This window comes from Lontra canadensis, unplaced genomic scaffold (genome assembly GCF_010015895.1).
Source record: "Lontra canadensis isolate GAN:19392208 unplaced genomic scaffold, GSC_riverotter_1.0 scaffold184, whole genome shotgun sequence".
Lineage (NCBI taxonomy): Eukaryota > Metazoa > Chordata > Mammalia > Carnivora > Mustelidae > Lontra > Lontra canadensis.
The window spans coordinates 1,137,051-1,204,515 of record NW_022631178.1 but is presented as its reverse complement, the minus strand read 5'-3'; the positions used below and the strand labels follow the sequence as shown (position 1 = coordinate 1,204,515).

The 67,465-nt window shown below is 64.2% G+C and overlaps 4 protein-coding genes across 6 annotated transcripts in view; 1 reads left to right on the top strand and 3 right to left on the bottom strand.

Moving 5' to 3' along the window:
- The window catches only part of BTBD2 (BTB domain containing 2), a 24,918-nt gene extending 16,772 nt beyond the window's left edge, over window positions 1-8,146 (top strand). The window contains exons 5-11 of the mRNA XM_032847097.1: window positions 2,967-3,123; window positions 4,639-4,744; window positions 4,835-5,032; window positions 6,682-6,874; window positions 6,965-7,052; window positions 7,182-7,328; window positions 7,516-8,146. Coding sequence (XP_032702988.1) covers window positions 2,967-3,123; window positions 4,639-4,744; window positions 4,835-5,032; window positions 6,682-6,874; window positions 6,965-7,052; window positions 7,182-7,328; window positions 7,516-7,677 — 1,051 coding nt within the window. The 3' untranslated portion in view covers window positions 7,678-8,146. The remainder of the gene's footprint in view (window positions 1-2,966; window positions 3,124-4,638; window positions 4,745-4,834; window positions 5,033-6,681; window positions 6,875-6,964; window positions 7,053-7,181; window positions 7,329-7,515) is intronic.
- Window positions 8,147-14,612: 6,466 nt separating this feature from the next.
- Window positions 14,613-38,660, bottom strand: CSNK1G2 (casein kinase 1 gamma 2). The gene is made up of 12 exons (XM_032846919.1): window positions 38,497-38,660; window positions 22,413-22,848; window positions 16,611-16,651; window positions 16,337-16,406; window positions 16,102-16,250; window positions 15,788-16,022; window positions 15,621-15,706; window positions 15,458-15,542; window positions 15,224-15,372; window positions 15,000-15,083; window positions 14,814-14,920; window positions 14,613-14,719 (listed from the first exon to the last, which is right to left on the bottom strand). Exons 2-12 carry the CDS (start codon window positions 22,594-22,596, stop codon window positions 14,665-14,667), a joined length of 1,245 nt encoding a protein of 414 aa, XP_032702810.1. The 5' UTR covers window positions 22,597-22,848; window positions 38,497-38,660; the 3' UTR covers window positions 14,613-14,664.
- Window positions 38,661-45,636: 6,976 nt separating this feature from the next.
- On the bottom strand, window positions 45,637-66,085 carry SCAMP4 (secretory carrier membrane protein 4). 3 transcript variants are annotated; one of them, XM_032846923.1, is made up of 7 exons: window positions 66,007-66,085; window positions 59,808-59,855; window positions 56,997-57,125; window positions 56,572-56,728; window positions 55,327-55,428; window positions 47,941-48,058; window positions 45,637-45,874 (listed from the first exon to the last, which is right to left on the bottom strand). In XM_032846923.1, exons 2-7 carry the CDS (start codon window positions 59,812-59,814, stop codon window positions 45,695-45,697), a joined length of 693 nt encoding a protein of 230 aa, XP_032702814.1. In that variant the 5' UTR covers window positions 59,815-59,855; window positions 66,007-66,085; the 3' UTR covers window positions 45,637-45,694. The 3 variants fall into 3 exon arrangements, with proteins under 3 accessions (XP_032702814.1, XP_032702813.1, XP_032702812.1); XM_032846922.1 differs by lacking the exon at window positions 66,007-66,085 and adding an exon at window positions 65,588-65,738 and having other exon boundaries at window positions 45,695-45,874; XM_032846921.1 differs by lacking the exon at window positions 66,007-66,085 and adding an exon at window positions 61,218-61,429 and having other exon boundaries at window positions 45,695-45,874.
- On the bottom strand, window positions 61,465-66,082 carry ADAT3 (adenosine deaminase tRNA specific 3). Its single transcript, XM_032846920.1, has 2 exons — window positions 66,007-66,082; window positions 61,465-62,574 (listed from the first exon to the last, which is right to left on the bottom strand). Exon 2 carries the CDS (start codon window positions 62,555-62,557, stop codon window positions 61,487-61,489), a length of 1,071 nt encoding a protein of 356 aa, XP_032702811.1. The 5' UTR covers window positions 62,558-62,574; window positions 66,007-66,082; the 3' UTR covers window positions 61,465-61,486.
- Window positions 66,086-67,465: the final 1,380 nt, after the last annotated feature.

Here is a 67,465-nt window from a genome sequence, read left to right as displayed (position 1 = left end):
GCAGGGGTGAAGCGGGGCTGTGGGCTGCCCGGGCTCTTCTCCCTCTGCTGAGCACAGGTCTCTCACTTCCAGAAATGCAGGTGTAGATCACGGTGTGGAACTTTCCAGACTTCCCAACAGTTAGAGCGCCTTTTTTTTTTTTTAAAGATTTTATTTATTTATTCGACAGAGATCACAAGTAGGCAGAGGGGGGGAAGCAGGCTCCCTGCCGAGCAGAGAGCCTGACGCGGGGCTCGATCCTAGGACCCTGAGATCATGACCTGAGCCTAAGGCAGAGGCTAACCTGCTGAGCCCCCCAGGCGCCCCTAGGGCGCCTTTTTTTTTTTTTTTTTTTTTAAAGATTATTTATTTATTTATTTGTCAGAGAGAGAGAGAGAGAGAGAGAGAGCGAGCACAGGCAGACAGAATGGCAGGCAGAGGCAGAGGGAGAAGCAGGCTCCCCGCCAAGCAAGGAGCCTGATGTGGGACTCGATCCCAGGACGCTGGGATCATGACCTGAGCCGAAGGCAGCTGCTTAACCAACTGAGCCACCCAGGCGTCCCCCTAGGGCGCCTTTTTAAATGCAGTTCGTTTTCTCTGTACCAATGTTAAGATGGCACAGAGTCACACAGGGAGATACAGGGGTGGGGAAGGAGGGAAGGAAAAGAAAAAAATGAAAGTTCCAGCAAGTGTGAAGGACAGAGCAAGTGGCCCCCATCTGCTGTGTCCAAGGCCACGCGAGTGCTGGCCGAGCTCCAGCCCGCAGCCCCTCTGCCCCTCGGGGCCACCCCTACTCTCTCCCGCTGCCCGCCGCTCACGGACGCCGGGTCCCTGGATGCCCCTTAATCCTTGACTCTGACACGGTTTGTCCTTCGCCAGTCCCAGCGTCTTCCCCGATGGCAAGTCGCGCTCTGGGGAACAATCTCATGGATTTGTCATCGTGTAACTTCTCAGATTACTTAGCCCAGGGGCCAGTGGGCTCTGTCTCTCCGTCTCCACCACTCCCCCCACCGCTGGGAGTGTAAAAGCAGCCATGGGGGGGGGGCTGTGTGCCAATAAAACCTTATTTACAAAAGCAGGTGACAAAACCATGATGAGCTATCACTCCGTACCTGGGTAACTATTACGAAAAACACAGAAAAACACAAGAGAGCTGACAAGAATTAGTGGGGGGTGGGGGGTGGGGGGTGGGACCTCCGTGCAGGCCCAGTGGGAACGCGAGACCTGGCTGTGTCCGTGCAAGACGCGCCGGAGGCCCCTCAGGAGGTTTCCACATGGAGCCACCATGTGACCCAGCAGTTGAGCTGCAGGATGTCTGTGCGGGAACCGAGAGCAGGGACTCTGACGTGACCTGTGTACCCGTGTTCACAATGCGAGTGTCCGCCGTGGGTGCAGGGGAAACACCACGTGTCTGTCCACACGCTAGAATGTTAACGCGGAGGGACCCCGAGGACACGGGGCTCAGGGAGAGCGGCCAGACCCAGAAGGACCCGTCCTGCAGGTCCCCACCCAGGAGGGCCCCAGAGGAGTCCCGTCCGCACAGGAGAGGGTGGGAGCCGGGGCTGGGGCAGGGCGTGGGGAGTCCATGCTTCATGGGGACAGAGTCTCCGTGTTGGGGGATCGAAGGTTCTGGAGACGGAGAGTGGGTGGTTGCAGGACGGGGGAGTGTGCCTCCCGCCACTGAAGTGTACACCTAAAAATCTTACAGTGGTGTAATTTATGCTGTGCATCTGTTTAAAGTTTTATCTAAGTAATTTCTTTTTTTAAAAGATTTTATTTGTTAGAGAGCAAGAAAGAGCATGAGTGGGGAGGAGAGGGAGAAGCAGGCTTCCCACCGAGCAGGGAGCCCGATGCGGGGCTGGATCCCAGGACCCTGGGATCGTGACATGGGCTGAAGGCGGCGGCTTAACTGACTGAGCCCCCCAGGTATCCCTAGTTAAGTAATTTCTGCTTTTTTATTTGACACAGAGAGACACAGCGAGAAAGGGAACACAAACAGGGGGAGGGGGAGAGGGAGAGGCAGGCCTCGCGGAGCAGGGAGCCCCACGCGGGGCTCGATCCCAGGACCCCGGGACCGTGACCTGAGCGGAGGGCAGCTGCTTAGCGTCTGAGCCCCCCGACACCCCCCAGTTAAGTCACTTCCAGCTCTGACGTGGGGCTCGAGCTCACGACCCTGAGATCAGGAGTTGCTTGCGCTCTTCTGACTGAGCCCACCTGGCCCCCTCTTGCTGGGTGAAGTTTATCGTAATTAGAAAAAAACCCAAAGACCTGTCGGAGAGAAAACGGGAACAGGTGGTGGGTTCCAGTGTGCGGGACCCCGGCCTAGAAGGCGGCAGGGGCGGTGCTGCTGGGGCTGGTGGTCCCACTACTGCTGCAGAGCTGCCCCCCCCCCCAGAGGTTCGCCAGGACCTCGCTGCTGGCCGGGTGGGTTCAGGTGCCCTCACCCCCCTCTGCTGGCCTGGGGGCCTCCACGCGCCTGCACCCCTCGGTCCGGGGCTGACCCTGTGGGACCACAGCTGCTCGTGCGTGGGGCTCTTCAGCTTCTGGCACATTCTCGGGGGATGGGGGTGGGGGGCTGCGCTCGGGCACAGCCCCCCAGGCCTGGCTCTTGGGGCTGCGTCCCTGTGCATCGGGCAGGCTGCGGCCGGTTCCCACCTCTCCATGCCGCAGGCCGCACCGCAGGCCGCACGTTCACGTTCAGAGTGCGGAGGTGGGCGCGAGGCCCGGTGCCCAAAGCTCTGTCCGCCCCAGGGCAGACCCGGCTGCGGGGACCTCGGGCAGAGTTGGGGGGCTTCCGCGCTGGTGCCCCCCGGGGACGGAGGGGCTGGACTGTGGGTGCGGTAGCCCCTGGCTGGTCCAGGCGGGTAAGGGTCTTGGGCAGGTCCTATGTGCAGGTCACAGGGCGACGACACCTGCTCGTTCCGGAAGGCTCCTGGGGCTGGAGCGCTGCTGCCTGCCGGGCTGACGGTCCTAGTGTCCTGTCTTAGGTTTCTGTACTCGGATGAGGTTCAGATCGGACCCGAGACGGTCATGACCACGCTGTACACGGCCAAGAAGTACGCGGTGCCCGCGCTCGAGGCCCACTGCGTGGAGTTCCTCAAGAAAAACCTGCGGGCGGACAACGCGTTCATGCTGCTGACGCAGGTGCGCGCGGGGCGGGGGCTCGGGTGTGCGGGGCGCGGGGCGGGGCGGGGCGGGGGCGGGGGCGGGCCAGGGAAGGGCGAGGTGCGCGAGGGCGGGATGGGGGAGGGCCGGTGAGGATGATGGGACGAGGCGAAGAGGAAGGCTCACGGGGCCGCCGAGAAGCGGGTGCTCGGGAGAGGCCGCGGGAGCGCAGGGGAGAGGGAGGCCGGGAGAGGGCGCGGGTGCACGGGGGCTGCGGCGGGAGGCCGGATCAGAAGGCCGGTGTGCGGGTGCCTTCCGGCGAAGGCCTGGGCGCGGGGACCAGACGAGGACGCGGGTGTGGGGCTAGGGCGCGGCGCGGAGAGGGCGGCGGGAAGGTAAGGACGCGGGGGCGCAGGGGTTAGGCGAGGACACCGTGCGGGCGGGTTAGGGCGCGGATGCGGCGGGAGGCGGGTGAGAACGCTGGTGCGCGGGGGCGGGGCCGGGACCCTGAGACTGGGCGCAGGTGTGCTGTTGGGGAGGGCAGGTGAGGGCGCTGGGACGGTGCGAGGACTTGGGTGGGCGGGGACGCTGGGACCAGGCGACACTAAGGCGCATGGGGGTGGGGGGGGCGAAGGCGCGGTCCGGGGGAGTCGCTGAGGAGGGAGGGGGGCGGGGGCGGGGGTGGGACACGGGTGGGCGTGGGTGCGCGGCGAGGAGGGTGTGTGGGACGCGGGAGGGCTGGGTGAGAAGGCAGGCGTGTGAGGGTTAGGGGAGGACGTGGCTGAGGGTGGACCTCTGAGTGTTGGACGTCCCTTAAATTTTGTGGCTGAAGGCGAGCTTTCCTAGGTTCATCCTGGCCTGGACCTTTCAGGCAAGGTGCCTGGCACGTGTCTGGCCAGAGATTTCCCAGCTGCGTTTTGATGCCCTTTTTCAGGGGTCAGGTGTGGGGAGAGGGGCTGTTACCATCATAAGAGTTTCTTGGAGCAGGTCCCTTTCAGGGTCTGTGGTCCCAGGCGTGGGGGTGTGGCTGGCGTGGCCACAGGGACTGGAGGCAGGGAAGGATGTGGACCCAGGTGGGTAGGGGACAGGGCCGCCCCCTCCCTGGCTGGCCTGGTCTCAGCCTCCCGTGGGCTGTGGCAGGGCCAGAGCCAGGCCTTTCGGGTGGCACCGAGAGCCGTAGCCCTGCGGGTTGTGCCGACCAGGCCCCAGGCAGGGAAAGCACGTACCGGGTGCAGGGCTTGTGCTGGGCAGGAGGAGCCGGAACATTTTTTGGCTCCGGTTCCCGCGCCCTGCGAGCAGGTTCCTGATGGAGCAGTCTTGGCTGGCCCGAAGGGCAAGGCTTCCCTGTCCGCTGGCCGCGTGGGGCCCTCTGCCCGGACCTCCCCGCCTTCCCGCCCGCGGGCCCCATGTCTGCCTTGGAGGCTCGGGCCTCGTAGAGCCCGAGTCTGTGCGGCCCCTGTGGCCGCGAGACGTGGAAGTCAGGCCTGCGTCTGGGCCCGAGGGGCATCCAGGGTTTCCGCGACGGCCGTGCGCTGAGGCCCGGCCTCTCACCAGGCGCGACTCTTCGACGAGCCGCAGCTGGCCAGCCTGTGCCTGGAGAACATCGACAAGCACACGGCGGACGCCATCACCGCCGAGGGCTTCACAGACATCGACCTGGGTAAGGCCCTGGTCGCCGGGGCTCGTGGCCGCAGTGGCCGGGGAGGGCGGCACGGCGACCCCCTGCCGAGCCGGTGCCCTCCCCTCACAGACACGCTGGTGGCCGTGCTGGAGCGGGACACCCTGGGCGTCCGGGAGGTGCGCCTGTTCAGCGCCGTGGTCCGCTGGTCCGAGGCCGAGTGCCAGCGGCGGCAGCTGCCCGTGACGCCCGAGAACAAGCGCGAGGTGCTGGGCAAGGCTCTGGCCCTCATCCGCTTCCCGCTCATGACCATCGAGGAGTTTGCCGCAGGTAATGGGGAGGGGGTGGGGGCCGCTCGACAGGAGCACGACCCCCCGGGTCCCCAGGTGTGAACCTGAGCCAGCTGCGGGAGCTGGGGTGGGGGGTGCTTCCCCACCGAGGACGCCCTGGCCGGGTTCACGTGGACAGCGTGGCCCGCGTGCCGGTGTGTAAAGACCAACGCCCCCTGGGCGGCACCCGCCGGGCATCTGGGCTCCCTCCCCCCGTGTCCCGCGTGTCCGTGTGCGCGTCTGTGTGCGGGCTGGGCCGCCGCGGCCCCCGGCTCGGGTTCACGTCCTGGACAAGCCTGCACCGGGCGGGAGGAGGCTGGGCTTGCGCCGACGTGGAGGCAGCCCCACCGTGTGGACATGTGGACGGGTGGACACCGAGCTGCCGGCCTCCCCTCCGGGGCTGGTGGGTCCCGGGTGAGGCTCCCGGTCCCAGCCACGTAGCTAGTGCCGATCGCGGCCCCAGGTCTCTGTGTGCCCCGCTCCCTGCTTGGCTTGCCAGATCGAGCAGCTGCGGTAAAGAACTGTTAGCACACGTGTCGCGCACGCGCAAGCCAGGACCGCCGTCTCCTGCGGAGTAGTTGTCTTGAACGTGGGGTTCAGGGCTAGCTGTGACGTCCGAGCCCAGATCGCCCATCATCAGAGGCATAGTGAGTGCCTCTCGTGTGCCAGGCACCGGCAGTACATGGTGACCACGGGGACCTGGGCGCTCTGGATGGCACCAGGCTGTTGTCAGGCGGGGGCGGTCAGGGGGCCAGGACTTGTCCCATCCCCACACCCGCGGGAGCCTTGTGGGGGTCCCTCCCGCTGCGGCTTGGCTCACACCCCTAAAACTGCTCTCCTGGAGGTCCCCCTGCCCACCGGGCCGCTGGAACCCCTGGGCGGCAACCCCAGCTAGTGCCGCCCACTCCCCTGGGTGTGGGGTCTCGCTGCTTCCTGTACCCCCCGCTCTTGTGAGGCTCCCCCAGGCCGCCCTGCTCTGCCTGATGCCTGCGGTCCCTGGGAATGATCTGTGTCTGCACCCTGGGGTCGGGTCCGGCCTTCTGGCCCTCTGTGGCTCAGCGCGTTTTAGAGAAGGACCGCCCCTGCTTCTGTGTCCCACCGGAAAACACGAGACTAGAGACAAGTCGGGAAACACCGCGCCCGGCGACTTGGCAGCCGAGCCCACCGCGGCTGCGGCCTGATGTCCTTTTCCTCCTGCATTTCCTACGCAGAGATTAAAAAGAACCGTGTCAACTCTGTTCACGTTGTATCTTCCTTACTCCCCCAGAGCGGTCCCCGCGGTCCGAGGGCCGCGCACAGGCCTGTCACCAGCCCGCGGAGACCAGCTCCCCGGCGCGCGGATGGAGCCAGGCGGCTCGCCGCCCCCACCCCGTCTCTAGGTTGCCGGGCCGGGCCCCCTGCCGGCTGGGGCAGACAGCGGCCCCTCATGAGCCTGGGCGGGGCGGCCGCGGCTCGGAGAACCAGGGCTGCCCCCCAGGGCCGCTGCTTGCCGGGCGACGGGGGGGGGGGGGTGCGGGAGGGGCCTGTGGCCCCGGGAGCCAGCGGATCGGACGCCCCCGCAGATGCCAGGGCTGCCCGGACCCCCCCCCCGGGTGTCCTCACCTCTGAGGGCCCCCGCCGCGGCCCGACCTCCGCCCCCTGTGCCCGCAGGGCCCGCGCAGTCCGGCATCCTCGTGGACCGCGAGGTGGTCAGCCTCTTCCTGCACTTCACCGTCAACCCCAAGCCGCGCGTGGACTTCATCGACCGGCCGCGCTGCTGCCTCCGCGGGAAGGAGTGCAGCATCAACCGCTTCCAGCAGGTGGAGAGCCGCTGGGGCTACAGCGGGACAAGCGACCGCATCAGGTGGGCCGGCGGGGGCGGGGCCGGCGGGCCGGGGGCGGGGCCGGCGGGGGACGCGGCCGCAGCTTGGCACCTGCTCTGTTCACCGCCCAGGTTCTCGGTCAACAAGCGCATCTTCGTGGTTGGCTTTGGGCTCTACGGCTCCATCCACGGGCCCACGGATTACCAAGTGAACATCCAGGTGCCCGCCCCTTGGCCCGCCCCCCCCATCAGCCTGCTCGTGGGGGCACGGGCCGACTCTGGGCCTCCGTGGGGTCTTGGGGGGGGGACGGGGGGGCCTGGGGGGCGGCCCCCCCCCCCCCCCCCCCAGATCATCCACACGGACAGCAACACCGTCCTGGGCCAGAACGACACGGGCTTCAGCTGTGACGGCTCCGCCAGCACCTTCCGAGTCATGTTCAAGGAGCCGGTGGAGGTGCTGCCCAACGTCAACTACACGGCCTGCGCCACGCTCAAGGTGCTCCTCCCAGACCCCAGACCCCGTCAGGGCCCCGACCCCCCCCTTGTGGGGCTCTAGGGTCATCGTGGTCATTGCCCCGGGCGGGGGTCTGCCACCCCGAGGTCTCCAGTAGGACCCACTCCCTTGGGAGGGGCCCTGCTGGGGCCCCGGGGTGCCTGACTGCCGGAACCCCATCCACCCCCAGGGCCCGGACTCCCACTATGGCACCAAGGGCCTGCGCAAGGTGACCCACGAGTCCCCCACGACGGGGGCCAAGACGTGCTTCACCTTCTGCTACGCGGCCGGGAACAACAACGGCACGTCCGTGGAGGACGGCCAGATCCCCGAGGTCATCTTCTACACCTAGGCCCCCAGGCCCCCGAAGCCACCTGAGGCCAGCAGGCCGCCCCCCGTCCCAGGCCGTGCCCCCCGCGGCCCCCACGCTGTGGGCACGCTCCCTGCCACGTTTCTGGGCGTCAGAAGAGGGTCACCCTGAGGGGAGCCTGGCTGCCTGCTCAGAGGAGCCGGGCAGGAGCCGGGAGGCCCTCCTGCGGGTGTCAGGAGGCAGGGCCGGCCTGCACCCGCCCTGAGCGGAGGGGCCGCCAGGTCCTGGGGCGTGGGAGTCCTGCACGCTGTCCCTGCAGCTCGGGGCGGCCTGACCAATGTCCTTACCACGGGCTTCGGCCAGGACCCCGTCTCATGTTTGTTCTGTCCCCCCGCACACGGCGATGAATTCTGGGTTCCCATTCCTCGCGTGGGAGGCATTCGGCGGGGGCGCCCCTAGTGCATCGGCTTTGGGGTCTCGTGTTCTGGTCTGGTCACGGGATGCTCAGGCCACCCCGGGCCCCAGCGCACTGGCCTTGGTCCCCCCTTGAGGTCCTACAGGCCGGCGCTCTGCCAGGCCCCCCGCAGCCGTCCTGCCCCTGCAGCCACGGGCACAGACCACAGGCGCCATCTGCTCGGGTGATGCCGTGGGTCCGCTGTGGCGGCCAGGTCCCCGGCTGGCCCATCCCCCACCCTGTACATACCGCAGCCCCGCCCCCCCTGCAGCCACCTCCGAGCAAGCACCCTGCCCAGAGGTGCGGGAGGGCGGAGCCCTGCCCCCAAACCCTGCTGCACCCCCACCACATGTTCCCGCCCTGTGATTCCTTCTGGAAACTGTCCTCCCCAAAGCCATGGAAGGTGTGCCCTCCTCACACCGTACCCCCACATGATTTTTTTAAATAAAGGAAAGAAACGTAATGGCCCTGACCCGCGGGCTTCTTCCTGCTGGAGGCGGCCCAGGAGCCCAGCTGCTTTGAGAGCTGGCCCTTCTCTGCGGCCGCGTCCCCACCGAAAGACTGGGCGCCCCGGGGAAGGTTCTGCCCATGTCTGGAATCACAGTCTCCTGACACACATGTCCCTGCCTTGGGCACCCTCCCCATGCCCTCTGTCTTCTGCACGAACTTCTGGTGTGTCCCTCTGGGGACCCTAGGGAGGCTCTGCCGAGTGCACCGTGACCACGCCTTGTCGTCTCTGCCCTCTGGCCCTGGAGCGTGGCTGGCACACAGTAGGTCCCTAGGCTGTGCCATGTAGCGCAGGTAACCTGACCTGGGTCCCGCGCTTGGCTCTGCCCCATGGGTCAGATGATCCCTAAGAACAGGCAGAAAGAGAAGGGCCCAAGAGCTAAGAATTTTCCAGAATGAATAAATACATCAATCCCTGCATTTAAAAATCTGAGAAACTCAGTAAGATTTAAAAACCACACATACTCAAACTGCTAGAAACCAAAGGAAAAAAAAGCAGGAGAGGGGCACCTCGGCTCAGCCATTTAAGCATCTGATTCTTGGTTTTGGCTCAGGTCATGACCTTGGGGTTGTGCGATCGAGTCCTGCCTCGGGCTCTGTGCTCAGTGCGGCTTCTGCCTGACATTGTCTCCCTGCCTCTGGCCCGCCCCTAACTCGTCAGCACACGCTCTCACTCTCTAACATAAATAAATCTTTTAAAAAAATCCATATAGAAGAAAGAGCTACCGAACTAGAAAATGCACCCTTCAAAACTGACAGACAAATGAACTCAAACAGCAAGACGGGACCAAAACTATGTCAATTATGTTAAACACACACAGATCTCTGCGCTCCAGTTAAAAGAGGAAGACTGTCAGACTGGGTAGGAAACGGAAACTAAACTAGTTCCTGATTCCAAGAGTCTCACTTAAATTACAAAGAAACAGAAAAACTGAAGATAAAAGCTAGTAAGTTTCACTACGCAGACCCCGACCTTACCAGAAAGACGGCAAAGACCTAAGGGCAGCAAGTGGCCCTGGAAGCAAAGCCCATGTCGCAGCGACGGGCGGGGGGGGGGGGGGCACGGCAGGAAAGAGGAGCGGCTATGGGTGCGCACGGGAGCGCGTGCGGAATACATGTGGAGATGCAGTCAGCAGAACACAACGGGGAGACCCTAACCCGAGCTGGAAAGGAACACCGACACGCCCCATCTGCGAGCAGGACTGCACCCGGCCAGCACCAAGGGACGCAGCCCTCCCATGGCAGGGCAGTCAGACTGGAAACCAATCCAGGGGGACCAAAGCATGCTTCCATAAACACAGGCTAAAAAGCCACATGGAAACGAGGAAATATTTTGAACTGAATGATACTCTGATCATACTATAACAAAATCGTAAGATCCCGTCAAAGTGGAATTGGGGAAATTTATATTTTATGCACAGGTAGAAAAACCAAAGGTCTAAGTTTTCACCTTAAACTAGAAAGTGAACAGCAAATTTGATCCCCAAAGTGGGAAACAACATACTGAGACCAAAATTGATGCAGAAAACCTATGAAATACTAACAAAACCATTAGCTGGTTTCTTGCTGGAATCCTAGCAAAAACCAAAAACTTTCTTTTTTTTAAACATAAAAATCCAAGAGCGATGTCCAGACTGAAAAGGAGACAGCACTACACACCCTACAGATCGTGAGGACACAGCACGAGGGGTTTTCTGGTTACGGCACAGACCACCTGCACGGCCACGTTCAGCGCAGCCTCACTGGCGACACGGAAATGAAGCGTCATGAGTGAAAGAAGGAAGAAAACGTGGTGTGCACTGTGCAGTATCAGCCTCTTTTCCTTTCAAAGGGAAAGTTCTGCCATTTGCAGCAACGCATGACATCACGCACAGAGGCTGTACGTGGTCTTACACGTGGCATCTGAACTACAGCCGCTCCCTTGGGATCAGAGAGTACCCTGGTGGCCAGGGCTGGGCGAACTGGGCGGATGCTGGTTGGCGCGCATCTTAGAAGATATGCGTGTTCTCGGGGTGCACTGTGCAGCCCAGTGATGACAGCGCAGGCCGGTAGAGCTACTACAAAGGGCCCCGTGTCCTCACCATGCGCACGCCATCAACTCTGGGAGCTGAGGGGTGTGTTAGTCACCCTGGCCTGGGGCGGGGGGCGCATCAACGTCCTCTTGTCCGCACGCCATCGGGCCACAGTGGACAACCTAAAGTTAAAGTTGAAAGAAAACCTATCAAAGGGACATGGATGCCGAGGAACCTAGAGGGGCTGGGTGGCAGGAAGAGACACTGCCCGGCGGGCGGAGGCCAACAAGTGGCCCCCCAGAAGCATGTGCCGAGCTGGGCATGCCGTGGGCAGGGCACACTCTGCCCGAGAGAAGCCGGCTGGGGCTGGCGCCCGTGTGTACCGGCAGAACCCACCGGAACCTGGAGGAGCTTGGAAAATGGCAGGTTTTCTCCCAGGGGATTGTGCATAGTGCTGGGCGGGTGGTGCAGGGTGGCTGGGCGTGGAAATCTGTGGTCTCTCGGTGCTTGGGAATCAGAGTCCTGCGAGAACTCGGGGCTGGCAATAAAAGCAAGCTCAAGACATGAACAAAGTTCAAGACCTGTGAACTGGAGGCGAGCCAAAGCCCAAGTGGGAACAGCCTGATGAGCCTGACCAAGGCCTCAGCCCGGCCGGCAGTCTGGGAAGGAGCACCCTCTGGCCCTGCGGTCTTGAAGCACAGTGTTTGCGACGCAAAACCATTCTGAAACGTGAAGGAGGAAATGAAATCTATAACCAAGAGGGAAAAAAACACCACAGCCTATAGAAGCAGACCTACTAGGGGGCCCCAGATGTTGAAACTAGAGGTCAGGGGCGCCTGGGTGGCTCAGTCGGTTGGGCGTCTGCCTTCGGCTGGGGTCATTCATGATCCCAGGGTCCTGGGATGGAGCCCCATGTTGGGCGCTCTGCTCAGCGGGGAGCCCGCTCCTCCCTCTGCCTGCCCCTCCGCCTAAGAGCACACAAAGCACAACTAAAAGTCAGGACTAGTAAATCCAAAGACATGTCAAAATTACCCAAACTGGAAGCACAAAAGAAAAACAGAGAAGGAGGAGGAGAAAACCATAAAACAAAACCCCGCAGAGTATCAGAGCCCTCTGGGGTCAGGTAAGATGGTCCGACGCAAAGAGAACTGGAAACCTGGGGGTGGGGCATCGGGAAAACACGCTTGCTGAGCTAACAGCAGGAAACCGGCCAGAGCTGGTGCAAGACACCGACCCCCAGATCTAAGGAGCCAGCAAGTCCTGCAGGACGAAGACAGAGGCAACTGTCCGCCACTGCCACACGGCTCACATGCGGCGTCGCGGGCGGCCAGACAAAAAGGTCCAGGAGCTGGAAGGGAGCAATGATGACTCACATCAGAATCAGCCAAATGACATCTGTAAAATGCTGGAGAGCAAAAAACCCAAAACGCCCCCACAAAAAACTGAACCCACCTGCCCACCTGAAATCCCATTCCCAACAGCCATCGCTAACACAGGCAACACGTTCTCAGGCGACAAATGTTGAGACTTTGTTGCAAAAACCCACATTCGCAACACCTTTAAAAGCACCTCCCCAGGCCGGAAGGAGAGGCCGAGCCCGGGCCTCCCCGGCGAGCGGTGGAGGCAGCACGCACACACGCGTGCACACGGAACACACACACAGAAACATGTACTCACAATTACGTAACGGAAATATACCAGGGACCAGGACACAATGACTCTGCTCAGAAATACACAGCAGATACGGCACCGAAGCGGGGTGGGCGGGAACGGGCCCCACTGTGCGGCCAGCAGCGCCCGCAGCTCCATCCCTGCACAGACCCGCCCGCTCCGTACCCGGGGCCACAGGCTCTGACCCCACAGCCCGGGGCGCCAGTGGCATCCGCTCTGGGGCTGGGCGTCTGGCTGCGCTACCTGCCTTCTCTCTCCAGTGTCCGCGGCCCCCACGGTCACTGCCCTCCATCCTCCCCACGGGCCTGCACAGGGCGCGGCGCCGCACATGGGCTCTGCGAGCCCCGCACGAAGCTCGGCCTGGCGGCGCAGGGACCCTGCGCTCACGCGATTGAGTCGCCTCCGGCCGGCAGGTGAAACAGTCGCCTCGCCAGAAGATGCCTTGTCGGTGGCTGTTCTCTGCATCCCCCAGGTGCCCGTTCAGGGTGGGGGGTTGGCGTTGTCCCTCCACCTGGAATGTTCTCTCCAGCAGAGGCTTTCCACGCTCGCTCCGACTTGCTTCTTCAAAGGCTCTGCCGGCGTGGCACTCCCTGGCGGCCTGTCTTCCTCCTGGCGCGCCTCGTGCTCCCTCCGTCCCCTGCTTCCGGGCCCTTTCACGGTCGCTGGGCCCTACGCACTCTTCCTCGTCCTGAAGTCCTCTTCCCCCTCCATTTCCTTCTGAATTCAAGCTGTTTCCGCTTCTGGTTCTGTCCATTTCTGTCTTTAGTTTTTGAATTTCTGATCCAAGATGACGTTTCGCAGAAGTCTTCGAATGCGGTCGGGAGTGTCTCGCCATCCTCACCGGCGTCGAAGTCACCTGTCCAGGCAGGCTGGGAGTCCCCTGGCCGAGCTCCCTGGTCTGCAGTGGACAGGGTCACATTCTGGTTTTGCTAAGAATTCACGCCCTTTGCTTTCGGCTACATCCCTCCAAGACCCCTCACAAGGGCATTAGCCCAGCAGGGGGAGACCCGCCCCCAACACCATGACCTCACCGATCCGCACCACATCCAAAGATCCGTCCCTAACACCGTCCCATGCCACGGCGGGTGTCAACATGATGAGCGCTGGGAGAACACGGGCAGCCCAGAAGCCACCGAGACCTTTTTTCCTCCGTGCTGCATTCAAAGCACCATGTGAGGCTGTCCCGGGGCCCCCCACTTTGTCAGGCGCACAGGGACCCAGTGCAGCTGCCCCACCCCCGCCACTTCTCCTGCAAGCAGCCACTTTGCGGGGGGTTTCTAACGTGTTTGTGTGAAGCCAGGCCCAAGGAGACCAGCCCGTGCCCGTTCTCCACACTCATCCTGACAAGGGCAACAGCGGCGTCCCCAGCCCCCAAACGAAGCCTCGCCCAGCTCCAGCACTGACCGCAGCTCTGACGTCCTCGTCTTGCGAGCAGGGGGTCACGCCCTGGGCCTGCCCCGCCTAGGGACGGGCGCACCTGTGCTGCCCCAGCCAAGCCTCTTGGAAACACCGGACACCACACTCAGGACTGCTTTCATTTTCCTTTATTTTTTTTAAAAAAGCCCCTAAACTCTATGGCTTCCAGGAAGCGTCAGAGAAACCGAAGTGCCGTTTCTGTACACGGTGTAAAGCAAGGCCTAGACGCACACCGGCTGCCAGGCCGGCCCGCCGCTCCAGCCCGAGAGCCAGCGCAGGCCCTCCGTGCGGGGTTGGGGGGATGGCTCCCACCAGGGCTGCCGGGCCTGGACACGCCCGCGGGGCTGGGACAGGGCTTTAAGGCGCTTGTCTCCCGCTGCTCCGCCGAGGCGTGGAACACAGCCGTGAAAAGCCCGTGCACGCCCGCGCACAGACCTCGGCCCAAGCGCCGAGCAGGTGCCGCCCCTGGGGCGCTGGGCCCTGGACTCGGCTCCACGAGCAGCGGCAGAAGACCCTGCGGGGCTGTGCCCGCCGGTCCAGGCTCTGCTGCAGCATTTGGTCGGGGCCTCCCCCACCCCGCCTTCCCCTGTGGCGCAGAGAAGCCCAGGGCGGGCTCGCCCCCCACAGCGACGCCCACGGTGCCCCCTCGAGAAAACGGCCTTTGGATCGAGGGAGACAAGCTGGACTTTATGAGACTAACAGGGCGGCGGCGTGGGCGGCGGACTACTCACTCCGGCGGGCGGCGGCCCCCGCCGCTTCTCCTTGTTCCACTGTCACTGCTCTCAGAGGGAAGGACTAGACACAGGCGGAGAAACTTCGGCCAAAGTCTCGTGTGAAGGAAGTGAGCCCGCGAGGGGCAGGCGGGCAGCTGCGGCCAGCCCTGCAGTCTGCGTCCTGGCCGCGGCCGCGGCGGGCCGGGCTGCCCCAGGGGGCTGTGGCAGGAGGGGTCGGGGCGCCTCGGCCCCGGGGTCACTTGTGACGCTGCACTGCTTTTCTCTTCCTCCTCTTGAAGAAGCAGCAGCACCTGCACGGGGAGGGCGAGGGGACACGGACATGTGGCACGGGGTGGGAAGGGAGCCCGAGGTGCCCCCATGCCCGGCTGTTGCCCAGGGCCTTACTTGGTGTCGTCGGCCACCTCCACCTCCGCGGGCGCTGTGATGGGGGCGTTGGAGTGCCCGGCCGTGGGGTCGTCCGCGTTCAGCTCCCCGTTGGTGGAGTTCAACGCCTGGGTGGGGGCGCAGCAGGTGGGTCAGGTGGGCCCTGCCCCACCCCCCCATGTCGGGGTCGTTGGCCCAGCCCCTCACCTGGTTTTTGCTGTGTGGCGGGGCTTTGTCCCGAGGCTGAGGCTGCGAGGGCAGGTCGGAGTGGACCGTGCCGATGGGCGTGGGCTGCAAGGGGTGCGGGGCGCACTGCTGAGGCCGCCCACCAGGCCCCTTGCCCCCGCCCCACTGCCCGGGGCCCCGCCCACCATGCGCCGGGGGCCCCGCCCGCCGCAGGAACCAGGACTCTAGGGCCGGGGCCCACGTACCAGGGGCTTCCCCGCCCAGTCGTACTCATAGTCGAACACGAACCCGCTGCGGTCAAAGAGGTCGGTGAAGAGCTTTCGCAGATAGTCGTAGTCCGGCTTCTCGAAGAAGTCCAGGCGCCGCACGTAGCGCAGGTACGTGGCCATCTCCTCTGTGGGGAGCCGGCGGGGGCGCGGGGTTAGTGGGGCGGGGGGCAGTCAGCGGGCCCGGGGCCGCGGGGCGGGGGCGGCCCTCACCTGGGAAGCTCTCGCAGAGCACCTCGATGGGCGTGGCCCGCTTGGTGTCCCCAATCTTCTGGTAGCGCTCCTTGAGCGTGTCGGCCTGCGGGGACAGCGGTCAGCCGAGCCCGCGCCGCCAGCCCCCAGCGCCCCCGGCCCCCGGCCCCGCCGCCGCGCCCACCTTTAGCCCCTGCCAGGGCAGGCTGCCGCGCAGGAAGTACATAAACATGTGGCCCAGCGCCTCCAGGTCGTCGCGGCGGCTCTGCTCTGCGGGGGGGGCGGGGGGGCGGGGGAGAGCAGGTCAGCGCAGCCCGCGCGCCCCCCCTGCCCGGCCCGCACGCCGCTCACCCTTGCCCAGGTGCGTGTTGATGCTCATGTAGCGCGCCGTGCCCGTGAGGCTCTTGTGCTCCCGGTACGGGATGTGCTTCTTGGTCTCGGGGTCGATGTACTCCTTGGCCAGGCCGAAGTCGATGATGTGGATGGCGTGCTGCCGCTTGCTGCCCGGCCGGCCCACCAGGAAGTTCTCGGGCTTCACGTCGCGGTAGATGAGGCTCTTCGTGTGCACGTACTCCATGCGCGTGATCTGGGGTGGGGGTGGGGGTCAGGGCCACCCGCAGCCCCGCCCCCCGGCCCCGCCCTGCCCCAGCGCCCCTAGCCCGCACCAGCTGGATGGCGATCATGAGCACCGTCTTGAGCGTGAACGTGCGGTCGCACAGGTCAAACAGGTCCTCCAGGCTCGGCCCGAGCAGCTCCAGCACCATGGCATTGTACTTCCCACACGGACCGAAGTAGTAGACCTGAGGGACGCCCTCTGGAGCGGGCAACACAGACTCGTGTGGGGCCTGCGGGGCGCCCTGGGCACCGCCCCGCACTGCGCGCGCCCCGCGCCAGCCGTACCTGCGGCGTTGAGCTGCTTGTAGAAGCGGTACTCCAGGTGCAGCTGGGGCGCCCGCGACTTGATGGGCTCCTGGGAGGGGCAGGCGGACATGTGGTCAGGTGACCCCCGCCCCCCATGGTGTGCACACCGCCCCCCAAGAGACCCACTGGGCCGGTCTGAGCTCAGGTGACACCCCCGTCTGTGTGTGCCCCCCCCAGGAGACTCTCCGCCGGTCTGAGCCCGGATGTGGCCCGCCAGGACCCGCCGGGAGGCACACGGAGGTCCCGGACTCACCAGTTTAATAGCCACGTACTCATTTGTGTAGAGATTCTTCCCTGCGGGAGAGACGAGCGTCAGAGCCGCAGCGCCCCAGCAGGGGGCCCAGCGGACCCAGGGGCCTCCGGGGGCCACCTCTGATTCCCCGGCAGACCCCCTTGAGCTTGGCCACGTCCTGGGAAGGAAAAGAACGCCTACGAGGCCCCCTGCCCCGCCGAGGGTGGCCGCATCTGCCCCCGACCCCACCCCTGGCCCCCCCCCCCCCCCCCCCCCCCCCACCCCCCCGCGCCCCCCCCCCACCCCCCCCAGGTGGCCCTCTCCTCCCGCCACCAACCAGGCCCGCCCACTCAAGGGGGCCGCTCCCAACTCCTCTCTAGGGACTCCTTCCTGCCAGCACACCAGCTCGCTGCAATTTCTCCCATCTAAAAAGACAAAGAGAGAAAACGTAGACCCATGGTGACCCCAAGACCCCTCTTCAGCTCCCACGGCAGCAAAGCAGGAGAGGGCAGTGTTCCCCTCAGCCTGTGCCATCTGACCTGCAGCAGCCCCTCGGGGGTCCCCAGAACACCCCCTCCCCTTTCCCCTCTAACAGCTGCTCGGCCTCTACCCAGGACCAGCCCCAGAGCAGTCCACGCCCCCGCCCCCCTGGCTCATCTCCTTCTGTCCGTCCCACCAGCAGACCCCAGCCCTGTGGAGCACAGCCCCCTGGCAAGGAGCCACATGGAGAGGCCTGTCCAGGTCCTGTCTTGCAGGGGACCCACCGAAGGCGCTCCACCCCCTGGCCATCGGCTTGGGGAACTCCCTTGTGGTGCGGAAAGGAAAGAGGCCCCAGGGCCCTGCCCCTTGCTGGAACCTGTGGTCCAGTGAGACCCCGCGCAGCGGCACCTGGTCGGCAGAGCTCCTCTGGCTGCCTTCCCAGCACGCCTGGGGCTAGGACCTGTGTGCCTCACAGGTTAGAAAGAGCCTGGGGCAAGTGGTCTTCCCGAGCCCATCACTGACCAGCAGGACCTCCAGAAGCCCACACAGGAAGAGCCCACACACCCAACCCCAGAGAACTGCGAACACGTGAGTTCCAGAACCAGCCTCGGCCCAGGTTTCACCTGCTAGAAACCCCAGATGGGGCTCCTGGAGCGCCGGCCCAGCCCCGCAGCTCAGGGCTTCTGTAAAGGGTCCCGCACCCTGCGGCTCTGAGGTCGGGTGGGCTGCAGCACTGCGGAGGGCTGCCCAAGTGCTCGGCCCCACTCCCTAGCCCCGCCGGGGGTTTTGGGCACTGTGTCGTGGGGAGCCGGGCTGCCATCTCCCGCAGAGCAGCTCCTCCCAGCACAACCCTGGCCTACGTCCTCAGACCGGCCTTACAGGCCCCGGAAGACCACGAATGCGGCCCCACACGGTATACCTGCTCCTCCGGGAGGCCACACGTCTGTCCCACTGTCCCGGAGGATCCGCTGTGGGGAAGAGGCCCCAGCTTACTCCCCCATCATGGTGTCACCTGCACCCGGGCTGTTCCCGTGAACCGGCTCCCAGGCTGTTGCGTGGGCTCCCCCTGCCCACCAGCCCCTCCCCCAAGTCCCCGCCCCATCCCAGCTGTGCTCCAGGTGGTCTGTGGCATCAGCAGCCTCGGCCATCCTACGGCCTTGTTCCTGGGGCGGTTTGAGAGTCCACGGGTCCGTTTCCCTGACACGCTGCGCAGGCCTCAGGAGAACCCGAGGCGGGGACGCCTGGCCCCCCAGCCGCTGGCCGCCACGTGCGAGGTGACTTCTCACGGGGGTCCGCAGTTGTCGCCGGGGAGTGCATGACAGCCTGTCAGAGTCACTCTGCGGGCCCCTGGCAGGTTTCGGCACGCGGACGACCCGAAGTGTTTAAACTTTTCCAACTGTTGCCCAGCTAGAAAAGCTCACGTCCAACGGCGTCTGGACAGACCACGTGGCCACAGCGGGCCTGTGCCCGAGCCATGCGGGTGCGCCCAGCCCGCTCTCTCCATCTGTTTTCCCGTCTTCGCCGTCGCGGGCCACGGTCAGGAAGGGGTGGACCGCAAGGCCCCGTGTCCTGGCAGACCCTGTTCACGCTGTAGACGACCAAGAGGCTTACCGGACGGTCTCTTGAAGCCCCGCTTCCTTTCTTTTAATGAAAACTAGCTTTTGCCTCTTACGTTCTTTCTTCAACATTTTATGAGGAAGTCTCAAACAGAAAAAAATGGAAACGCCACGTGGGGAAGACCCACACCCTCAGGCCCCAGATGACACTAGTGACAACCTGCTCGTTACCCCACTGAATGGCCGTGCACGTGTCACCAGATCATCTCCTTTATTTACTTATTTTTAAGATTTTATTTATTTGAGAGAAAGCGAGCACAAGCAGGGGGAGCAGCAGAGGCAGGGGGAGAAACAGGCTCCCCGCTGAGCTGAGAGCCCGATGCGGGGCTCGATCCCAGGACCCTGGGATCATGACCTGAGCCGAAGGCAGAGGGTCAACCAATGGAGCCCCCGGGCGCCCCCATCTTCCTTATTTTTAGTAAGAGCAGAGCATTTCAAAGCAGCAGCAACGCCCTCCGTACTCCCACCGATGAGCACAGCCGGGCTCAGCAGGACTCGCGGTGCCTGTTTTCGCTGGAGGCACTTCCCAGGGATGTGCGCACCCGCCAGGCCCACGCGACGAGCTCCGGCGGATGTGGGATGCCGCCGGCTGCATATCGACACAGAAGCCCGCCTGAGGCAGTGACCGAGGGGGCACCACCCTGCCCGTCCCCCCTTCCCAGCTCCTGCCGTGTTTCTCTGAGGACGCCGGCTGGCCCCCAGGCCGCTCTCCCACGCACCGCACGGCACCAACACACCGAGCCGCCCTGCCCGGTCCGCTGCTCGAGCTGCAAACGTGGCGTGCGACTCACGTGGCCGCCTTCACCCGTGGCTGGTAAGGCCGAGTGCCTCTGCACCCCATGGCGACTCAACGGGGGCTTCTGGGAGCCTCTCTCCACACCTGCTGCCCGTTTCTAATGTGGTCTCTTTCCGTCCTCCCAGCAGCAGAACGGGGCTCCAGCTCACGCCCCCGGATCAGGACTCGCACACCCCCCCACCCCCCGGCGAGCTGGCTGGGCGGCCCTCTCCTGCCCGTCTGGACTCACGGCGTCTTTTTACACGTGTGCGACACCGGGGCTCTGTCACAGCGCTCGGCAGCACCACCTGTCTGTGGCCTGTCTGTCCTCACTCCTAACCGGCTTCTCGTGAAAACAGGGGGTCTTCCCAAAGACTTCAAAGACAGAGCAAGCAGGCAAGCGCACGTGTGGGGAGGGAGCAGGAGAAGAGTCCCCAGCAGCCGCCGTGGAGCGCAGAGCCGGACGCCACAGCCCTGAGATCACGACCCAAGCGGAGACCGAGAGCCAGACGCTCAAGCAGCAGGGCCAGCCACGCGCCCCTCACAGCAGGAAGTCTTCAGCTCTGGGGATTCTGACCCCTTACGGTAACTGATCACTGGGTCTTGCTGAAGAAACAGGCGTTCTGACCGCCTGCGTGAGCCCTGGGAGAGCCAAAGTCCTCGAAGGCCAGAGTGAGCTGAAGGTGAGCGTGTGCACACGCACCCACTTGTGTCCGAAGTGGGGAGTCGCACACAGCTGGAGGCGGTCAGGTCCTTGGGGCTCAGAGGGCCGCCCCAATGTCAGCGGAGTCACTGGTGCTCCCGAGGGCGGCGAGCAGAAGATCCTGGGGGCCACAGGAGGCTGCAGCGGCGGCCGTCCAGGTGCAGAGGTCGCCCTGAGCTCCCCCGATCCCTGGCTAAGAAGCCAGGACGCCCTCGCCATGGGACAGAGGTGACTCCAGCCCGAGTGAGGTCTGCTCTCAGCGGAGTGCCAGCCCCCGATGATGTCAAGATGAGCCTCCGGGGCAAAGTGTCACGCAGACGCCCCACGCGGCACCCGCCACTCCAGCGGAGACGGCAGTGCAGGGGTGCGAGACGCCGCGAGCGAGGCAGTAACGAGGAAAACGGAGCCAGAGGTGCTGGGTGCTCAGTGTTTAACAGTCACGAGGATGCGTGAGACTCAAAGGACAAGACGGGTGACACGAACAGGCAAATGGGAAACTCCGAGGGGGAAACGGGGCGTCCAGAGAAGTGAGAAACGCCGAGCGTGAAGGAAAGATTCAGCCCGAGCGGCTCCGACAACAGGCCAGACGCGGCGGAGGGACGGAAGGTGAACGTATAGACGAGCAAAACCGAACGGGACCGAAGCAAAGGGAGGCCACGGGCCGTGGGAACACCCGCCGCCTGGGGGCCCCGCAGGAGAGCGTCCAGCACCTCGCGCGCCGTCGGCCGGGGGACGCAAAAGGCCGGAAGACGAAGGCAGGAACGAGCCGGACAGAGGACCAAAGCTGCTCCGATGCAACGGAAAGGAGTCACACAGGTCTGCAGCGCGCTCAGTCCCGTGGGACAGACACACGGAAATCCGCCCTAAACCACGCAGAATCGTGGTCTGAAACCAGAAGCAAAGAGAAAACCTTCGAGTTGCCTGGAAAAAGCCGCACGACGGACGGGAGGGCAGGAATCATCGGGAAGTGCCCACGAGACCAGCCGGCGTCCCCGAGCGCGCTCCAGCAGAGAAGCCGGACAAGCCTGAACTCGGACGGGGCCGCAGGACTCCCGGGCCCTCGGACGCTGCCCGTGGGAGTTTAGAAATGTTGCCCTCCCTGCGGGGCCAGTCTGGCAGTTTCCCGTCCGCAACCCAGCGCTTTAACTAAACATCTGCGCTCGACTTGGGGAGGGCGCACGGAGCACGTGCACCACAGTGGCGGAAATCTGTGCGCAGCCGCACGTCCCTGAGCGGGAGGATGGACGGGGACAACGGGGCGCGGTCACAAAGACCGACAACCAGCTAGCTACACATGCAGCAGCGGGGACACGCAAAACCATGCGGGCAGAAGCCCGGCAGAAAACACCACGCCCCTCAATTTTAAAAAGGCTTGAAGCCCAAAACTACGGCACCCCACGGCCCCAACGCACCATGTCACTTGTCTGTGCACACCCAGACTGTGTAGGCTGCTGACCCCAACACCCCAAAGATAGGCCTTTGTAGCCCCCAGGCTGCAGGCCGGCCTGGTGTGTGCGAGCACGGGTGTGCACACGCTAGCAGGGCAGCGGGAAGGGGACAGGGTGGCTCCGTCTGGGTCGGCTGCGGGACTGGCTGCAGGCTGTCAGGAGGGCCGGACGCCGCTGCCTCTGCCCTCGGCCGCAAACTCAGCAGCCTCCGTGCCCGAGTGACACCCGCACCCGCTGCTCGAGCCCAGCACCAGCCTCGCCCGCCCCCTCGACCTGCACCCAGAGACCGGACCCCAGCCCCCGACAGTTGCTCGCTCACAGACCCTGAGCCCAGGGCTTCCTAAAGCCGCAGACAAGCTGCGAGACGCCACCGCCCAAGCCCAGTGCCGGCCGCCTCGGGCAGCTGTGCTGTGCCTCTGGCTCTGCGCAGGACCCCGGCAGGCTCCCAGGGCCGCCGGCTGGGGGAGGGCTCAGGCTCTGCCTGCGGCACCAGGGCTCAGCCAAGGGCTCAGCGGGGGCTGAGCACACATCTCACTGGCTAATGCCCCTGTCCCCACCAGCTAGAAACTTCCATGTGGGTCCCCCCTGCACGGCGGGGGGCACACAATCCCCGACTGACAGGGAAACACAGGTTGAGGCTAGGGCTCCACCCCTCCGGCAAAACCTCCCGCTTGGGGAGCAGAATCTCACACTTACCTGAATTCCCAGTCCCAGCCATCTGAAGTCATCTGGGAGTGGGGGCCGTAGCCCCGTCCGGCAGCCTCCCCCTCCCGTGCCCCAGAACATAAGCGAGGGGCTCACCTAGCCGGAGCTCCCCGAAGTTGCCACAGCCTATCTTCTTCCCGACCCGGAAGTTGGGTCCCACCATCAGGACCCCTGAGCTGGTCCCCGAGCTCCGGACGCCGTGGCTGGTCCGGCCGCCGGCCTTAGACATTCTCCGACCCTCCTCCGACTCCCCTTTCCCTCCTTTCTTGTCAAAATCCATAAGTTTGTGGTACCCTGGCCTCTCCACGGTGACTCTGCTGCCGTGCAAATCCCGGGTCCGGGCAGACCTGAGGCTGCGGCCGGCTCTTCGGGGCTAGTACACCATGGCGGCCCGGCGGGCTCCCTGCTAGTGAGACGCGGGCGCTTGCCAGGGCCCGGCCGTGGCGCTCATCTCGGTGGCCTCGGGGTCGCATGCAGGGGGAGGACACATTCTGTTGACAGGTCCCGCCGCCTCAAATCTCGTAGCTCCCAGCTGGTAGAGAAACAAAGACAGGGGTCAGGAGGCCATGCGTGTCCACGACACAGTCCCAGACCAGCGGGGGGACCCACGGGTAGCACCATGAGAGGCTTGGGCAGTGAACCAGCACGCTGCAGACTTCTGAAGGTGCGAGCATGACCCACGACTTTCTGGGGGACAGGGGTGCAGTGACTCAGGCCCCTGTGAATGCCACAGGCCGGGCTGGTGGGGGATGGGCTCTGTTGAGGGGCCCCTGCCCCAGGACTCGAGGACAGAGCCCCCGGCAGAGGGGGTGGCCAGTCACGTGACTGAGGCCTCAGAACCCCAAAGCCAGCTGTGGAGCCCCAAGCCTGGGCGCAGAGAGAGCAGAGAGTGCCCAAGGCTGAGAGACCCTCACCACGGATCTCGGATGCCTCGGGGCCGTCCCACCGCCCCCCCCCCCGGGCTGTGCATGTGGGCCTCACGGCACAGAACCGTGGCCTGTGGTCAGGCAGGGCTGGAGGGAACCTTGACCCCGGCAAGGCTTCACGTGGTCCGCAGCTGCCACTGGAGTGGGACCAGCCTTGGCCGGAGGGACTGCAGGGAGCCCTGGAGGGCTGAGAAGGAAGGGTGGGTACCGAGCAGCCCCCAGGATACAGGGAGGAAGGGGCCAGCCACCCGAGCTGGCTATGGCGAGGACAGGTACCCACAGAAACCACCCCGGCCAGCGGCCTCCAGCGCCGTGGCCCCAGGCCCTCCCGGACCCGCGCCCACCCGGCAGACTCAGCCAGACCAGGCCTCTCTCTCCAACCCCGCCAACCGCTCACACCAAAGCCGAAGGATCTCCTCAAAGAGAAAGCACCAACCCCGCCACTCGACACGTCCTCCTCTCAAGTCAGGGCGGGGTGCCCGGGCGCCTCCAGGGGCTGATGGAGTGTGAGGAGGACGCTGGGTTTCAGCCCAGGTCGTGATCCCAGGCTCCTGAGAGCGAGGCCCCTGCGGGCGTCTGCCCTGGGCGCGGAGCCTGCTTGACATGCTCTCCCCGCACCCTCCCTCCCTCCCTCCTCGGCCCCTCTCCAAACTAATTGATTAAATAAATCTGAGTGCACTGCCGGAGGCCGCTACCAGCCCACACCGTCCCCGTCCAGTACTCAAGGCCTGCCACACCCGCCCATAATGTCTGCACGTGGCTGACAGGACGAGGTGACAGGAAACAAGGCAACAGGGCACGGTGAGCTCACCGTGGAGGGAGGCAGCGGGTTTTTAACTGAGCGGGCAGGGGCTGGCAGGCGGGAACACCGTGAGGGCAGGCGGCTTCCCCGCGGCCAGTGCTGCTGCCAGCTCTCCCGGGCAGGGGGCACCAGCGGCACAGATGGTGCTGCCTCCCCCGGGGGGGCGGGGGGCCAGGACCCTTGCTCCGCGGACCAGGCCAGACCCAGAGTCCTGGGTGCAGCTGGCTCAGAGCAGGCAGGGGTCCCATGGAGGGGATCCCCGGGCCGCGTGCTCAGGGAGGGGTGATGGCCCAGGGCTGTGGCACACACACCCCCCCTTCCAGGCTTGCACACACGCGTGCACGCCCACATCACCCAGAAAGGCGAGCTGCCCTGGGAGCCTGGGCGGGGCCTCGCTCTGTCCCTCTGCTCGAGCCGGAAGGACCTCAGGCGGGTCCGGCAGGCGCAGGCAAAGCCCCGCCCGCTTTGGGAACCATCCCTCAAGCAGGGCCTGGGGGCCAGAGCCAGCGAGGTGTGCTGGGCCTGTCGGTCAGCAACAGGGCCCAACACGAAGAAGGGGGCGTGCGGGGGTCCCCAGTCTCTGCTCCATCAGTGGTGTCCCACATACCCCTGGGCAGAGCCTAGAACATGCAAGGGGCGTGGGGTCTTGGGGACAGTGGCTGGGCTCCCTGAGGAGGGAACACGGCCATGTGAGACTGGCAGAGCCGGCCCCTTTCCGTCGGGGGCGCTTGGAGACCCCGCAGGAGCCCCCCGAGTGCACCCGGCCTCCACCACAGACACCGTCGCCCCAAGTCTGCTATGAACGCTGCCCTCGGCCTGTCCCCCAGCGTCCACAGGAGCCAAACTGTGGCAAAAGCCCAGATGTCCCCCAACAGATGAATGGGTGCAGATGTGGTCCAGGTACACACGAATATCACGCCGTCATCGGAAAGGACGAAATCTTGCCATTTGCAATGACGTGGACAGAACTAGAGCCGGTTACACTGAGCGAAATCAGAGGAAGACAATTGTCACAGGACATCACGGATATGAGCATCGTAGAAACAAGACAGGAGCACAGGGGCAACGGGAGAAAATGAAACTAAGATAAAACTAGACAGGGAGACAAACTGTAAGAAACTCTTAACCTCAGAAAACAAACTGAGAGCTGCTGGAGGGGAGGGGGTTGGGGGGCGATGGGGCACCTGGGGGATGGGCATCGGGGAGGGCAGGTGCTGTGGGGAGCGCTGTGAACTGTGTAGGACGGGTAAATCACACACCTGTATCTCTGAAACCAGTAATACATTATACGTTAAAAAATACTTATTTCCTGTAAAAACAACAACAAAGCCCTCGATGGGCTCCGTCCTCCTCCTGGCCTGAGCCAGACCCGCCCCAGGCACACCATGGGGGCATTGGAACCACACGGAAGGAGCTGGACAGCACCTCTCTCCCCATGAGGGGGCAGACGGCACCTCCCGTCTCTCGGTCCTTGCTCTACCATCACCCATATCACGGATATGACCCACATCCCATACTGGTCACCCTTGAAAAGCGCACAGTTGGGGATGCCTGGGGAGCTCAGTGGGTTAAAGCCTCTGCCTTCGGCTCAGGTCATGATCCCAAGGTCCTGGATCGAGCCCCGCATCGGGCTCTCTGGTCCGTGAGGAGCCTGCTCCCACCCACTCTCTCTGCCTGCTTCTCTGCCTGCTTGTGATCTCTGTCAAATAAAATCTTTAAAAATTAAAAAAAAAAAATCTAAAAAATAAAAAGAATAAAAAAGCACACAGTTCAGTGGTCTTTAATAGAGTTATCCAACCATTACCATGATCTCATCCCAGAACCTTCCATCTCCCCAAAAAGCAACCCCAACCCCATCAGTCATCCCCACTGAGCCCCCTTCCCGTCCATGGAGGAGCCTGGTCTGGGCGTGACACACGCGTGGACTCACACCCCGTGAGGCCTTCTGTGTCTGGTTCCCTCCCCGAGCGTCGTGGGCTCGGGTCCGTGACAGGGGCCGCGGGGCACCGCGCGCGTCCGTCTCTGAGCGCTGAGAGGCGAGCGTCGGCGGACACGTGCGGCCGGTGTCCTGGGTGCGCGGCGGGCGCGCCGTTGCCGCCCCGACATCGTACCGAAGCCATCGGAGGAGCAGCTGCCCGCGTCCCGGAAGCCCCCAGCCCGCACGCGGGGCCACCAGCGCTCCCCGGGCTCTAGCCCGCGCTGCCAGCCCAGTGGCAGCGCCTCTGTCCACGTTTCCCCGAACGCCCGCTTCTTTCTAGTCAGTCTCCTCCGCTGACCGAGACAGAGGCGGCCAGACCGGCTTCCCCAGAGTGGCTGCGGCTGAATGTCGTCGTGAAAAAGGAATGGAGGAGGGGACGGCGGCAGCTGCCCTCGGGAGGGGTCCCACAGGCTGCGGGGGCCCTGGGAGCGGAGGCGGCACGGCCGGTCTGGAGCTGCCTGGAGGGCCGGATGGAGCAGAACCCGGCAGGACGCGGTCATCAGCCGGGCCAGGACTTTTGCAACAAACACCCGGTTCTCTGGTAAAAAGTGAAGGGCAGAACGCCACAGCCACAGCCACAGCCCCCCGCACGCCCCGCACGCTCCCGGCGCTCTCCCCACTCCCCCGGGAGCCTCCTGGGGTCCACACCCACGGGGCACCAGAGCCCACCTACTGCCCCGTGGATGCTCAGACTCTCCTTCCTCAGAGCGCCACCAGGCACAGGCCACCGGCACACGCGGGCACACGCGGGCACGCGCGCACACACAGTGACTCGAAACACAGAGGCCCAGATCCCTGCAGATGTAAGAGCCACGGGAGTCTTCAAGATCATGAGGGACACGGACCATTCTCGCATCTCACGACGGCCGCTCTCCTGACGAGGGGTGAGCTCCAGGGTGGAGGGGCCCCGGGGGCTCCCCGCAAAGGCAGCGCGCTAGAAGCCAGCAGGGGGACCACCTCAGAGCCATCAGCTGGGGGTGGGGGGACGGGGGTCCCGAACACAGGCTCCACACAGACGAAGCCAGGCGACCCGGAAAGACAGACACCTGCTCTCTGTCCTGGGGCCTGGCACGGAGCCCCTCAAACCCGGGGCACTTCCCGAGGGACGAGCGGGTCTCTGCTCTTCAGAGGCACCAGCAGTGGCCGGGCGGGTCAGCGGGAAGACCTCTGGGAGTGCAGCTGGGAGGCCGGGCAGGCAGGGGAGGTCGGGGAGGCCGGGGTGGGCTCTGCGGTACCCTCTGCAGGCAGGGACACCTGGCTCTGGACGCCACTCCCTGCGGACCTACTGGAAGGGCTCTGCCCCAGGCACTCTGGAGGAGCTCCTCTGTGGGCCACACCCCTCAGGACCTCAGCCCCCACTCCTCCTGGGAGCCCCCCCCGCTGGTGGCACAGGGCCATCCCTAGCAGCCCCCACCCTAGATGGGCATCTCCCCCGGCCTCGTGACCCAGGCGCAAACCCTCTGGGCCTGCAGAGCTGCCCTCCGGAGACCAGAGCCTCAGGGAGAACCCTGTGCCTGGGGTTGGTTCTTAGGGTCCCTCCAAGAGACCCCTGTGCTCACCCCAGCCATTGCCTGTGACAGCGGGGTCCGGGGTCTCACAGCACGCCCCTCCCCAGACACCTCCTGCTGCCATGGAGAATCCTGACCGTAGGGGTGGCATGCTGGGGGCTTGGGGACACCGTCCACACCCCTCTCTCTCTCTCCAAACCCACTGCGGGGAGGAGTCCACCAGCTGGCAGGCTCAGCAACAGGCTCCCTCTGTGTGAGCCTCCCCAGCGGCCCCTGACGGCCTCCCCATCCAGCTGGGGCCTCCAGTGGCTCCAGCAGATGGCGCAGACTGGGCACCTGGGGGCAGCACGGGAAGGATGCTCATGAGCGCACTGCCCCACACAGGCCCCCGGGCACTGTGCCAGCGACCCGCACCTGCAGCTCTCCCAAGCCCCATGCTGGCCCCAGCTGGTCGGCGGCTGCCCCCCTCGGGGTACAGCAGGCACCGTGATGGCAGGTGAGAAGCCCTTCAGTCTGACCCCTTCCCGGGAAAGCCCTGAGGATACCAGCTCCTCTTCACCCCCATGGAAGAGGGCCACCTCCCCCCAACCCAGCAGGCAGCACGGACCTGCAAACGTTCTAGAAGGCAGCCAAACTCAGCGTGCCCTGGGAGGCCACCCCACCCAGCACGGGCCACAGAGGGGCATCCTGGGTTGTGCCTTGGTACACTCTGAAAGCCAGGGAGGACCCACAGGGGACCAGCAAGAGCGAGTCACCTGCCAGCCCAGGGAAGCAAGGACAGGAGCAGCGCAGAGGCCTGACACGGCCAGGCCAGATGCCAGCCTGGCATGCCTGGGTCCAGCCAGGTAACCTGCCATCCGAGGGCAGCGGCAGTGTCTGCCGTCGGCCCTAGCCCTGGCCCAGGCGCCGCCGCTAAGAGTAACCATGTTGGGGGAAGGGGCTTCTTGTCCCTCCCCCAGGCCTAAGATAAACCCAGTCTCTGCCCAACCAACATGGCCCCCAATTCCTGACCCAGGGCAGCCCCCCCAGAGCCCCCTGACGCAGGGAAGGCCTCAGACCGCCCCCACCAAGAGGACCACAGACCGCGTGCCCAGGCGGCCCCCATGTCCCCGCCAAGCAGGCCTTGTGGAGACCGCTCTGGGGCAGGGCTGTGCTCCTCTGTGAGCACCCACCTCAGGTGAGTTACCTGCCGTGGTTTTTTGGGGGTCCTCCATCTTGTCAGGGCCAGGGGCCAGCTCCCCTGGTGGAGGCCCCAAGAACCCCCTTCTCTGACCGCGTCCACTCAGTGATGTCACAGTCCCTGGCTGACATCACCAGCACAGCCCCAGCCCAGAGCCCGGGCAAGTCTGGGAGCAGGTGCATGCAGATGGCCTCCCTCCTGGGATGTGGGGCCCTCCGAGGCTGCCCCAGGCCTGGGGCCCAACCCACAAGCACCCACCTCCATGGGATCCAGGCTGCGCCCCACCCCAACATCTCTGGACACACACGTCCCTCCTGAGCCGGACCCACCCTTGTCTCACGGGGCCTTGATGACCGGGAGGCCAGGCCTCCTCCCAGGACTCACCTGGGCCCAGGATCACAAGGACCCCCTGCGCCGCATCCTGGTGTCCACACAGCACTCCCAAGGGTGACCTGGACCCTGGACACGTGGCCAACCTCGTGGCCGCAGCCCAGAAGTCTGAAATCACTTGCAAGGTCGCGTTATGACAGAGAAGTAAGTGCCCCAGGGTGGGAGGCCCCCTGCAGTGAGGCCAGCGCAGAGGTGCGTTCCAGGGAACAGGTCATGCGCTGGGACTCGCAGACGAAGGACTGCAGGTAACCAGTGGGGGCGAGCTCGGGGACAAGCGTCCTCAGTGGGTGCCACACACACGCCACTACTCAGCGAGCAGGAGCGGAAGACCTCGGACCACGGTGAGCGTCAGCTCAGTGGCCACGAAGGCGCACGGAGGCCGCGTTGCAAGAAGACGGCGTGGAGTCCTGGGCGACCATGGACGGGGCACCGCTGCAGCCACAGGCGGCAGCCACCAGAGTCTGCTCTCCAGCGGCTCGGGCACAGCCGACGCTGACCAAGCTGTGCAGACGTGGCCTGGATCTGGGCCCGAGCGCCCCGGAATTCACAGTACCTGGCTTGTGACCTTCGGACAGACCCGGGCTTTCACACAATGAACCAGACCACAAAAGAGAGGTGAGGCCCCGCAGCCGAGCCCGCGCACTGGCACCAAGCGGAGACTCGTCAGAAGGCGACCCCAAGACCTGGGCACCAGGATCCCCAGCTCTGTTTACAGGCAGGAGAGGACGCCCGGGATCTGCTTCGAAACGTCGCCTCCAAAAAGCCCAGCAGGACACAGATCCCTGGGTGAGCTGTTGGGGCCACGGGGCCCCGCGCCCCGTCCGGTGCATCTGAAAACAGCTGAGACGGAGCCCAAGGGAAGTGGGAGGGCTCCAGGCCGATGAGCAGGGCACACTCCAGTCCTGCGACGGGGGACGGCGGGGACGCCCACAGGGCCTCCCCGGCCGTGGGGGCTCCGAGGGGTGGGCTGGGCCCTGCTGCTCAGGCAGCCTGCACCACGGCCCGCACGTGGCCCACGGGGGGCCATCTGTCCAGCCCAGAAGTCACCAGTCACGTTCATGGAAGACGAACGAGGCAGGGGCCAGGGGCTCAGTGGACGCCCGGGGCTGTCACACTCCCGCGCTGGCCTCTCCTCTGACCGTTCCCAGACACCCAGGAGAGCCCTTGTCCATAACTTTTCATAGAGCTAACCCCATCATGGGGGCAGGTGATCCCACCCCACACGACAGCCCCCAGGGACCCCCTGTCCCGGCAGGCCCAGAGTGACCAAGACACGCGCTGTAGCAGTCCTTGGTGTGGGCACTTGTGTCCCTGGAGAGGCATGTCTGAAGCCCCAGAAATGTGACCCTCTGGCAAATTTAGGGTAGGCTGTCTCCTTAGACAAGTGTCCTCACAAGGAGAGAACAAAGATGTCCAGGAAGGGAGGCCACAGGCGCAGCCACAGCCAAGGAACAGCAAGGACAGAGTCCGGCAGGGGTAGGCAGGGCCCGTCCTGAGGCCTGCAAGGCGGGTGCCGCCCCGCCACACCTGGATCCCAGACCTCTGGGCTCCAGAACAGTGTGTAGCCCTGCTGGGAGACACCGCCAGTGGCCACAGGCAGGAGCTGCATGGGCAGCAGGGAACTGATGGGATGAACGCAGCCTGGGGACGTCCTGCGGGACCCCCAGCCAGCCCTCCTCCGACCTCCCAGGGCATCCATACAAGGAACAGTGGACTTAGGGTCTCGGCCCAGAGGGTCTGAAGCAGAGGGACAACGGAAATCCTGTGGGGTCGGGACGGGGTCCCGGGACAGAGCGAGGATCTCTAGTGAATAACGAGGGGCCGGGGCCTGCCCGTCACCGTGTGGACGTGCAGCATGAGCAGAGGGTCCGCGCGTGGAGCCCCAGGAGCTCTGTCCTGTGCGGGAACTCCGCACACGGCTGCTCTGGAAGAAGGGCTATTAGCAAAAACCCAAACTGGGGCGCCTGGGGGGCTTAGTTGGTGACGTGTCTGCCTTTGGCTCAGGTCGTGATCCCAGGGGCCTTGGATCGAGTCCCTCATCGGGCTCCCTGCTCGGTGGGGAGTTTGCGTCTCCCTCTGCCTCTGCCTCGCCCCTGCTTATACGCTCTCTTGCTCGCTCTCCCTCAAACAACTGAACCACCAAAACCAGGACACTGACTCATGAGGCCCGCGTGTCACTCCAGGACACTGCGTGCACCTTCTCAGAGGAGCGTGGATGAGGAAGTCCATGGCCACGGGACAGCTGGGTGCCCCCACACAGCTGCTGCAGGAACCCCAGGGTTCTAGAAGGTGCGGGGCAGACACGAGGAGGCAGAGATGGCCCCATGAGGGGTCAGACCCTAACCCAGGAAGCAGAAATGACGCGAAAAGCCCGGACGCAGTGACCACGGAATCGGTGAAGATGGGGAGACCGGGGGCCTCACCCATAGTGAGTGCAGAACACGGCAGCGGCCACGGAGGAAAACCGTCAGCAGCTCCTCAGAGTTACTCACAGAGCCGTCAAGGGACCCAGCGACCCGCTACTCGGGGTCCACCACAGAACGGACAACATGCGTCTACACAAAACCTGTGTGCCGTGCTCACAGCAGTCGAAAGGCAGACACGACCCCAACCTCAGTGTCCACCCTCGGACAAACAGACATGCGTCCCCCGCCCATGGGCACGGCACTTGGCCACCAGCAGGAGCGAGCCCCCCCCCCCACAGCCCTGCGGACGGACCCCGAGCCCACGACACCCGGGGAGGGAACCAGACACAGGAAGCCCCACGGGGTGTGAGTCCACGCATGTGACACCTCCAGACCAGGCTCCTCCACCGACAGGAAGGGGGTTTGCAGGGGTCGGGGCTGGGGAGGGGGTGATGGCCGATGGGATGGGGTTTCCTTCTGGGATGACGGGACATTCTGGAATGACAGGGAGGTGATGGTTCCACAAAACTATGAATGTATTAAAATCCACCAAAGTGCACATTTCAGTGAATTTTTTATGGTTCTGTAAATTACATCTCAACTAGAAACAGAAAAAGCACAGCGCGTGGTGTCTCAATAAAGCTGTTTAAAAAGCCACAGGGCGCCTGGGGGGCTCAGTGAGTGAAGCCTCCGACTCCGGGCTTTGGGTCGGGTCGTGATCTCAGGGTCACGGGACTGAGCCCCACGTCGGGCTCTGCACTCAGCACGGGTCTGCCTGGGGTTCTCTCCCCCTGTCGGCGCCTCCCACTCGTGTAGGCGCACGTGGTCTCTCTAAAATAAATCCTGAGAAAGTACTGAAAATAAGCACATCCAAACGAACAGGCAGTGAGGGGGGTTGGGAGGGCCGGGCACAGACGGAAGGCACACCTGCGAGCCCACCGGCGTCGAGGCCGCATCCCTGTTCCCGTGCGAGCGGCCGCAGGCGCTTCCGCGGAGCCGAGGGCCGCGTGCCCACAGGAAGTCAACGACGCAGAAACCGGCAAGCCCGGGGAGAGGACGGGCTGACTCGTGAGCGCTCAGCGACCCCAACCTGCGAGTCTCAACCCCTGGGGGGCCCCCGGGCGAGGATGCCCCCCGCCACAGTCACCCAGGACAGGCCCAGCCCACTTGGCCCAGGGAGCCTGAGCTCACAGAACACCCCGGCGCTCACCAAGGCCGGTCAGGGCGACGGTGCGGCCCCCACTCTCCCGCACACACACAGGGCTCTCCCACCGCCAGGCTCACAGGCGCCGACACCGAAGGCCTCGGGAGGCAGCCAGCCCCGTCCCCACCACCAGAGACCCAGGTGGCAGTGGGGACCAGTTACAGACCAGGAGCAAGCCCGAGCTACCCAGCCCCTGCCTCTGGCCACACGCATGGCAGCGCCTCCCCCGACACTGGAACCGCCCCCAGCGCCCAGGAGGCCCCTCTGAACGCACACGCGGCCCAGCTCACGACCCGGGATCCCAGCGCTCCCCGAGGGGCTGAGGCCGCGGGGTCACCAGCCACCCACCCCAACCCGCAATAGCCCGGCACCGGCAGCCAGAACAGCAGATAAAAACGCTAGAAGCTCCCTTAACAAGGGACCTCGGTCGGCAACACGGACGCGGGTGCGAGGGCGTCCCCGGAGGACATGGGACACGCTCCCACGAAGCAGCTCTGTCTGTCCAAAGCTCAAGTCCTCGGGCCCAGTAGAGCTGACGGACTGCGCACCGGGCCACAAATGTTTTCTGGTCAATTCTGTGCTACTTTTTAAAATCAAGCATTTCCAATGAAAATTTAGCTCCCAGAGAGCGATGGGCCACAAGTGTCCACACATGTCAGCAGGAAGGAACTAACAAGCAAGGTCAACAACGCCTCCCACACAGGTGCCGGGGGCTCAGCGGGTTGGGCCTCTGCCTCTGGCTCAGGTCAGGGTCTCAGGGTCCTGGGATTGAATCCTGCACCAGGCTCTCTGCTCGGCGGGGAGCCTGCCCCCCGCCCCGCCCCTTGTGATCTCTGTTTAACCAAATAAAATGAATTCCACCTGTTGCTTTTTTGCCAAGCCCGAGTCCCATCTCCACCCGGGATCTGGAGCACCAGTGCCTCAGAAACCCTTGTCACCCCCCAAAAGCCGAGGACCACCGAGACCACCTCAACGGCAAAGCTGAGGCCCAGGGGGTGAGCGGGCCCTGGAGAGCCTGGGCGAGGGCCACAAGGCGCACTGGGAGCGGCAGGGCTGCCCCTATGCCGCGGCCCTCTGCTCTCCCCAGGCGCCCGGCCCCTCCCTCCCGGACTCCCCGCGCCAGATGCAGCTCCGGACGTGGTCCCCATGGAGACACAACGCAGCCCAGCCGGAAGCTCCAGGCCGCCCCCTGATGGCTCCTGGGGGACCAGCCCCAGAGCCCTCTCCCAGCTTGCGTCCTCAGACGTCCAGCTCCAGAACACAATGGAGGGCTGCACCGCACAGGCCCCGGGACCCACGGCCACACAGCCTCATGCTCGGGGAGGCCGCTCTCAGCTCGGCTCCCAGCAGCAGCTGGCAGCAAATCTACAGGGCGGGGCTCTCACCGGGGACATCCTGCCCCCAGGAACCATGGGCGACACCTGGGGACGTCTGCTCCGTCATGACTGGAGGGCTCCTGGCACCAAGTGGGTGGGGCCAGGGAAGCTGTTCAGCCCCCACAGCACCCAGGAAGCCCCCCAGGGAGTGCGTCAACCCCTGTGTCAGGGCGCGGGGACAGAACATGTCCTCAGCACAGATTTCCAACAGGCCCATCAGTGCAGCCTAAGCAAAATGAAGGCAGCCCCCAAGCAGGGGCCGGCAGTGAGTGGCCATGCTGCGAGCTCCCGCCAGCCTCCCCGCGGGTGTCAACGCAGAGAGGCAGGAGGGAAGGCACTGCTGGGGCAGGGAGGTGCACTCAGGGCCTCAGGGCCCCAGGGCCCACTGTCCAGGCTCATCAGCCCTCCTGGCCCCACTCTCGCATGCGGAGCTGCTCGGGGGGTGGACTGGAGATGATTTGTGGGACACACAGCCTCCTGCACGGCGTGGTAACGGTTCTGTAAAGACATCGGTCTCCGGTCACGGCCCCGGAATTACTCCCAACACCGTTTCTAGAAGCAGTGAGAGCGCCCTCCGGTGTCCTGTGTCCCAATGAACCACACCCACCTCTCCCCGAAGCCCCCAGCCTTCCTGGAAGTCTCTGTCTGGGAATTCTAATCCCTGAGACACACAAATGAACCTGGGGAGACTGCAGTGTCCCCGACCCTCTGCTGGGAAGCCTCGAGAGGCACCGCCCCACCGAGGGGTGCTGTCCGGAGCCTCCATGGCCACAGGTCGGCAGAAGGGCTCTGCTGGGCCCATTCCCTGCCTGGTGAGCCAAGGCTCACTCCTTGAGGCGGCCGCCCTGCTCACTCCGAGCCCACCGGCCGGATCCTGGGACCACAACAAGCAGAGACTACGAGGACAGGCACAGCCACGGGGGAGATGCTGCCCTCAAGCCCATATCTGCAGGGGAGACAGGTACCCGCTCTCCGAGACGGGGGCTCAATCTCAGACCCAAAAGCAGGTGAGGTGTCCCTCACTTAGACAGCGGAGACTACCGGAGAGCTGACGTCTCCCTTTACACACAATTTTCCTAAGACTAAAATGTCACACACCAATGTGAAACCAGTAACAACGAAGTATGTCCCTTTCCGCCTCTTAAACAGGGACTGCCTGCCCCAGGGCCACCTTGCATCGTCCCAGGACCACCCAGGAGCTACCTGGGTCCTGGCAGGAGGTCTGAGCAGCATGAGAAACGCAGGCACCTTGCCCACCTGCCAAGAGAGCTGCACTGGACTTGAGCTTCAGGGGGCGAGGTGGGTGCTGATGGGAGCCTCAGCAGACAGAACCCGAGGTTGACTTTGCATCCCGGGTCTGGTGCATCAGTTAATCCGACACACACCAAGAGCAGCTTAAGGAACAAAACTTCTGTAACGACACTTAACCGTGGACGCCACCGAGCTCCCGGAAGAGAAAGGACCCATCACAAGGGGGGAGGCTCCCAGAAATGGGCTTCCAGCTGCCCTGAGGGTGAGCAGACTATGAGGGAGGCCTTCCAAGGGAGGGGACCCCAGACGGGGCCTGGAGAGAGCCGGTGCAACAGCAGGGCCCAGAACCACAGCCTGCTCCTGTGAGCAGGAAGACTGGGGGTTTTGGCACAAGGACTTACCCCCCTGCGAGAGGGCCTCCGACCCTGTGAGTGGACCCCCACACCACAAGGGCCCTGTGTGGAAGACGGGACGAGAGGGAGACACCAAGGCAGGCCAGCACCCACGGGATGGTGAGGACCAATAATTGCTCCCAGCCAGCAGGAGCCCCAGGAACTCCCAGCACACCCACTCCTGCCTGGGCCAGTCCTGCCCGGCACCGTGGGCACCAAGGGGCACAGGTGTGCGTGCTGGCCTCATCAGGGCCCAGGCCTCCATACCCAGCAGGTCACACAGGACTCTGCTTCCTCGACTGCACAACAGGGACTCAGGAGGCTGCCCAGCATGGCCCCCCAAAAGGGAAGGGGGCAGACTCGAAGCCACACAGGGTAGGGACCTTCCAGACCCACCAGACCTTGGCTTGGTTCTCCCTTTCCCTAAGGGCCCACTGACTGCACCACATGGAAAGACTCGACCCATGGGAACATTCCCGAGCAGTCGCCAGAGCTCTCCCCAGTGCGCCCTGCGGCCCCAGCGCGAGCCACCAAGGCAGTGATGCAGGCCGCCACCCCACCAGCATGCCCCCGCTCGTGCACAGGCGCCTGCCTCCCCATCAGAGCCGACCATGCTGACCTGCCCGATGTTGCCAGAGGCCTGAAGGCTGGTGACCCCCAGCCCCCAGTGCCCCACAGCCCCACCTCTCCTGCTCCACCCAGCCCTCTGCCCACCACTGGACCTAGGGCCTTGATGGACTTCACCTCCTCCTAGGAGGAGACAAGGCCCACCTGGAAAGAACCTGCCAAGCCAGAGATCCACCCCACCACAACCAGGACGAGGGACCCTGCTGCTCGTAAGGTGGCCTGGGGCAGCTCCATGGGGGCTGGGAGAAAGGGGGAACTCAACAAAGTCAACTATGGGACAAGCGGTTACTGGGCATCCCAGGGGAAAGGCCACCACAGGCCAGGGGGGGCCCATGTAAATCCCCACGGACACCAGTGACCCCGTGGGTGTCTGGAATGCCTACTGGCGGCATGCTGGCTTCCCCCGAGCTGGGATGAACAGATAGGGAGGCTTTCAACTTAGGGGGAAAAAAAACTCACCTACTTCCTCTCGCAACCCAGAGGTAATTACTATGTAATTAAAAGGAGGAGAAAAATCAGCTGGAACCAGAACCAGCAGTTCAAAGAAGCCTGTCTTCACGGGGTCTGTCATCACAGAGCAGGGACACACCCAGAGCCACGTAACAAGCCACTCATCCCCAGTCCATCGAGAAATGAGAAGTCGTCCACATCAGACACGAAGCCCCTTTACGCAAGAAGGTCCAAGCACCGGCTTCAGACAGAAAGACCTGTGCCCCACGGCCCCCGCAGAGCCCCTGGGGTTCTGTCCACCCCCAGGGTGGGCCAGGTATGTCCAGTCCACTCCTTTCAGACCTCCCTCCCCACCCGCACCACACAGGTCCCACCTCCACTGGCCCAGCAGGCCCAGGACCGCTGCGCCCCCAGCACTCAAGCACTCCCCGTTTCTGTTTCTGAGGCAAGGCCACAGACCACCCCCCCCCCGGAGGGTGAAGAGAACACCTGGGGGTACCACAGCCCATCCCCACCCACCAGCCTGCCCATCTGCCTGCAGGGGTCCCTTTCTTGTGGCACAATTTGGTGGAGACACAAGCAAACAAAGAACGAACTACCGGCAAAACCGCAAACTTCCCCCTTTCGAACCTTCGGGCCTGGCTCCCAGTCTGTCTTGTCAAGGGCCCACCTCCTCCAGGGACCGGATCAAGGCCCCGCGGACCTTACCCCCTACACTGGAGCCTTTGTGCTCCCACTCATCTCTCACACCCACGAGCCGCAGCAGCCTGTGGGGCTGGAGACACCAGCGGAGCGGGCCATGTCCTGCAGGCGAGGACGGAGGCCCCACACAGTGGAGGGCCGCCCTGCAGACGCCCCCGAGTCTGAGAACTGGCCAGAAGGCCCGGGAAGGCATGCTGGAGCCCTCCGAGGAACGGCCCACAAACACTACCGCCCAGAGACCAAGAGCCCCCAGACCTCCCCAGGACGACAGCCCCAGCAACACCCCCCCCGAAAGCATCCCTGAGAAAGTTGGGGCAGGCGGGGGCAGGGAGGAGATCCGCACGGCCTCCGCCCCCGGCGCACAGACAGCGCACCCCCTCCCTGATCCAAAGTGTTTCCGGAAAACAAAACCGGGGGCGCGGGCGGAAAGGGGAGGGCACAGCCACACCGAGGCGGCCGCTCCTAAGCAGGGCCCCGCAACAGGTCACCGCGGACGAGACCCCCTGCCGCATGACCCGTCCCCGCCGGCCCCGCTGTCCCCTCGGGGCCTTCCAGCCCACAAAGCCAGGCACGGCTGGGCCGGGGCAGGGGTCCAGGGTCTAAGGGGGGACGTGCGGGGACACGGGCAGGGGGCAAGGAGCCCGAGCAGCCGGGGCCGCGAGGGGCGAAGTGGAGCGCGGCTCAGTGGACGGCGGGGTCTCAAGCCGGGCCCCCGGACGACCGCCGAGCCTGCACGGGGGCGGGGGGCAGCGCGGCCGGGAGCCAGGCGTCGGGGAGGCCCGGAGCGCCGCCGCGGAGGCGTCGGCGGGAGCGCGAGGCCGCAGGACCCGAGTCGGGGGAAGGGGCCGTCCGGTGAGTGCGCGAGGAGCGGGGCAGCGGGGCTGGAATGCGGGGTCAGTGGGCGGGGTGGACCCCAGGTGCGGGGCCGGCGGGCGGGGGTCCGCGGCCGGGCGCTTGGCCGTGGCAGTGGCGAGGGCGCGCGTCCTTACCTCGGGGACTCCGCCGTGGCCGTGGCCGTGGCCCCCGGCCGGCCGGGCAGCGGCCCGGGCTCCCTCAGCAGCACGGCGCGGACCCCCGCTCCGGGCCCCGCTCGCGCTGCGGCTCCGGCTCCAGCGCCCGCTCGGGCCCCCGCTCCCGCTCCCGCACCGCCGCCACCACCGGCCTCCGCATGTTGGCGCGGGCCGTCCCCGCGGCGCGGGCGCCCGGCTCGCCCCGGTCTCGCAGCGTCGCCCGCTGCCCGCGCTTACGCCCCGGCGTGGGGGGAGGGCCCGCGCGCACTGCGCAGCCGCCGTCGGGCCCGGGCGCGCGGCGCCTCAGCGCGGGGCGGGGCTTGGCGGCCGCGGGCGCCGCCGCACGACGGCCGCCGCGCTTTGCGGCCTCTCGGGGACGGACAGGCAGTGGCCCGCGGGGGGTTTCCGGAGGCGCGCTCCCCGCGGGGCGGGGTGAGGCGGGGTGGGGTCGGGTGAGGCGCGCGCGCGCGCGCGCGAGGAAGGAGCTGGGCCGCGTCCACATTCCGTGGGGGGCGGGACTCTCGCCCTTCGCCCGGGCCCGCCCGCCGTTGCCATGGCGACGCGTGGCCGCCCGCCCGCCGAGCTTCTGTGACGTCACGGTCTCGCCACCTGACGTCACGGCCGGGCGGTGGCGCGGGGCGGGGCTTCGGGTGGTGGCGGCGGCGGGGCGGGGCGGGGCGGGGCGGGGCTGGGCTTGCAGGGCTGGCGGGAGCCCTTGGAGAGGCGGGCGGGCGGGCCGGGGGGGCGGGGCTTGGGCCACCCCCCGCCCCCCACCCAGGCTCCCCTGCAGGGTGGAGCCCTGACCTCCCGAGAGTCCGCGGGCGTGCGGGCGCTCAGGGCTGCGAACACCGGGCACGGCGGGTTCGGGGGCCTACGGGGGCCGCGCGGGGCACAGTGACCCAGAGCTCAGCCCTGCGGGAGGACGACGGCGTCGGTGCTCGGGCTGTTGTCCGGCTGCGGTGGCCAGGCGGGAGGCCGAGGAAGGGGTCGACGGCGGACCGGCGCTGCAGGGCTGGGGCAGGGGCGGCGGCTGGCCTCGCGGGGCCCGCGGAGCTGGCCGTGGTGACCGAGCACGTGCGCCGCGGTTAACCGCCGCAGTCCTCGCCAGCTCAGGCCAGAGACCCTGCGGAGCCCGTCCGTAGACCTCACTGCACCCTGCACGACCCACGGGCCGTCCTCCCCAGTGGCCGTCGAGACGCCGGGCAGTGCTGTCCCCGCTGGGGAGACCGTGCTGAGCGCCCTTCCGCTGTCGGCCCAGTGTCCCCTGAAACCGTGCTTTACCGCTGCCCCTTTCTCTGCCTTTGGATTTTGTCGGCGGCGCGAGGCCCAGCCTGTACCCTCTGGGACTCCCTGAGCCAGGGCTCTTGCAACCCTGCGTCCCATTCTTCTGTCCCACGGCAACGTCCCCGCCTCCAGGAAGCCCAGGCCACACATCGCCGTACTGTCCTTGCTGGCGGCGTCTGACCCTGCCCGGCCTGAGCCTGCAGACCGCCTTCTCCAAAACAGGGCTCTGGACAGCTGCTCTGCGGAGGGAGGGGGGTAGGGGGAACAACCGCCTTGTCCTCCAGCTGCGCCAGGCCAGGAACCACACCTGCTTCGCTTGCTGCCGTCTGCCCTGTGGGCACTCGGTCTGTGTCTGGTCACTGTGTGCAGCGAGTGGGTGAGTGGGAGAAGGCACTGATGACCTTCACGCTCCTCCTAGATTCTGGAGAATTGGGGTTTTCTCTCATCAGACCTCCTGGCCCCACTGTCCTCTCTCACTCCTCAGGGGAAATCCGCTCCCAGGTGCTCAGCCCCCCGGGGGGCATCTCCTCTATCGGCATCTGGGCTTGATGGGGAGCCACATTCTTGCCCCTGTGGGAAGCAGCATCCCAGGCTGAAAGAAGACAGAGAGTGAGGCCGAGGCTGGGGCGGTGCCAGGAAAAGGCTGTGTGAGTCCCTGTGTGAGAGGCCGGCCCTCTCTGGCCCTCCACGTCTGCAGGGTAGGACGCTCCATAGCCCCCCGGTGCATCGTGGGATCACAAGCTCGTGAATAAAGGACCGTCAGCTGAACGTCTCTCTCACCACTTGGAGACTTTGAAAAAGCAAAAGGCCTTTTGTGCTTCCTCTTTTCTAACCCACTTTGAAGGTGGCCCGCAGGTGCCTGCCTCCTTTTAGCTTTGATCCTGGGGACACCATCGGGGGAAGCTGGTGTGGGAAGGGGCCCCGTCGGAGCTCTCAGGGCAGTAAGAACCTCGTGGAGAGGTTGAGCCTGTCGCTCCCGTTGCCCATCCCCCCCACCCCCCAGAGAAAGCCAGATGAAATCCCAGCCTCCCCGTAAGTCCCAGACAGCTGCGGATTTCAGGGAGGAGACTGGCGGGCAGCGACCCCTTGTGTTCCCTGACCCCTGGAGGAGGCAGGCCTGGCTCCCTGAGAGACCCCAGGACAGAAGCGGAGCTGCCTCCAGGGGGCCAAAGCCAGCCCACAGGTGCAAGCGGGCGCCCGGCTCACTTTTGTGGATCTGAGTTGGGTTCCCGCTCCCTGCAGCCAGGCCCTGCCCCTGCCGTGGGGCACATTCGCATTTTCCAGAAGCGGACACAGGTTTACAAAGGGGAGGTGACTTGCTTGCGGTCCCTCTGCAACCCCAGCTGGGGCGAGTCATAGTGCTCTCTTGGGATGCTGTGAGCTCCGGGGGGATCCCAAGGCCAGAAGACGTGTGAGAGGCAGCCTGTGAGCAGACACCCAACAGAAGCTTCTGGGTGGGACCCCCCACCCAGCGGGCCCCCGTCCTCTGAGAACAGACCCCAGCCACCAGGGCTGTACCATGTGGCCCCAAGCCGCTTCTGATTGGCCCAGAGCAAGCCCATCTGCTGCTCCTCTTGGGTTCCCGAGGAGAAGGGGTCCCTTTCTGCCTGTGTCCATGGGACCCAGACGGTGGTCTCCTGCCCATGTGTGTCTGCCTCCCGCAGTGCTGAGACACGCTGGGGTGAGCACGCGCCAGGGTGCCCAGGCCTCCCGGGACCCTCCCAGCGCAAACCAGAGCAGGGGACGTGCAATGTGCCACGGCCACCAAAGATCCCAGCTGAGGAGCTCCTGCACTGCTAGGGGCCAAGGCCTGGGTGAGGTAGAGAATTGAGCAGTGTCACCCCAAAATTCACATCCACCTGGAACCTCAAGATGGGACCCTATTTGGAAATAGGGTTTTTGCGGTGGTGATGAATTCAGAGGAGGTCACGCTGCATGAGGGTGGGCTCTATGTCAATGGCTGGTGTCCTTACAAGACGCCTGGGTGGCTCGCTTGGTGAAGTATGTGACTCAGAGGGGGCTCAGGTCATGATCTCGGAGTCGGAGTCGTAGGATCGAGCACAGCATGGGGCTCCGCACTCAGCACAGAGTGTGCCGGAGATGCTCACCGTCCACCCCTTCCCCATTCATACATTCTCTAAATATTTTTTTAAAAAATGGAAGAGAGGGGCGCCTGGGTAGCTCAGTGGGTTAAAACTCTGCCTTCGGCTCGGGTGGTGATCCCAGCGTTCTGGGATCAGCCCGCTGGGCTCTCTGCTGGGGTGGGGGGTGGGGAGCCTACTTCCCCTCCCCAGCCCACCCCTGCCTCTCTGCCTACTTGTGGTCTCTGTCCATCAAATAAAATCCTTTTTTTAAAAAATGGAAGAGAGCAAAGAGTGGACACTGGAGGGATCAGCTACAGACCGAGGGACTCCTGGAGCCCCAGGAGCTGGGATAGGCAGGAAGGACCCTCCCCTGGAGCCCTCGGACGGAGCATGGACCCAGCGACACCTTGATTTCAGGCTCTGGGCTCCAGAATTTAGGATGAATTGTTTCGGGCCACACAGTCTGCGATACTTGAACGTGGCAGTCCCAGGAAACCCCCGCAGACGTGGACCCAGACTGGCCACTGTTAGGGATTGAACGGTGGTTCCCACAAAGGTATGTGGAGATCCCAGCCCTTCGCGTCTGTCGGAGACAAGGGGTCACAAGCTCTTGCTGGGGGAGAACCTGTCCCAGGTCCCCCCAACTTCTCGGGGCTTCCCCCTGCCTGTCTGGGCCCACATGTCCCCTTCTTATTGTCATACTGGATTGGAACCACTCTATGCCTTATGGCCTCACCTTACCTTGGAAAAGTACTCCTTCGGTGACCGCTTCTAAAGGTCACCTCCTGGGGTCCCGGGGGCTAGGACTTCAACATAGGAACAGAACCCAGTTCACCTCGTCAGAAAATGCAGACGCGCGCACACAGCGCAGCACCCACCTCGCTCCACCAGAGGGCAGAGCCCAGGCCCTCCGACCCCCAGACACGGACGGACAGCCGGGGACCGGTCTGTGCCTTCCCGAGGGTCCCGGGGGACTGAGCCCCAACTGTCCACGGCCGTGACCTGCCCACTGATGCTTGCCTCCCCACTGACCCCCTCGCTCTCGTCTCCCTGACAAACCTTTTGTCCCCACTCTTCACGGTGGGCCCAAATAGGTCACTACAGAGAACCCAGCTGCCCTCTCCGTAAAAATGACAAGAACACCACTCATCCCTTTCTCTAAAAAAACGTTATTTTTTAATGTTGAAGTATAATGAACATTTTTAGACGACATTAAGAAACGTTTTCAAATTTTTTCTTGAATGCTAACCTAGTGTTAGGATTCGGCTAGGACAGGCAGGGAGGGCCCTTCCTTGGAGCTTACCGCGGGGACACCACCCCATGGACACCGTCCTCTTGCAAGCCAGGCCCCCCGGACACGGGAGCACTGAGCCCCAGGGTCCGTGGTCCTCGTGACACCAGCATCATCCCACTGCGGATCCCGGGCTCTACCCTCTGGAAGGTGAGGGGAGACACCCGCGGTTTAAGCCCTGCCTGTGGCTCTGTGACACGGTCCCCCATACAACAGGTCCCAGTCTCTCAACTGCAGCCCCAAGCTGCGTCCTTCCAGGTCCCCCGGGAGCCGAGGGCGCACACATTCCCCCCTCTTCCTGCTGTTGTCAGTTCGGTCTCCCCACCCAGCCCAGGGCAACCTGCTCTCTGTCCACCCATGCACTCCGGGTCCCACCCGTCGACAGGTGCATCCCCACGGCACAGCAAGCCCCGGCTCCCCGTTTCATTGCTCTAGCATCTGCTGGGCGCCTTCCCCGGGCAGCCTCGCAGCTCGGGAGGGCATGGCCCCAGGAGAATCGCAGGGGTGGTTCCCGCTGGGGGAGAACCTGTCCCAGGCACCCAAGCTTCACGGGGTGGGGCAGGGGGTAAGGGGGTCACAGCTCACCTTGGCATGCCTTGGCCCGTAGAAGCATCACCCCCATCTCAGCCCCATCTTCACAGGGTTTCTCTCCTACATTATTTTAGGGCCCACCTGACTTCGGGGTGACCTCACCTTAACTAAGTACTCCTGCGACCACCCCATTTCCAGATAATTTCCCGTTTTGAGCTGCTGGGCACTAGGACATCAACACGTAAATCTGTGGGGAGGGGGGAACAAGACAGCCCAGGCCATCTGCTTGGGGCTCGGTGGGGTTCTCTGTGGATCTGGTCTCCTTCCTGTGCTAGCAAAGTGTCCCGTGGAGAAGGACTCCCGCCCTCCCTCCCGTGTCCATGCGGGGTGTCCACGCCAGGAGCCCCGGGAGGCTCTCCCGTTCCTCTTCCTGCCACGTCTACCATTACCTTCCCTTCAAAGTGAGTGAGGCTGGTTTCTCATTTTCTGCACAATTCCCTTTTCAAGTTAAAAGAGCGGGGCATAAAAACAGCAAGTTGATTGAAACGAAAAGCACAAAGGAAACGCACCGTGGTGGCTCGCGGACAGCTGAGGTGGCGCTGTGTGGGGCAGGGTCCACAGGCAGGGGCGGCATGGGGTGGCTAGGGAAGCCGGCCGTGTACCCCTAACAGCCCTGCAGAGGCTCCGTGATGCAGGAAGGACTACGGGATTTATTACCAGGATACCCGTTATGGAGTAACAAAGGTGCCTGCGTGCGGGGCTCCTACCGTGGGCCACACCTGCTCCACAGGCTACCCCGCCCCACAGTGAGTGCAGTGTGTGCCTGTCGCAGAGGCTGGCTTGGGGACGTTTGGGGGATACCCATGGCTTGAGACCCAAGGGCACCCAGGCCCAGGCGCATTTGCAGGAACCACGGCTGCCTTTGGACACCACATGGCGCTTGGCACAAGGAGCTGAAGCAAGCAGGCGTGGGTGTGGAGAGCACAGAACGAGCCTGTCTGGCCGGGGCTGCTGGGGGGCCGGCGTCCGGCGCCGCAGTGTGGATGCAGAGGGCCCCAGTCCTACCCCAGGGCAGCCAGCCAGGGGCCAAGGGGCAGCACTCGGGGTGCCTGGGGAGCCTGGCCAGAAAAGGCCAGGGGGCTACGAGGGCCTGTCTGGCCTGTCCGCGCGCAAGGGCGCTGCCCAGATGCCCGCGGAGTGCTCTGGTCCTTTGTCTCAGGAGATACAGGGTCAGAGGGGAGAAAAGTGACGTTTCGTTGAGATTCCTCACTAAGGCACAGGTTTCGCACAACTTCTTTCCTTCTAAAAGGCCAAGCTCCCGAGAAATTCCGTCTCCTGCTCCTGCAGCTCGGGAGGGGGCTGCGTGGCCGCAGGCTCCAGGCAGCCGGTCCAGGCAGTCGCCCCCATCCTCCCCCAGAGGGGTTCCGCCCCAGGTTCCGGGATCTCAACAGACGTCTGCTCCGCGTTCCCAGGAAGAGAGCCACTGCGGGCAGGCCTGCCAACGGCCCTGCACAGAGCCCGAGGGGCAGACGGACAGATGGATGGGGGCTCAGACCATGGTGCCCAGGCGGCTCATCGGCCTCTGGCTGACTCCACAGGATTGTCCACAAGAGCTCTCTGGCTGCAGGTGGACAGGGACACAGAAGACAAGAGCACGGAGGACCCGGCCAAGCATCGCCCGCAGGGACAGGAACAAGGGGACAAGAAGGGCCGAGGGGACGCCCCGGCCGAGTCCCGCTCCGCACCATCAGCTCCAGAAGGCAGGCGGCTGGCCCGCTGCCCCTCCTCCTCGGGGAGGCCTGCAGTGGGTGCGGAGACCTCCGCGGGAGAGAGCATCCTCCTGCCAGGCAGCAGAGGCCGGGCAGCTTCTGGACACCGCTTGCAAGGACGGCTGCTCCCAGAGGTGGGAGGAACGCACGTGTGGGTCTCTGGCCGGGGAGGGGAGAGGGCAGTGGGGGCGGCTGGGCAGCGGGGCCAGCCAGCCCCTCTAAGGCCACTGGCTGCCGGCCGCCGGGTAGCTGGGCACAGTGGGATACTCAGGCAGGCTGTTCCCCGAGAAGTTGTTGTACTGAGCCTCCCGAGACGGTGGGTTCCGCCACACGCCTGTGTTCCACTCAGTCTGCGCCTTCTGGAAGCTTCCGCCAGCCCCCCGGTAGATCCTGTGCACCTGCAGGCCAGAGGACGGGGAAGCAGAGAGGAGAGAATCCAAACTGAGCCTATGGCAGGCGACAAGTCCCGCTTGTGTTCGCGGCAGGACGTCTCGCAGGAATCACAGAAGCCACAGAAACAGCTCCGCGCACGCGTCAGAAAACGCTGGAGCCGACACGGCGGCCTTGGAGGGCGCCGGCCTGATCCACCACCACAGTCCCCCCGCTGCTGCCGTGTGTGGCCGCCAGCACTGTTCTCCTGCCCTGCTCTGGGGCCGGGCTCTCGGGCCGCCTGACACTGGCACCCTGCACCCCACGCCCTGTCTGTGGCCCACGGTCTGCTAGGCAGAGAGCGCCAGGAAGGACTGACTCCCCACGACAGCACAAGGAACGTGGGCCAGTGCTGGAAGCTCTAGAAATTCTGGAAAACTCAGCAGGTGAAAACTGGCATTTCAACTGGATGCTTTGCTGATCGGTGAAGCGGACCCCGTCGCTCTCGGGGATCTTTCTGCGGCTCCGTGACTCTTAAATATCCCTCTCTGCCCTCTCAGTGGGAGTGCGGGGACAGATAGCTCGCACGGAGGGCCGGAGCCCTCCCTCCCCACCGGCTGGCTCGCGAGGCTGGCCCTCCGCGGCGTCTGGAACCGGACTGCGGGCTCCGGCCAGCCTCGCTGCTGGGATGCTCGGGTCCCTGAACTGTCCATGCGGACACGCGGCTCAGGCTGAGCACCTGCTCCCCTCCCCGAGTCAGGGTTCCTGGCCCGAGCCGGGCAGATGGGCCTGTGAGACTGACCCCGTGGAGAACCAGGGAGCTCGGTCTCTGCCAGCCCCCGGAGACCATACCTCACACGCACGGTGCTGTCTCGTTTCGGGGAAACTAAGCGTGTTCTATGGGACACCCCAGGAGAGGGCTCTGGAAGCTCCCGCCTAGTGTCCCCGCCCCCCACACCCCTGGCCTGACCTCATTTTGCTTCCTGTCCTCTGTCTATATAAACCACAGCCCTGGGGATGACTGTGTGCTGGGCCCTGGGGTCCTCCCGGCACACCCCTGCACCTGGGCCTGGGGATGGACACAGGCATGGTGACCTTGTTTAGGAAGAACACACTCTATTTGAGTCCATAAATCTTTCTTTTCTCACCCCATAGGCATCCCCAGTTACTATCTACTTTCTAATTTCGGATGTTTGCAGTTGCGCGCAAGTCCCTGGTTGGAAACATCGCTCTGTGCAGACTCGATCCCGAAACCACGTTCAGGGTAACTTGCTGTGCGTCTGCGTGCACACTCGTGGGTCCCACAGGTCCCTCCATGCCCCCTGACTGTCCACACAGCTGAAAGCATTTGGGGTGTACACGGGGTGTACACAATGCTCTTTTGTTCGTTCCCAGACAGAAAGGTGCAGGGGGGAAGCCTCCGGAAGCCGGGCGATGCTCTTTACCAGCCAGGACCTCACAGCACAAAGGCCAGAGAGACTCCGACCACGCCCACCACACACCTCGTGCTGGGGCCGGAGCACCGCCCGCCGCCCTTCGCTTTTCCACAGGGGTTCCACGCACGGCCCTGGGCTCCGGCTTCTGACCAACACCTGAGGGCTCAGGCCACGTGCCTGCCAGCTTCCACGAGGCTGCGCTGTAAGCATTCTGCTGCAGTCTCCGAGCGCCCGGAGCCGTCCGGCCCACGGGAACTTTCCGTGGCGGTGAAAACGGCCCACCAGCCCCACGCAGCCGGCAAGTACCCGAGATGAGGTGGGTGTGGTAGGTGCCCGCCAATTTTTACTTTTATTTAATCTCAATTTAACTGTACTTGGCGGCCAGCATCCAGCCGCAGCCAAATCGGGCAGCGTGGAGCACACCCCGGGCCACACATGTGCTGGGGGCTCTGGCAGATGGTGTCCCTGAAGGCAGATGCGGCCATCGGCGGCCTACACTATGCTGTTTCCCCAAGCCTGCTCGAGTAGCGGTCAGCTCGTTCCCAGACACTCAATGTCTCGCTCCTTAAACAGGGATGAGACGAGCTCCCGGGGCTCGGGGGCTAGGGCGATAGCATGCATGGGAAGATGCTAGAAGTCTCCGAACCCAGAGGACTTACCTTTATGATCGCAATGGCCATCATGGCAGCTGACATGGAGAACATGACGGCTGGGAGCAGCATGACCACAGCAGCCCCGACACTGGTCTGGAAGAACCCGACTGCCGCCAGCCAACCACTGCAAGGGGCCAAGGAGAGCGAGCGTGGGCGCCAGCACATCCGCCAAACAAGGGGCCCAGTATCCTCCATATGTAAAGATCACCAACAAATCAACAACAACAAAAATAAACGACTAACAGGGAAATGGGTGATTGGTATGGGGACTTGAAGCGGCCAATGAACACACAAAAAGACGCTCAAACCCAGCAACGAGGAACACACGCTAGAACGGGGTTGCTGCGTTCCCCTGCCACACGGGCAAGTGTGGCATGTGCAAGGGGCTGCGGAGAGGAGCCCTGTCCTGGAGGGAGCGTGCCCCTCTGCAGGGGCAGCGGCAGTCATCCAAAATAAACTCTACGTGCTCATGGCTGCACCCAGCTCTCCTGCTCCTAAGAATTTACACTACAGAATCACGAGTCACCATGAAAAGCCGGGGGGCCCTAAACGTTCACCAGCTGGAAAGGACACAGACGCCTGGTGTGCCACAGCCTCACGACGGCATGCTGAGGCGTGTCCAGGAAGCAGGAGGGGAGAAGAGTTAAAGAGCGCTCGGTATAGCAGGACCGCGTGAGCCATGTTCTGTCCTGAGCACGCATGGACACACATCCGCACCCGCCTCTTGGGCCGAGAGGCAGGAAATAACTTGCGCTTCAGAGACTTAGAAGACAGGCCCCCAGGGTCACACGCGCCTGCCACCTACAGCCCTGAGGCAGCGCCCCCAAGAAGCAGAAGGCTGCGTCCCACCACCCCGACGCGAGCCCCGCCGTGCCCCGTGCACGAGGCCGAGCCCCGCGTCTCCCGAGGCTGCCCGTGCTTGTCGGCGAGTGTCCTCGCGCCTCGGGCAGCAGGGTGAGCGCTGGCGCAGTAACACACGTGGCTGTCTTGGAAGCATGCTCCGAAGACCGCGTCATGCTCTGAGCAAAAGGGAAGCCACGGGTCCTCCCCACCCAAGTACGTGACACGGGGGCGGCCGAGGAGCCCAAGCTGCAGGCTCACTCCGTGCTGGGCACTGGGGACAGACCTGCCACCCGTTCCCACTCAGTAGGAGGCTGGGAAAGCCACTGGGGAGGGCGCCTCGGCTGGGCAGGAGACGCAGTGTGAGGCCGAGCCAGGCGGCTGGACAGTCCAGGCGGGTGATGGGTGGTCGGAGGCTCCTGGTAGGGGAAGAAATGCTGGCGCGGCAGTGGGGGACAGTCACCCTTGGGACTAGTGTCCTCCCAGCAGGTCTGCGGCCTGGAAAGAGGGGCCAGGCGGGCAGGGTCCCAGCCTGAGGTCTGCGGTCTCTGGGGGAGGTGAAGGCACGCGCAGGCAGGAATGCAGGCCAGGGGACCCGCTCCATGGCCCCAGCCTCCCTGCAGGACCAGGACAGAGAAACATCTCATATACAGGTGACCACTCAGGCTCCAGGCACGGCGGGGGACACACTGGCCTCCATCAGCTACAACTCGATGAACGACAGAGCCTGCCACGAGCCGTCCGGGTCAGGAAGAGGCCAGGGCGTCCACGGTGGGAGCAGGGAGCATGCAGGGAGGAGTGGAGCTGGAGGGCAGGGCTCAGGGAGGGGACGAGAGGCGCCGGGGGCTCCTGCGGGGCTGGAACCAGGGAGGGGAGAACATGGTGTGAGAGATGGAGCAGAGACACGAGACCTGGGGAGTCTGGCAACCCCCCAGAAGTGCATTCCCGCAACCGGCGCACACGCGAGACATGGAGACACGTGTCACTGCTGCGCCAACAAGGGCAGCTCGCAGAGAGCACCCCCCGACACCAGTCGGCACGGACGGAAGCACACGGCATGCCCCCATGCGCAGCAGCGTCCCCGGCCACCAGCAGGACCGAGGCCTCCACATGCTGCCCCAGGGACCGACCCCGAGCCCACAACACGCAGGGAGGGAACCAGACACAGGAGGCCGCACGGGGTGTGAGTCCACGCGTGCAACACGCCCAGACCAGGCTCCTCCACAGACGGGAAGGGGGCTCGTGGGGGCCGGGGGCTGGGGAGGGGGTGACGGCTGACGGGGACTGGGCTGCCGTGGGGAGATGAAACCTTCCTCAACTAAACAAAAATTGACGGGTGCACACTCTTGAGGGTGCACGAAAGCCACCAAGCTGTCCACCGTGAGAGTGAATTTCTGGCCTGTGACGGGGGGCTCACTACAGCCGTTATTCTAAAAACCAAACTGCGGATCGGACAGCCACATGAGGAAGAACGAAACCAGACCATGTCCTTACTCCACACACGAAAAAAGACTCCGAATGGATGACAGACCTCGACGTGAGACAGGAAACCATCCCAATCCTTGAGAACACAGGCAGCAACCTCTTCGACCTCAGCCGCAGCAACTTCTTCCTAGGAACGTCGCCAAAGGCCAGGGAAGCAAGGGCAAAAAGGAACTACTGGGACTTCATCGAGATCAAGAGCTTTTGCACAGTGAAGGAAACAGTCAACGAAACCAAAAGACAACTGAACACGGGAGAAGATACTCGCAAACGACATATCAGGTAAAGGGCGAGTATCCAAAATCTATAAAGAGCTTAGAAAACTCAACACCCAGAGAACAAAGAATCCAATCAAGAAACGGGCAGAAGACATGAACAGACATTTCTGCAAAGACATCCAGATGGCCGACAGACACATGAAAAAGTGCTTCACGTCACTCGGAATCAGGGAAATACAGATCAAAACCACAGTGAAGGGGCGCCTGGGGGGCTCAGTGGGTTAAAGCCTCTGCCTTCGGCTCAGATCATGATCCCAGGGTCCTGGGATTGAGCCCCGCGTTGGGCTCCCTGCTCAGCGGGGAGCCTGCTTCCCCCCCTCTCTCTGCCTGTGATCTGCCTGCTTGTGATCTCTGTCAAATAAATAAATAAAATCTTAAAAAAAAAAAAAAAAGAGATCCCACCTCACACCAGTCAGAATGGCTAAAATTAACAAGTCGAGAAACAACAGATGTTGGCAAGGATGTGGAGAAAGGGGAACCCCCTACACTGTTGGTGGGAATGCAAGCTGGTGCGGCCACTCTGGAAGACAGCATGGAGGTTCCTCAAAAAGTTGAAAAATAGAGCTACCCTATGACCCAGCACTCGCACTACTGGGTATTTACCCTAAAGATACAAATATAGTGATCTGAAAGGGCACATGTACCCGAATGTTTATAGCAGCAAAGTCCACGAGAGCCAAACTATGGAAAGAACCTAGATGTCCATCAGCAGAAGAATGGATAAAGAAGATGTGATGTATATACACACAATGGAATACTATGCAGCCATCAAAAGAAATGAAATCTTGCCATTTGCAATTACCTGCACGGAAGTAGAGTGTATTATGCTGAGCAAAATAGGTCAATCGGAGAAAAACGATTATCATACAATCTCGCTGATGTGAGAAAGGTGAGAGGGAATGTGGGGGATTTGGGGTGCAGGGAAGGAAAAAAATGAAACAAGATGGGATTGGAAGAGAAACCATAAGAGACTTTTTTTTTTTTAATTTTATTTATTTATTGGACAGAGAGAGAGATCACAAGCAGGCAGAAAGGCAGGCAGAGAGAGAGGGGGAAGCAGGCTCTCCACCGAGCAGGGAGCCCAAATCAGGGCTTGATCCCAGGACCCTGGGATCATGACCTGAGCCGAAGGCAGAGGCTTAACCCACTGAGCCACGCAGGCACCCCTCGTAAGAGACCCTTAATCTCACAAAACAAACTGAGGGTTACCAGGAGGAGGTGGGTAGGGAGAGGGTGGTGGGGTTATGGACAGTGGGGAGGGTATGTGCTATGGTGAGTGATGCAATGTGTGTGAGCCTGCCAATTCACAGACCTGTGCCCCTAAAGCAAATAACATGTTATATGTTAATAAGAAATTTAAAAATTTAGAAAATTTAAAAAATTGAGATGAATACTATAAAAATGAAAAAACAAAACAGCAAACCAAACTCAGGGGAAGCGCAGGGCAAGGAAGCCTCCGTTCCCACAAATGAGCTGGAAAGAAGGGCAGGCGCGGGGCAGAGCCTGGGGGAGGGCCGGCCCACGGAAGCGCGCACACCCCACGGGCACACGCGGCCGAACCGGATGTAGTTAAATGCCACGTGGGATCCTGAACAGAAGGACACCCGTGGCCACGTGGGGCTGCCGATGACGGCCCAGCGGACGGCAGCGCTGTACCCGTGCGGGCCTCCAGTAGCGGCAAAGGCCTGTCCGAGGCCCACGGGCACGACGGCCGGGCGCTCCATCCTTCTCTGCGCCTCCCCGGAAACCCCAAAGTGGCCCAACACGGAAACGCTACTGGGGGCGCCTGGTGGGCTCGGCTGCTCCCGGTCTTCGGGAAGGCAGCCCCCGGGCTCCCTCCCACCATCTCCCTGCTGTGGGGACAGGTCGGTCCCCTCCCCCAGTTCGCCTCAGGGCTCAGCCCAGGCCCCAGAGCCTCCCACTCTCTGCCCCTTCCTCCGTGGTCCAACCCGGGGGGGCTCCGGGAGCAGTCTGAGGGGCTGGGGGCAGGCACGGGGCCCAGTCCAAGGGTGGACCCTGTCCGAACCCTACAGTGGCGCCCAGGCCTGGAGCACACGCCAGGGACGAGAAGGAAACGGGATGCAGAGCACATGATTAGCCTCTTTCAGCTTCCTCTGCCCCTCCACGGGGATGGTCCCGCCTTTCCTGACCTCGGCCAGGTGACAGCTGAGCACGTGCAGCTGCGGCCCCTGAGGGGTCCTCCCCAGGCTGTGTGTCAGGAGAGCGATCGCAAACCCCCTCGCCAAAGAGAGCGCTTAGAAAGAAAGAAATTGTAATTTAAAGAGCTTTCTATAAAATTCCTTGAGTTTGAAAGTGGGCTCCACACGCCACACGGGGCTGGAACCCACAAGGTGAGGTTTAGTGTCGCAAGCTCCCCCCAGCAAGCCAGCCAGGCACCCCGAAAACGCCGAGTAAAGGAGCAAGAACGTAAGCCAGAAGAGGGCGCGGAGGAGTCGAGGCCGGTTTCCCAGACGTGAAGCAGCACTGGGGTCTCGTACGGACACATACGAACGAAGGACACTCGTGTGTGTCTCAGAGTCCTTTTCCTCTTGGGGCCCCCAGGGAGGCGTTCGCAGAAATGCCCCATGTGGGAGCGACAGACCCTTGGGACGCTGGGTGAGCAGGGGCGCCCCGAGGAAAACCCCCCAGGGGAAAACCGCACAGCTGGTCACTGTGTGTCCCATCCCACCAGGGACAGCCACAGTTGCAGCCGCAGATACCCGTCCCCTGGCAGTGGGACACCAGGGGCCAGGGGGGCGCAGTCCCCCTGGCCTAGGCTTCCAAAGGGAACATGGGTTGGCAGACCAGCACCTCGAGGTCCCCATTCCCTGCACCAAGCCCCAGGGAGGCCAAGGAGCTCCGTGGGATCCCAGCCACCCCAACGAACGTTCCAAGAAGGCAGAGCCAGGAGGAGCCCCCCACCACCTGCGCAGGCCCAGTGCCCAGCAACAGAATGGGAGCGACGACAGCCGTCTGTGAGAGCGGGCGGGCCTGGAGCTGCACGGCGGGTACTATGTCCCCCTCCTTCTCCCGGATCTTCAGGAGAGGAAACGCTTCAGAGCGGCTCTCTGCCCCGGCTCCCCAGCTGGTTGGTCACCTGTCCCCTGCCCTGTCTGGCCTGCATTCCAACAGGAAAGGAGACTAACGTCCTCTTTCTACAAGCCAGCCCCTGGGGAAGATGTGGAAACCAGGATGCGGTGACACTGGACAGAAAAGAGCTAGCACAGAGGGCCGGAGCCCTCCCTCCCCACTGGCCGGCTCGTGAGGCTGGCCCTCCGCGGCGTCTGGAACCGGACTGCGGGCTCCGGCCATCCTCGCTGCTGGGGGGCTCGGGTCCCTGAACCGTCCATGTGGACGCGAGGCTCGGGCTGAGCACCTGCTCCCCTCCCCGAGCCGGGCAGACAGGCCCGCGAGACCTGTCTGCCAGCCCCCGGAGACCACACCTCACACGCACGGTGCTGTCTCGTTTGGGGGGACCTAAGCGTGTCCTGTGGGATACCTCGGGAGAAGGCTCTGGAAGCTCCCGCCTGGTGTCCCTGCCCCCCACACCCCTGCCCTGAGCTCACTTTGGTTCCTGTCCTCTGTCTGTATAAACCACAGCCATAGGAAAACCGTCTGCTGGGCCCTGGGGTCCTCCTGGCACATCCCTGCACTTGGGACCCCTAGGACAGCCCTTCACCGGTCCTCCAGACCCAGAACTGGGAGGACATCAGCCAGGAAGGAACCGGATACCAAGGGTCCACGCTGAGCTCATCTGCTCAGCAGGCAGGAAAGCAGCAACACCAGGAAGCCCCAGGGAGGCTCTTCGGGAAACAATCCCAGGTGAGAGCAGAAGGTGACTCACGGACTTTGTAACGGGGAACAGAAGACACAGGAGGGGACGGACACCAGGAAGGCGCTGGAGGGGCAGGCTCGGGAGGCCACGGACACCCCAAGGGATGCCAACCGAGAGGCCAACAGGGCGCACCTGAGCAGAGACAGGCTTCCAGACCACCACCAAGGCCGAGCAGTCACGAGCAGCCTCGAGCAGCCCATGGGACACTCCACGCCAAAGACACGACCTGCGACCAGCCAGCAGCCCCACAGGCACCCACATTCTCGTCCTGGGAGCTTGGATGTGTCCCTTCCCAGAGCAGAGGAGACCTTGTCAGGGCCCGGAGGTGGGGGTGACCCTGGGTTCCCGGGGAGCCCAGCGTCCTCACCAGGTCCTCACGAGAGGGAGGCAGAGTGCGGGGGTCCCAGAGACCTGGCGCTGCTGGGAGGGAGGATAGAGGGGGGCCACAGGCCAGGAAAGGGCAGGAGCCGGGTCTCCCTGGGGTTCCAGGGGCACCAGCCCTGCCAGCACCGGGGTTTTGGCCTCATGAGGCCCACATCAGACTCCTGACCCCAGAATTGTGAAATGAGTCTGTTTAAGTCGCTAAGTTTGTCCTAACTTGCGACGGCAGCCGCAGACCTGGGTATAAACCTTAAAAGACAAAAAGCCTAGCTCTCTCCCGAGAGCATGGTCACAGGCAGCCGTCCTGGGGGGCCCTCTTGCTGTCTGCAGAGCCGCTCCTCCCAGACACACCCCCGGGGACACACCTATCAGCCTCCGGGAGGAGCTGGGAGTGCGTCCCAGGCAGGACCCTCAGGGGCAGGCCCTGGGTGGGCATGGGCAGCAGACCCCAGCCCCAGTCCTCCGGGGCCGCCGGAGGGCTCACACGCGTCTCTCACACCCTGGGAGGCTGGAGCCCCACCCGCCCCACGGGGAACGTGTGTCACACCCGCGCAGCAGCCCCGGCGCCCGGCTCACCATGCGCCCCATCCCGCAAAGCCGATGGCCTGGAGGACGGTCAGGACAAACTGGGCTCCGAAGACGAAGAAGAAGGCCATGAAGTTGAAGGAGCTGTCGGCACTGCGGAGAGAGCACAGCTGTCACCGCAGGCCGCGCGCACGGCGGGACCCACGAGGAGGTGCCGGCCCCAGCGCGCCATCGCACGGTGCCCCGGGCGGGGACTCCACGGGCCACACCGGCCTCTCCGGAAAAAACTGCTGTCCCCATACAGAGTCCCAGCTGCGGAGGGATGCGAGGGGTTTCAGGGTGAGCAACGACGCTCACGAGGTCGCTGAAGACTGACCCGGGGAGGAAGCGTGTCACAGATTTACGGTGCCCCGTAAGCTCTGCGGAAGACGCACACGGTTGCCAACAGGGCTGTGGCACAGGCGACCTCCAGGTCACTGAAGGAGGACGGGGCCTGCGGGACCCCGAGGGCTGTGGGAGGAGCATGCTGCAAGCATTGCTGAGCGAGGCCGCCTGAGCTGGCCCGGAACCCGGAAGGACGGCTCCTTCCAGCTTCGGCAGCCGGGTGGGTTTCTAGTTCTTACCCCCACCCCAGAAGCCCTCAGGGAGCTGGCAGAGTCTCTGAGCCCGGGATTCGGGAACCATCACGGGGCAAACACGGCAGGTCCTGAGGAACAGGGGGCCTGCTGGGGCGAAGGTCCACAGAAGCCTAGAGCTGCCTGCCAACACCCAGTCATCCCCCGCACACAGGAGTGTCCCTCGGGCCCTGGCAGGATCGAGGCACCGCCACGCGCTGCCCCGGGGACGACCCCGAGCCTACAACGCTCAGGGAGGGAACCAGACACAGAAGGCCCCACAGGGTGTGACACGCCCAGACCAGGCCCCTCCATGGATGGGGAGGGGGCTCGCAGGGGTCGGGGCTAGGGGTGATGGCTGATGGGACAGGGCTGCCTGGGGGCTGATGGAATGTTCTGGAACTATACAGAGTGATGGTTCCACAACCTTCTAAAGACACCAGAAATGCTGACACGAGCGGGTGGGCGGCTACGGGAACAGTCTCTCAATTCAATCCCTACAGGACAACCAGACCACCCTTGCCGGAGTCTAGACTGCCACCCTGGACAGAAGCTGTCCCCCGACCCCACCGGACAGTCCTGGACACGGACGTCTGAGGACAGGCGCCGCCAGGGCACAGGCCCCGAGCACACAGGGTCGGGAGTCTGGCCGGCCCCTGCGCGGCCTCGCCGCCACACTCACCGGAAGGCCTTGTAGGCCGGCCGGAACCAGCACACGTAGCCGCAGGGAGAGAAGAGCAGCAGCCACAGCAAGGCCAGGCCGAAGTTGGCTCCAGAGCCGCCTGCGATCCACCAGGCCAGGCAGGCGACGAGGTTCACGGCCAGCGTGGCACAGTAGACTGGGGGGGGCGCCGAGGGTGAGTGGGCTCCAGGGCAGCGGGCCTGGACGCCTCCCTCCCCCTGGGAAAGCGGGGCCGGGCTCTGGTCAGCACGGGCGTCACAGAGCCAGACGAGGGCTCAGAACACATCACTGTCAGAAACGCAAGGTTCAGCCCAAAATCCGGGCTCCCGCGTCTGAGGATGGGACTAACTTCATGGTGGGGCTGTCCCGGGGCCGGGTCTGAGGGGCGCAGGGAGGCCCCGCCCCCGCCCCGCCCCGCCGCTCACACAGCCACAGCCGGTAGATCCTCTTCACCAGGAGCTGGTGCTCGATGGGGATCTCGTCCGAGAAGTTCTGGTAGAAACAGGGCTTCAGGGGGATAAACCCGGGCAGCGGTGGGAAGTTGTTCTCCTTTTCTGCAGGGACACAAAACACCAAGGAACAATACCAGGCGGGGGGCCTCAGTGACGGCCCCAAACACGTCCCCATCCCTGTCAACCTGCAGACGTGTCCCCTCCCGCAGCACAGGGGACCTCGTCAGGACCGCGAGCTGGGGGTGACCCTGGGTTCCTGGGGCGCCCGGCGTCCTCACCAGTCCTCACGAGGGGGGGGCGGGGGGGGGGGGCCCGGGGGACGGGCGCCCCCGGGGCGGGGGGGGGGGGGGGGGGGGGGGGGGCGCGGGCCAGGAAAGGGCGGGAGCCGGGTCTCCCTGCGGTCCCTGGGGGACGAGCCCTGCCCCTGCCAGGGTTTTAAAACTCCTGACTTCACAACATGAGATGATAAATGTGTTTTGTTTTGTTTTTTCTAAGATTTTATTTTATTTGAGAGAAACAGAAGGGGAGCGGCAGAGGGGGAAGCAGACTCCCCAGCGAGCAGGGAGCCCAATGCGGGGCTCGATCCCAGGACCCCGGGATCATGACCTGAGCTGAAGGCAGCCGCCTTACTGACGGAGCCGCCAGGCGCCCCGGTGAGTGTGGTTCAACCCCCTTGGCTGTGGCGATCCAGAAGAGCAGCCGGAGGGAAGCGCGGACGCACAGAGCCCAACACTGCCAGCACCCGCCTCCACGGAAGGTTCTGGCACTCCGCATGAACGCGCTTCCTGGGGGCAGCTTGGACTCATGCCACCAGCCACAGGTTCTAACCACAGCACTTTAGCCTCTCTGGGTCCTGGAGCCCAGAAGTCTGAGCTCAGGCTGTGGCGGGGCCGCGCCGCCCCGGGGGCTCCAGGGGAGGATCCCTCCTGCCTCTCCCAGCTCCTGGGGCTGCAGGCGGCCCTTGGCGTGCGGCCACATGGCCTGCCTCGGTGACACATGGCCATCTCCCCTATGTGTCCTTATGGGAACTCCCGCCACCGCATCACGGCTACCCTATTTTAGTGTGACCCCCTCTCCACTAACGACACCCACAGCGGGTCTGCTTCCGAACACGACCCTGCTTCACAGGTACGGGGTGAAGACTGGACGTGTCTTCCGGGGACAGGGTTTAGCCTGAGCACGGCATGGTCCATGCCACCCTCAGCCTTTGGAAGACGTCACCGCTGTGGCCAGACACCTCCTGAGCACCTCGGAGCGCCAGGCCGTGAACCGAAGCCAGAGGGGGGCTGCCCTCCTGGCCGGGGGACACCGACAACAATCACAGTGACTGAGCAAGAGGGGCGCGCCAGAAAATGCTGTGGGGGGTGGCTGGTTAGCTGTGCTCCACCAGGAGGGCCGGGGTGCCTGGCTGGCTCAGCCCGCCGAGCACCGGACTCTTGATCTCGGCTCTCGGTCTCGCGGTGGTGAGTTCGAACCCTGCACTGCGCTCTATGCCAGGCACGGAGCTCACCCATAAAGAGCCTCAGGTTAGCGCGGCCTGCTGAGTGTCTGCCCTCGGCTCAGGTCATGATCCTGCATCCTGGGATCGAGCCTCACTCGGAGGAGCCTGCTTCTCCCTCTCTGCCCCTCTCCCCTGCTTGTGTGCTCTAACAATTAAAATCTTAAAAAGAAAAAAAAAAGTTGGTACTTTAGCAGAAACTCCAGGAAATGAAAAGGAGAGACCATGGGCTCTGGGGAAGGGCGTCAGTGTGAGCTGATGGAGAGGCAGCGGGGAGCCTAGGGACCAGGGAGGGGTGGACAGGCAGAGGCGGACTGCACCCTACTGGCCGCAGAGGGCCCTGAGGCATGACCGCAGGAGGCAAGAAGGGCCCCTGAGCAGAGACGGGAGCTGATCCCGCTCTGAACGTGCTTGCTCTCAGCCTCTGTGATCACAGGTGGGAGAAGGGCCCCCAGCACGGGCTCACAGTCCCTGGTCACCACCCTTCACGGGTCCTGTCCAAGGCCCCAACAAGGGCCCAACCCGGCCCCTGCCCCGCTGCTCCCTCGGCCACCAGCACCTCTCTCCTTCCTGGATGTCTGACCCGCACCCCTCCTGCCACCCACAGCAAGGACAGGGTGACGCTTCCCGTGGTCAGGCTGCGACCCAGAGGTGGAAACCCCCGCCAAGTCACATCCCTTTGAAACCCTGTTTTCTTGGCAAGTAAGAAGCCCTGGGCCACGTTCCGCGCAGACTCAGACCTCAGGAGCCTGGGTCCAAATCGCAGGGCCACCAGCAGCCGGATGACCCCAAGCACCCAGCGCCCCACCCCGCCCTCCACCCGAGGACCGGGGTGATGCTGAAACTAACTACACACACACACAGGGCGGGGGTGAACGTGGGCAGACGGTGTGCACTCTGGGCACCTCACCGCGGCCTTGGGGCCCCGGGTCCCCCCTTTTACCTGCACATTCCACGCCCCCTTCTGAGAGGGACGAGGTGGACACGCCTGTGACAGAGTGAGAGTGACACACGCAGGCATGAACCCAGACGCCCAAACCTCACCCCTCACGTTGACGTCCACGACCAAATGGGCCCCAGGGCAGAGAGCCTGGGGCCAGGCAGACAACTCCCACAGAAACTGGCATCGCCCTCCCGTCGGGCTCAGAGCGAGGAACTGACCCCAACGCCCTCCACAGGAGGAGGAGAGTGGCGTGTGCCCCCCCGGGGGTTGTCAGCGTGGGTCTGGACACTAGGGGACACCTCCAACAGGATCCCCCACCGCAGGACCTCTGGGCGAGACTCACCAGACATTTCCGCTGTGACAACTGGGCGGGGCAGAAGCCTACGGCCACCTGGAGGGGAGACAGCCACAGTCAGGAGGTCCTCAAGGCTGCTGGGGGACCCCGACCCCAGGTGCACAGTCAGCGGCAACCGCAGCTAGAGGCCTCAGCTCCAGGCCGCCCCGGGGGTATCCGTGCTCTGGTCCCAAAGGGCACCCCAAACCAGTCAGGCCGGCCCCACGTGCCACCTACAGAGCCTCCCAGGAAGCATCTGTGCTAGCAGAATGGGGGTCGGCCTGCTGCCCCAACACACACCCAGCCAGAACCAACATGTTCCTGGGACCCCGTGGACCCACCCCACCTCCTTGTCCCCCCCACCCCCCAAGCTCCCTCTTTATCCATGAACAGCTCCGAGCACCTCCTCAGCACCGCTGAGAACTGGGCCCACGCTCAGTGCTGTGTGACACCACACGAGTCACACGGCCTCTCTGGTCTGCACCCTCGCCCCGGCAAGCCTGACGGAGCTAAGGGCCTGGCAGTGACACAAGTGAGGCAGCTGGGGATGCAGCTGGCCACTGGCGACCCTTCCTACACAGAACCAGGGGAGCCGGCATCACGGAGGAGCCCTGTGGAGCAGGCTGCCACCAACATGTACACCTGTGGGGACTTTGCCAGTCCCCTGAGGGCCCTGCGGGTGGGCAATGCCATCACCAGGACAGAAGCTGGGCTCACGGGGCCGTGCCCAGCGCCCACCCGGGCCTCACCGTCCCCAACACTGGGAACCTACAGACAGCTTTCAGACGCACATTCTAGGTGACAAGGTTCCAATGACACTGAGCTCCCAGAGTCCACACCCCTCACCCCCAGGATACCCTCTCTGGTCCGGCCCAGCCCAGCCCTCTGTGCCCACATGCCGGGTGGGCTCACAGCCCCACCACACTGCCCATCCATGGCACTGGCCTGCGGGCAGACCCCCTCCCCTGCCCTGTGCCTGTGGGCTGGTGGGGGCTGGGAGCAGAGCCCCAGAGCTCCAGGGGAAGCTCAGAGCAGGGATGAACTAGGCCCCACAGGGATCCCAAATCCGCACGTGCTGGACAAACCCACGTTGGTTCTACTGCTAACTGCTCTGGGGCAGAGCCCCAGCTGGCCCCACCTGAAGAAAAGGAAACGGGACGACGACCAGAAGAAGTCTTTCAGGGAGCGAAGCGCAGGCTGGCAGGCCACCCCCGCCCTGTGTAAACACCCCGCGGCCAGCCCCACCCTTCCAGAACCAGGACACAGGCCAGGAGGTGCCCCCCTGGGCCAGCGTGCGTCCCCCACATGGCTCAGAAGCTCCCCTTCCCGTGTATAAACCCCAAATCTTGACAAAAGTGGTCACCTGATCCAAGGACCCTTACCTACCACGGTCCCCTGCCTCTGTCAACAGACACCAACCTGGTTTGGGGCTATTTATTTTCACAAGCAGAGCCGTTTCCAGACACCCAGGACAAAGGGGATCCTGTCCCAGCAGACTCTCAGGCTCGGGGCAAGAGGTGGCTGGAGAAGGAAGTCCGAGGACCCAGCCCCCCGCCCAGGCTGGACCACACGAAGCTCAAGCCTGGGGAAAGCTCCGTTGGGGCAGAAACGTGTCCCCACACGCCCGCGGGGCAGCGAGAGAGGTGGAGGCCCGACGTTGCAGTCTGGAGGAGCCGAGCTGTCGGTGCCTAGGAGCCAGGGTCCAGCTGGCGGCACTGGGCCTCCAGGACCCCACGGAACACCTGGAAGCGGTGGTTGAGGTCGGGCCGGGCGTGGATGCGGAAGCGGGTGCCCAGGGCGCCGTCGGACGAGGGTGCGCCGTAGAAGACGCGCTGCACGCGCGAGTGCACCAGGGCCATGGCGCACATGGCACAGGGCTCCCGGGTGACGTACAGGTCATAGCCCGTGCACACGTAGGGGAGGCTGTCCGAGCACGCGTCCCCGTCCTCGTCCAGCTTGCGCACAGAGCCCACACGGACACCCTGGGGGGCGCCGGCCGGGGCGAAGGAACAGGCAGGGAAGGGGCCAAGGTCATAGGCACCGCGGCCCTGGCCCTGCGCCACCAGGTCAATACACACCATGGTGGCGTGCAGCAGGGGGTGGGCTCTGCTGCTGCAGTCGTGGCCTGTGGCCAGCACGCGGCCAGAGGACGGGTCCACCACCACGGCTCCCACCGCCCTGAGGCCCCTGGCGGCTGCCTGGCGCGCTGCCCACACGGCCCGCTCCATGTGGGCCTGCATCGCCGTGCGCTCCTGTGCCGAGAACAGCCGCCCGGCCAAGGCGCGAGTCACCTGCCTATCCTCGTGGAAGGACGTGGGCCAGTAGGCACGCGCCTCCTCGAACTGGCCTCTGGTCAGGGGTGGCCGGGCCGGCACGGGCACCAGGAAGGGCTGTCCCAGGCCACGAGGGTCCACGGCCGGCTGCGGGAGGAGCTCGGCGAGCGACCTGGCCCCTGCAGCCGGCCCCGCCAGGCACAGCAGCATCTCGAGCGCATGCGGGCCGGCACCGCGGCTGGGCCGCACCCTCTTCAGATGAGGCTGTGCGGGCAGTGGGTGCACAGCCGACACCTCCTTGAGAAGCCGCGACGTCTGGCGCTTGTCCAGGATGGGCGCGGCGTAGGCCAGTACCAGCTCCACGTCCCTGGACTGCTGCTCAGACAGGACCGGGAGGGCTTGCCACAGCACGGGCTCAGGCTCCGGCTCCGGGCTCCCGGTGTTGCCGTCCACGCGCTGCTCCCCGAGGCCCGGGGCTGCCTCCATCCTCGGCACGGCTCTGACTGTGGGAGACAGAGATCGGAGCAGACATTCATCCGTCAGCTGCAGAGGCCCCGGCAGAGCGCAGAAGTCCGTCCCAGGTCCCGGGAGCGTGCGGAATCCGAAGGCTCGTCCGAGTCCGCGCACACAGAGTGCACCGGTGGCTGTGCTCGTGCTCACATCCCACCAGGTCCTGGTCTGCAGAACTCAGCCCAGCACTGACGTTCTGTCTCCCTGGGACACGGGCCACTGTGGACATGCACGCCAGGTCTCACCCAGTGAGAAAAAGAACACGGACGGTCTCAGTACTCGTCTTCACGCCGACCGTCCGCCAGGTGACAGCACTCATTTCACCTGCCTCTCTGTGCTTTGGGAACGGTGGCTTCTAGAACATGTAACATCACGTCCGTACCTCGCATTGTGCCCCTGTCGGTCGGTACCGCCACGGATAACGTCAGACCCCAATTCCTGGTCATCTCGACGCGACCGTGGGGGATCCTTGCTGCCCCCGCGTGCCCACACCACACAGCTGGCCGGTGTCCGGGGCAGACCGGCCCCCTCCTGCCTCCCTCCCTGTGGACAGGGAAGGGCTGGAATCACCTCTGACAACCGTGGGCTTCCACGTCTCACGACACGCCTCCAGCCCACTCCCCAGCCGCCCCAGCACGGGTGTTCACTAGCCAGACCCGCTGGGAGGCAGGGGACGGCCTCACCCTGCAGGCTGTCCTGAGCTCACGATACACATCTGGCCAGCGTGCAGAGCCTGGGTGCAGGCGGCAGCCACGAGGACTGGAAGGCGTGGAGGGCCTCCCACACTCACGGTACCGTGCCAGGCAGGACCCACAGCAGGGCCCACGGTGCCAACTCTGAATCTGCCCCCAGCACATGCCACGCCCAGGACCCCACAGCCCGCACGGACCCCGAAAGCTCCAGGTTTCCATGGCAAAATACGCGCCCCACCTGGCCCTCCGAGAGTACAACTCCGATGAAAACAGAACATGTGACAAGTAAAGAAGCCTGCTCCAGGACACTGCCGGCCGGGGTGCCAGCCTCTAGGCAGGATGCGTAAAGCCCCAGCATCTCTGTCTGACCCGCGGCTGCTCCACTCCACACCCAGCCATGCGCCTGGAGCTCCGAGAACACACGTTCACCAAGAAGAGCACACGTGTGCTCTCAGCAGAGCCTTCACGGCACCTGGAACGTGTACATAGCCCAAGTGTCCTTCGATGGATAAATGGAGACACACAGTGGGTCCCCCATGCACGGGAGCATCCCCCGGCCGCCGGCAGGTGTGAGGTGTCCCCATGCACCCCGGGGACAGACCCCGAGCCCACAACACTCAGGGAGGAAACCAGACACAGAAGGCCACATGGGCTGAGTCCACGCGTGTGACACGTCCAGACCAGGCTCCTCCACGGACAGGAAGGGGGCTCATGGGGGCCGGGGATGGGAGGATAAGAAATGACTACGAATGGGGACGGGGCTTTTTTGGGGGTGGGTGGAGTGTTCAGGAACAAGACTGTGATGACAGTTCCACAACCCCACAAATGTCCTAAAAACCACAGACCTGTCCATTTTAAAGGGGTGAACTGCCCCTCGGTGAAGCCACTAAAAAAAGCAGGGGGGGTGGGTGAGGGCACCGGGCAGTTGCCAAGTCAGCAGACTCCAAACAAGGCCCTATGCCTCGGATGACAGCTGCTGGTACTGTAGCCGCCACGTGTCCTCCCAGTGACCCAGAAGGGAGCTCGGGGACTGTCCCCTTTCTACAAGACAAGATGAGGCTCTGTGTGCTGGAAGGACTTCCTGGAGCTGCCAGGCAGAGAAGGCAGAGTTGGGATCCGACCAGCTCTCGGACTGCCTCTGGAGCCCATTCCACAGAGAAGGAGTAAACAGCTTCTGGAGACGATGTCCCCGCCTGAGCTCCCAAGCCCAACGTCCAGAGGGCAGTGCCAGTCCAGTGGCAAACAGGGTCCGCGCACCAAGGTTGTTTCAGCCAGCCGGGACGTGCAGCGGGCTGGAGGCATCTGGGGCACCCGGCTCCTCTCTCATCCTGAAGCTTGAGATCAGGGCCTGGCTCCAGGCACCCAGCCGCCTCCACACCCCCCCCACACCATTTGCTATGCTCGCCCAGCTCAGTGCCATCCCTGGCCCGTCCGGGGTCAGCCACAGCCAGCTCAGAACCCACGATGCAGGGTCCCAGTGCCTCTGCCTCAGGCACTAAGTCCTGGACGAGGAGGAGGGAGCCTCAACTGCATATGGGAGCCCCCACAGGTGGGCCAGGGACACAGGACCCTAACACAAGTGTCCGGCAGCTTAGGACTACCCGCCCCCCCCGCCCGTGTCACCCCACCACAGAAGGGGTGCCCTGTAAGTCCCGAAGGCTCTGGCGCTGGAAAGGAATCAGGAAATGGCACTGATTCAGGCAGAGGAGTCGCCCTGCAGACAACACCCAGTAACCTCAGGCTCAAGGCCCCATCTCCCCACTGGATTAGGAAGGCAGGTCAGAAGCTGGGTGTGAACCCGGGGGCACCCGGCCTAAGCCCCAGCCTCAACGTCCCCCTCTGAAAAATGGGAGTGCAACACCATCACGCAGGGCTGTCTGAAGCAGAAAGGGACGAAACCCACAAGAGACCCCACACTGGCCCGGGGCCAGTGATGCCCTGGGGTGGGTGGGCAGAGTCAAGGAGGGCTCCTCGGAGGCAGTGACCCGCAGCAGGCCCTGGAAGGCAGGCAGTCCTGAACAGGACAGCCAGGGCTGGAGTCCCAGGCCCGCCCGCAGCGCGCGAGGTGCCGGTTCGGTACTGGTTCCGAGGGCGGAACCCGGGCGGCTCCTGGCCCAGCGGGGAGGCAGGGAGCTGCCATCTGCACCCTAACGAGCTCCCCCCCCCTCGGCTGATACGGAGTTCTCCGACGGCGGGGCGTCCTGCGCGGCCCACGCCCTTCGGTGCACGAAGGTCCGAGGAGGTCGGGCGCGCGGGGAGCAAGAGGAAAGCCCCCCTGCCCGGGCCAGGCCAGGAGAAGCCCCGGACCACTCACGCTGTCGGTAAGCGTCAGGGCAGCGCCCGTTTACAACGTGGAGAGGCCTGCAGGGGCGGGACGCCAGCACACGCGGGACCGGGAGGCAGGGGGCTGGCCGCGACGACCCCAGGGACGCGCGCGGGGAGAGTGAGGGGCCGAACGGAGCAGCCGGGCGTACGGGGCTTCCAGCCCGCGCCCGCAGGGGCGCGCGCACGCGCACAAGGTCGACGGCTGGGGAGCGGCGGCCCGCGGCCGGGCCGCCCCACGCGCACGCGCACACGCGCCGGAGCGGTGCCTCCGGCAGCCTCCTGGCGCCGGGCACGGCCGGCGTCCCCCGCCAGCCGAGATACGCTACCCCCCGCGCCCGTCACCACCCCGGCTCGCCGTCTGTGGGAGCCCGGGCCGCGAGAGCCGAGACCCCGGGGCCCCGCGCTTACCTGAAGAACCGCACGCGAGCACAGCGCCTCCCAAGGCTTAGCAACCGACCGCCTGCCCCGCCTCCGCCCGCGCCGCGGGGCACGACGGGAGCGTAGTTCCAGGGGCGGGGTCGGCGCGGCACAGGGGCGGGCGCCGGGACTACAATCCCCACAAGGCTGCGCGCCGGGCCGCGGAGCACCGCCCATCTCCCCAGCGCCGCTCCCGACACACGCGGGAGCGCGGGGAGAGCTGAGTTTAGGTTTCGAGACAGCTCTGGGCGGACGGAAAAGGGGACCGCGGGGCCGTTGGGGAAATCGGACTAGGGAGACTGAGGCAGAGGCGGACACGACACCCAGTTTGCTGCTGCCGCGTAGCTTCAGAAGGGCTGTCGTCAGAGACCTGGGGGGTCAGTTTCTCATAGTGGTCTAGGATTGGGCGATTCGTGGCCTCGGTTTTCCCATCTGTACAGCCGGCGAAGGGGGCCTCTTGGCTCTTTTCGCCAAAACGTGCTAATTTTAGGAGCAGCTCCAGGTATTCGTTCTGGCGAAACATTGAACCCAGCGGTTCTCTACGTTGGGCGACGTCTGGGGACCTCTGTGGTGGTTGGGACGGGGTGAGGGTGGGGATGCGCACGCGGCGCCTGAGCCCGGCGATGTCACTCGACACCCCCGAGTGCCCGCGGCACAACCAAGCCCGATGTCCGCGGCGCACAAGTTGGGAGACCCCGGTTTGCCCCCGTTACTGAGCAGGAGAAAAATTCGGATCTGGAAGCGCCCCGAGGGGGGGCATTTCACGTTTCCTCCGTCTCCCTGTTTCCTTCCTGCAGGAACCACGGAACCCCCCAGATCTGTCAGGTGTCTGCTCTGGGAGGGGCGGCTGCAGCGGAGCCCCCTCCTCCGCCGGTTCCTGCTGCCCCAGCCTGCGTTCCAGGCTCAACCCCGCAGGGCCCCGAGAATCGAACCCCGCCAATTCCCTCCGTCTGCAGAGCGTCCCCGTGTCCCGGTTTATTCGTGGGAAACAGCATTCCGGGAAACACGTTCGCTCCGGCTGGTCACCTTCCTTTGTCTCCCAAATGAAGAAGTGAGAGTCACGTGGCTTCCGTTCCCTTCAGCCCTGGATGTGCCACTCGCACCGGCCCAGAGCGCCTGTTTTGCTGATTTTTCTTTTTTTCCATTCCACGTTGGTGTTTGGCTGGCATGTTAGAAGCAAAGGCTGGATTTTCTGCATGTTAAAAAAAAAAAAAAAAAAAAAAAGGATCCTCCTCAACGTATTTTTCTACCTATTTTTTAAAATATTTTATTTATTTATTGGACAGACAGAGATCACAAGTAGGCAGAGAGGCAGGCAGAGAGCGAGGGGGAAGCAGGCTCCCCGCTGAGCAGAGAGCCCGATGCTGGGCTCGATCCCAGGACCCTGAGATCATGACCCAAGTCAAAGGCAGAGGCTTTAACCCACTGAGCCACCCAGGCGCTCCTCTAC

Excerpts from the sequence above, each read along its gene's own strand:
- CSNK1G2 (XM_032846919.1), bottom strand. The coding sequence starts at position 22,596 with ATGGATTTTGACAAGAAAGGAGGGAAAGGGGAGTCGGAGGAGGGTCGG. Across the intron at positions 16,023-16,101 it reads TCATGATCGCCATCCAGCTG|ATCACGCGCATGGAGTACGT; the intron begins GTGCGGGCTAGG and ends CCCCCACCCCAG. Across the intron at positions 14,720-14,813 it reads GAGGTGGCCGACGACACCAA|GTGCTGCTGCTTCTTCAAGA; the intron begins GTAAGGCCCTGG and ends CTCCCCGTGCAG.
- SCAMP4 (XM_032846923.1), bottom strand. Across the intron at positions 56,729-56,996 it reads GATCTACCGGCTGTGGCTGT|TCTACTGTGCCACGCTGGCC; the intron begins GTGAGCGGCGGG and ends CGCCCCCCCCAG. Across the intron at positions 55,429-56,571 it reads CCGGCCTACAAGGCCTTCCG|TGCCGACAGCTCCTTCAACT; the intron begins GTGAGTGTGGCG and ends CTCTCTCCGCAG.
- ADAT3 (XM_032846920.1), bottom strand. The coding sequence starts at position 62,557 with ATGGAGGCAGCCCCGGGCCTCGGGGAGCAGCGCGTGGACGGCAACACC.